Source organism: Amaranthus tricolor, chromosome 15, assembly GCF_026212465.1.
Source record: "Amaranthus tricolor cultivar Red isolate AtriRed21 chromosome 15, ASM2621246v1, whole genome shotgun sequence".
Classification (NCBI taxonomy): Eukaryota; Viridiplantae; Streptophyta; class Magnoliopsida; order Caryophyllales; family Amaranthaceae; genus Amaranthus; species Amaranthus tricolor.
The window spans coordinates 262,910-323,857 of NC_080061.1; the positions used below are offsets into that span (position 1 = coordinate 262,910).

Below are 60,948 nucleotides of genomic sequence, written 5' to 3' on the forward strand. Positions count from 1 at the left end.
GACGTTATCTTTAGTCGCTAATAACTATTTTATAATAGCGTCAATTCACAAGCTATTATTTAAATTAGTATAGTTATAAAATTAGTTGATAATACTAGCTATAATACTTCTTAAGATGAAAAAAACATGATTGAGGACAATAGGGTAGTCTCGCACATATATATACTGTTCGTTTGTCTCCTATAAATAAATGTATAATTTAAATTAAAAAATTTCTCAGATATTCAAATAAAATATCACAATTTTTTATCACCTCGATCCAAAAAGGCAAGGACATCGATACATTTGTACTTCCAATTGTAGTGCAGCTATTGCTATCATGTAAAAAGTGAGGTTGTGGCCATTTTAGAAGCATACATACAAAGGGATTCGTTACAAATTAATGGGTAGAAATAATTATGAAACGACAATAAACTCGTGATGTTATTGAATATTATGTGTATGTATATATGGAATATGGTGAGTTCATATTGAGATTAAAAACATTAATTTATATAAAAAAGTTTTTGGTGATGCAATTTCTGTTGAATGATGTTGATAAACTACCACATTTGATGTAAAAATGGTGTGTTTGAGGTGACATTTGCTTTGATGAATAGCAAAATGATTTAGGATTGTTACTTGCAAATCATTTTAGCCAAAGACTAATTAATAAACTTCAAGGAAGAGAGATTAATTATTTCAGACACAAGCATGCCGGATTAGAATATGAAAAAAAAAAAAAAAAAGCCCTTTAATTATTACTTTTAGCTTTCAGGTGGAGAAAATGAGAAATTCTTCATGCCCTACCACTATATACTTCTATGTAATAAGAAAACATAGAAAATTCGAAAAATGAATATAACTCTTTAATTAATATTCCAACTCTCGCAATTTTATTTAATATTCCAAATATATAACCTATGATCAAGGGGAATTTAAGTTCGAGCTTGTCTAGATTGTAGTCTGTGTTATTTGATTATTAGTCTATTAATAATAAATTGTGTGATTAGATATATAATACTGAAAAATGACAATCAAGTTGATTAAGCACATATACAGAAATTCGTATTATGAATTTGCCACTGCCTATGATTTTCCTTACTTCCACCTACAAATATCTAAAATTTATGTATTTAAATACTTTATATGAGGTATATTGTCTATACTTTGTATATTAATGAATCATTATATTATGTATTATACATAGATTATTAGATTAGATATATGATGGGAAAAACTTGTGTTCACCGCAATAAATAAGGCTCATATCAAAAAAGATTGAACTACCTTTGCACAATTGTATTGATCAACGATTAATAGAGTAGTAGATGATAAGCCAACCTCAAATTGAATCATAAATAGGATTATCAAAAGATCAATATATGGCAACAAAACCCTACCACAAGATCTCGAAATCACTACTAATAGATTTGTGTCTATTCCTTTTTGTAAAACTATAATTAGTAAAATGAAACTTCTTTTAATCTCAAGGCTCCTTATAGTTTGTGAATGTTGGGTGTCCAATTATATTAGGAGGTAATTCCCAATTGCTTGAAATTTTGATTTCATAATTTCATGACGAATCCATATCAAAGGTCTATTATATTGTTTTTATTATTGAGCTATTTAACTCAAGTATGAGGCACATCTCACAATGAGATTGTCTCATATAAGAATTTGTGTTGTTAAAATATATTTTCCCTAACTTTATTCTTTCTAGACTCTTTTGATGAGGCTCTTGGGAAAGCAATACCAAAAATTAAGATTAAAATGCTAATAACGATCTACCACTAATCTTTATTATTCGTGTTGGTGTAATCCTCAATAAAACTAGGCATATATTAATTTGGAAAAATTACGTAGAATAATTTAATCTTTTCATTATTTTTTAAATATAATTCCGATTAAACATGAATAATTCTCACTTTACGGAATATTTTTCTGGAGTAAACTCGAGCAACCGGATGACTTGCTATAGTAAGTTTTCTTTTTAAAAAAAAGATAAATTAAAATAAATGTCGAATGAAATATTTAAAAAATGTTAAAAAAATTTCAAAATTTTTTGTAAATTTTTAAAATTTTTCTCTAACTTTATATTAATTTTCAATTTACTTTTTTGGCAAATTACCTACTATAGCAGGTCATCCGGTACTTAAATTTACACTAAGCAAATACTCCATAAAGTTGAGATTATTCATGATTAATCAATAATTGAAATTATTGTAGAAAAATCATAAAAATATAGAATTATTCTAGATAATTTTCCCTATTAATTTCTCTTTAGGATACTTTTCTTTCAAATTGCTTAACGTTGATTAGATTAGGATTTAGGTGTGACTTTTGATTTCGATTTCGACTATTGTAGTCTCCAACGGGACGGTTTAAGCTGTGTGATTGGCTTAGGCCCAATAAATTTTTAAAAATTTTTTAGAAGTCATGATATATTAATTTTAAGACTTAAAAGTTAATTTCAAAACTTAAAAAATTAATTTCAAAGTTTTTAATATCAATAATAAGATTTTTTTTATTCATAAAATGAGAATATTAAGCCTTGAAATTAGTCTTTTAAGTCTTAAAATTGCCTTTTAAATTTAAAAATTGTTAAATTCAATGACTTGAAAAATCAATTCCAAACCTTTGTAATTGGTCTTTTAAACCATTATATTGGTTTTTTAAGTTTTAATATTAATCTTATAAATCTTAAAATTAAAAAAATAAATAATAATTAGACAAACACATAAAACTCGTCTCAGGTTTGTCTCACCAAGATTCTGGGGTGTTGTTGAAACCAAGTATCCAGTATATTGAGCCCATGTAAACAATTAAGGCTCATTAAATAGCAAAACTCTAGGAATCGAAAATTTGAATAAAATAAGATATTTTAATAATTTAATTTTAAAAATAAGCTTCGTGAAAACTTTATTCCCAAAATAAGCGTCCGTATATTCCAACCTAGTCTTGGTGTAATGTCGCTGTTATCCTGTTACTAACAGCGACTTAAAGTTAAACAGCGACTTAATGCGTATTAAATTTCCAGTTCTCAGTTACTTCCTCATTCCAACCTATGAGATTAAAGAGTTGACCAGTTAATCTTAAAGTCGTTGTTAGTAACAGCGACTTGAGGCTTTACTAATTTTTTTTTTTTTATTTGGATGTTAGTAACAGCGACATTACACCAAGCCTAGTTTGGGATGTACGGACGTTTATTTTGGTAATAAAGTTTTCACGAAGCTTATGTTTGAAATTAAATTGTTAAAAAATCTTATTTCTTTCAAATTCTCCAAAGAATCTGGGACCTGGGGCTGAGCACAAATTTTGACAAATCATGAGATTGAAATGGGCCTATTCGGGTCCACGCGATCACAGTGGTAAAGGCCAAGTTAAATCGTCCTCCACAGCACGACCCTTCTAGACTATTCTTCAAAACAACGTGTCAAAAGGCTAATACCAATAATCTTACTGGACGTCCGTTGTGCGATAACGGAAGCAAAGTCGATAAACGATAATGAAACAATAAGAAATTCAAATGTAAACAATAAGAAAATGATACAAGAAATTTAACGTAGTTCATTATCGATGTGATAGCTACGTCCACCGGCACCAAGATCAAATAATTTCACTATAATCGCAAAGAATTTACAAGATGAATTTCAATCACACTCACAAATTATAATGGCTCTCTTGTGATCTCTCTCAATTTGTGAATCATCATGTATTAACCCTAAAATGAGAGTTTATATACTAATGCCCAATAAAAAGAAGTTATTACATAATAAATACAAAGTAACCGTCCCAAAAGACACCTCTCGTGAAAAGAAACTGCCATTTCGCGGGCCGGGTACAACTACGCGAGCCGCGAAATGAAGACAGAAGCCCCTCGCACAACCTTTTTGACCCATATTCATTTTCTTCAATGGTACTTGCAAGTTTGAATCACCATTAACAACAAATATAATTGCATTGCAAGCAATTTCATCTTCTCTCTCACTTTCAATTTGCTTCTTTCTTTTGCTAGAAAATAAACACCATTGGCTTTTAATTTTGGTAAAAATTAGTTAAAAAAAAAAAAAATTGGTTATATTATAAGACAAAAAACAAGTTAATGATATAAATAAGTGATAAAATGATAAAAAAAAAAAAAAAAAAGTTCATGAATAAAATTAAAAAAAAATTAGTATATTAGAATGAAAATTGTGTAAAATCAATAATACATACTAAAAAATATGGTACTAAAAGTTACCTGATGAGAGCTTGTTTATTATAAACTCTAGCTTAAGGTTTAATAGAATCATTTTGTTGAATATGTTCGAAATATTTCATATATGAAGAGAGAAATTTATACATGATTTTTTTTGGATATATACTAATTAAATTATATTTATGTGAAATCTTGTTAGATACGTTTTAATATATAAAATGTAAACACTAATTCTGTGAGGTCGTCTCACTGTGAGACGACTTTAATTAGGTTAGCCAAAACTATCTTAAAAAATATACATGTACATATATATATATTTTTTTTTAAAGTCACTTTTTGTACGTGGGAGTCCGTTTTTCAATTTTTTTAATATTTGTACTTATTGGTTGCTTGTGTGGACCTGTCTCACGGTCAGACGGTCTTATACAAGATGAGCTGTTGATTTGTGGGCATTCAGAAGGCAGCTGGTCTCTTGAGAAACCGTCTCTATGAGAGACGGTCCTCAAGCCCAGGCCCTTTTCATTAATTATAAAAAAATAATTATAATAATGACAACAACCAACAACTAGCATTCAAGGCTCCTTTCTCAAAAAAAAAGCTTCAATATTCCAATGATCATCATTAATACTCCGCTTGAAAACTGATGCAAGTTAATTATTGAACAACCACTCTATTCTATTATCAATGAAAATTAAAAATTTAGATCCAAAAATCCATTCATTCTTCCATTTTGAATTTATTCACAATCACTTCCATAAAGAAACACCATGGATGCTTTGAGAAGGAAGAAGAAAGGCTAATATTTGGTTCTTGATTTTTTTTGAAATTAAGCCCCCAATTATTTTTTTTGTCTTTTAAAATGTTTTCTATAAAAATTAATTGAAATAAAACACCCAGTTAATGTTTTGAGGAGGAAGAAGAAAGGCTAATATTTGATTCTTAAATTTTTTTTTTAAATTAAACCCTCAATTATTGTTTTGTCTTTTAAAATTGTTTTCAATAAAAATTAATTGAAATAAAACACCCAGTTGATGTTTTGAGGAGGAAGAAGAACACAATGACGTTGAACATGATGATGAAAACACAATATGTATTAAGTGTACTGTAAGTTGGTATTAAGTCTGATGTAAGTGAGTATTAATGTGTTGAAAGTTGGCATTAAGTATGACGTAAGTTCGCATTACGTTTGATGTAAGTATACAATAAGTCTGATGTAAATTGACAATAAATATGAAGTATATTGACATTAAGTCTGATGCAAGTAGGTAATAAGTGTGTTGTAAGTTGGCATTAAATATGATGTAAGTTGGCATTAAATATTATGTAAATAGGCAATAAGTCTGATGTAAGTTGGCATGTTAAATGTATTTATTAAGTGTATTGTAATTGGCACCAAGTCTGATGTAAGTAGGTATTAAGTGTGATGAAAGCTGGCATTAAGTATGATGTAAATTGACATTAAGTACGATGTAAATTGGCATTAAGTCTTATGTAAATTAGCATTAAGTATGTAATAAGTATGTTGCAAGTTGGTATTAAATAAGATATAAGTAGGTATTAAGTATGAAACGTAAATATAATATAAATATAGATTAAGATGATATAAGTAGGTATTAAGTGTACTGTAAGTTGAAATTAAGTCCGATGTAAGTAAGTATTAAGTATACTATAAGTAGGAAATAAGTGTGTTGTAAGTTGGCATTAAGTCTAATGTAAGTTGGCACCAAGTCTGATTAATTAGGCATTAAGTATACTATAAGTAAGCATTAAAGATGATATAAGTGGACATTAAAACACAAAATCCTTAAAATGTAAAGGGATTTAAAATACACAAAATCTTTGTCATAACATATACAAATAATAACAATAAACGATTTCACATAATGTAATAATCATAAATTTCTTAATACACACAATTAAATTACCTTTTATTCAATCCCCTACACACTACTTCTTCTTTGAGATAAATTTTTTCGCTCTGATTTTCTTCAAACCATTAACAACCATTGAAGCCTATTTGATCCACAACAACAATCTATGCAGATGTAAGCTTGATCTCTTCTTTACCATTACACAAGAAGAGATGTGGTTTGCAATTTGTATAGTTGTCTTTGTGAACTCTGTGTATATAAAACAATCATAAAAATAGCATTAAGTGACATAAACAAATATTAACAAGAATAATCATAAATGTAATATTACAATAGATTTAAAACCAAACTTAAATATAATACTCCATAAATATAGATTAAGAAAAACCTAACTTACAATAGATTTAAATCCAACTTACATTAGACCTAATGCCAGCTTACATCAACTTAATGACAACTACATCAGACTCAATGCCAATTTATATTAGACTTAAAATCCACTTGTATTAGACTTAATACCTACTTATATCAGAAGTAATGTCAACTTACATCAAACCAATGACAACTTATAACAATTATAATGTCAACCTATAACATATATAATGTCAACTTACAACAATCAAAATCTCAACTTACATCTGATTAAATGCCAGTTTACATCAACTTAATACCAAATTACATCAGACTAAATGTTAATTTATATTAGACTTAAAATCCACTTATATCATACTTAATACCCACTTATATCAGATTAATGCCAACTTATATCAGTTATAATGACAACCTATAACATATATAATGTCAACATACAACAAACATAATGCCAACTTAAAATGCCAATTTACATCAGATCTAATGCCAACTTACATCATACTTAATGCCAACTTACATTATACTCAATGCCAACTTATATTAAACTTAATACCTACTTATATCAGACTTAATTCCGATTTAAATTAGATTTAACGCCAATTTACATCATAACTAATGCCAACTTACATCATATCAAAAACACTAATACACACCGAAAGATTGAAGTTGGGTTAAATTTAATTTTTGCATGACCTAGAGATTACACCATTAAATTCAACAAAAAATCAAAATTTGAAAAGGTTGGGTCAAATTTAAATCCACCATGTACATCATCAATACCTTCCCAAATGATAGTAATGTGATTTCTCAAGTTTTATATGCCAGAAGCTAAAGTTTGCTCATCATCCATACCTGAAATTAAAAAGGTTTACAAATTAAATGTAAGAAAACTACCTTAATTTTCGTTTAAATTAATAAGAACAATTCAAAAAGTTATGTCAAAAACACAAAAAATTACCCCAAATGAATTTCGTAGCCTAGAAAATAAATAAACTTCATAATTCTAATAAATACCTAAATACTTTGACGAAACTGAGCGAGATTATCGATGAAGATTGATAAAAGAGAGGAATTTGAAAATGGAATCTAAAAATTCATAAAGATTGGAGAGGTAGAAGAAACTGACAAAAATGAAAGAGGAAATATTATGAAAGAGTAAGAAAGTTCATTGAGAAATTGAATGAGTCATTTTGGTTTAATGATAAGACTGACATAAATAGCACGGGAAACAAAGAGGCAATTTAAAATCAATAAATTAAAATTTTTTTATTGTTTGGACCGACTCATTTAAAGCAGTCTCTTAAAAAGGCTGTCTTCCATAAGAATTTTTGTTCAAAAGGACAGTTTTCAAGATATTGGAGCCATATAACTAGTTGGGCCCCATTAATTAGCAAATCATAGGAGTATTATACTTTTCAGAAGGGCTGGATCACCAATTCGATGAACAGTAACAAGCATGAGATTAAAATGGCTTATTTGGGCCGGTATCATGCATTTAGACTATCAAATCTCTTTTAAACGACGTGGTCAAATCAAGTACAAGAATCCAGCTGTTTATTATTGTTATTCTAAAAAATAAAAAATGGATTTATATTACTGTTGAGTGTTGAGTGTTGATTGTTGAATTAAATTGAAGTAAAAGAGTGAACGACAACCGCGTAAAAGTCTAGCCCCGCGATATCAGAGGTGCATGGGCGTCACTTCCTAACTCACCTCTTTTTCATTGGTTTTCCCTAAATTGTCCTTTTCTTTTTTATATCTTTGTCACAACTCGCATCTTCAATTTTTTATTTTGGTTGGGTTTGTTCAATAGTTTTTTATATCCTTTAAAAATTTCTTAAATATAATTGTAATATTTTACTTTTTAGCTAATTTATTTCCTAATATTATTTCTATTTAGAATACTTTATTTTGGAGAAAGAAATTTAATTAAGATTTTTAAGACATATATAAATGATAAAATATATCTATGTGAGATCTCGTAAGATTCGTCTTAATGTATACTTTTGGCCTAGAAATAAGAGATAACAAATATCTTGAACTCTTTTATAAAACTTTAAACTATATCATTAAGTCTATCATAATTATGATTTTAAGTAGTGTTATAATATATAACCAACTTATCGTGCAAATTAAATATATTGAATATCTTAATTATTAATGATAATTATTATTAGCTCCTTATAAATAAATCAAATTGATTATATTTCAATATACATCTATGATTGAGAATATGTTTACATTTATTATGAAAAATATATTGCTTAATATAATGGAAACAAAAATTTTGTAAGCTAAGTTTATTGAATATTTGTTATAACCTTAAGTTTTTTAATGTGAAAAAAAAAACAATTATTATAATACGTACTATTGAGATTATTAACCGCTTTGTATCTATAGATAGATACATAAATGTTATTATATAGAGACTAAAAATTTAAAGAGGAGTTTACTCTATATGTCGAATTCCCTACCCAATAAAATCTATCGTTGTTCAAAATATTTTCTCTGCTTAAAAGAGTTATTTTATGATATTAAAGTAAAAGAAAATTGTTTTATGATATTGAAATAGTGAAGTATTATAATTGAGATAACTACAAGAAAATTTGAGCAATTAGATTATAGTGATGTGTTTGTTTATATTAGTATTGGCTGTCCTTGGGTTTGGTAAAATGTGTAAAGGTGCATTTGGACTAGTTTTTTATTCTTTAAATTTGTCTAATTTATAAGCCTACTATCTAATCATGTGCTGATATAATTGGCTTAAGGTTATCTTGTAAGTTTAGCATGTATATCTTAAAAAAAAAAAAAAAAAAAAAAAGAAAAGAAAGTTTAGCATGTGTAACTTCTCTAACTAGAAAAACAATAAAATATTATAAACATTTAACTACCCAGACTAAAGTTATTTGTGGCTCTTTGATGATGGTTTTGAGTGATACAGTGCTTACATGATGGTAGTGCAATCCTTAGTATTAGTATGCTTTACGGTAATGTAAGGTAACCTTCTATATATTTGACTTTTAAATTTTATTTTAGATAGAAGGCGTACTTAATGATCTACTAATATTGATTTAGTTGCTTATTAGTAGTACTAAGTATAATTACATTATTTTATACTTTATTTGATCAATCAATTCTAGCATACATGCATGAAAATGGTTTTCCTCAATTTTCAACAATATTTTATATGTCGTCCTTTTAAGCTTGCATATACATATTAGTTTTATATTTATATTAAATTTTATCACAAACTCAAACATATAGAGAATATTTGCCGATTAATTGGCCATCATATTTGTTTTGCCGACTACAATCGTGGTTACTCATAACTTATTCGACTTTATCTTTAGTCGCTAATAAAATATTATTATTATTGTAATATGCTTATAAAATTATAATAATACTTTTATGAATGAATTTTAATGAAAAGATTATTAAAAATAAATATAGCAAATACTAAATTTTTTGGTGTACACGCAGGGCGGCTGCCATACAAGATTAAGAATATTGAAAACAAATATCCGGCCAGAAATTATATGTTTTTGATTTATTAATTTAGTATTGGTTAAACATTAATTTATTCGCCTAGTCTTTTTGATTTTTAACTTTTTTTCATTAGATAAACAAAAGGTTGAGGTTTTTTTTGTTACATTACGTTATTATTACGCATGGTAAAGATTTTTTCATGAAAGCATTGACACGATTACCCTTATTGGGGATGTTTTTCAATAATATGTTCAAAATGAGTAATTAATTTAACAAATAATTTAACCTTTAGTCTATCACATCATAAAAATTGAATGTGAATTTAAAAAATATTTATCTACCGCATGAAAAGATTCAAAACTCAGGATTACCACCTGAAACTCCTTAAATAAATTTCTAAGTTTTAAACTTATGTTATATTATTCATTTTTCAATTTAATTTTTTTTTAAAATAATTTAAATTTTTTAATTGTGTTTAATTGATATCTAATATCTATGTTATGAGTTCATGACCTAGGAGAACGTGTATGAGAGGAATAAATAAAGAATAACTGGCATTATTTATACCTCTATGAGAACCTGACCAGGGATAGTAGAAGCATCTTGACCATATCTTAGACTACTAATAGTCTGATACTTTTTCTTTTACCAATTGGTGTTCTTGTTTTTTTCTTTGCCTTTTACATATTATTTTTTATTCGTTTTTACCCAGTTTATCTATTTATTTATATGTTTTTACGATTGAGGTTTTTTCTAGATATTCATCTGTGGATCTTTCTCGAGCCGAAGAACTTTTTGGATGCACTGTCCTTTATAAGTATGAGTTGCGACCTTCCTTTCCTCCTTAGACCCATGATATATTAAATTTTGATCGACCCATATCCGGACTCGAATCCTCAGGGTTTGAATTTTTTCCAAAGGGTCTTACGGGATCTTTAATTGGTCTTCAATTAAAGGTTTCATTGGTATTAAAATGAGTGTATGAGTTGTATATAAATCTAAATTGAGTCTAAATAAATACAAAAATATATTTTAAACGAAACGAAAATTAATTTTAAATTGTATAAGTCAGTTTTGGGACAAGTCTGTTGGTTTGGGTCTTAAATTGATTCAAAGGGATGATTTGGATTGGGTTAGGGTCTATTGGATCAATTTATTTATGTTTTGGATTCAAACCCGAGTATGCTGGGCTAAAAAAATTGGACCGAATTCTAAATACAGGGACGAGTCTAATAGAGTGTTAGACCCATGACGTTTTAATTTTTGTGAATATTTGTTGGGAGAAAATTCATAAATAAAATGGAGTGAGTAATTAGATAAAACAAAAAGGGTGTTTTAGGAACAAATGACACATAAAAAAAAAAACAGCTACCAAGTCAGCTTTCAAGAAGAGGAGAGAAAACAAAAATTAGACAAGAAAGAAAGAGTCATGGGCCTCAAAAGCAATAGCAACCTTGACCATCAAATTCCCAAATCGATGGGTCCCACCACACATCAACCTATCAGATAACACAACAACTTATTTAACTGTCATTCTCATTTTCCTATTATCCTTTCTTCATACTTCTATTTCTCCCTCCTTTTTATATCTCCTTCCTCCTCTGTTTTTTCTATCTATTCCTCTGTTTTTCCCTGATTTTTTTGTTTTTTTACATCCTGAACAATTCTCCATTAGAAGAAATGTGGGCAGCAGGGGCTGATAATCAAGGCAACTTCCTTGGCCGGATTAGCATCCGTCGAAACCAAGTCGCTTCCATGGAAGGAGAAGCTGAAGATTTAGAGCTTTTTCAAAGAAAAATTTGTGATTGTTTTTCTGATCTTTTACCTCCTTCTAATACTAAAAAAGATAACAATCATACACCTCTCTTACCGCCGTCTCTTTCTCTCACCACCACGACCGTTGATCCTCCTATTGACGGCGATAACGACGGAGATACCACCCCTTTTGCTGGTGGTGAGACCCTCCTTTCGATTCCTTGGCTTAGGAAGCTTTTAGATGCATTTTTATGTTGCGAGGCGGAGTTTAAGGCTGTTCTTTTAATGGGAAGAGAACCTTCTCAGATTGCGAAATCACCGCTTGATCGTATGATTCCTGATTTTTTGGATAGAACTGTTAAAGCTATGGATGTTTGTAATGCAATTAGTCATGGTGTTGATGCTATTAAATTTATGCAATCTCAAGCTCAAATCATTGTTTCTGCTTTGGAACAAAGGCCCTTCACTGATGGTCAGGTAAATTCAAACCTTCCATTTTGATGGATTTTTGATTTTGATGATTTGGGTTTGAAAATTGAAATAATTGATGATGATTCATTTAATTTTTGATTAAAATGAGAATTTGAAAAGTCAATTTGAGATAGGACATGATTAAATTTTGGTCAAATGGGTAATTTTTATCACTTATTTGGTTGAATTGAATTGGGTTCTTGTTTGATCAAATAATTTTTATTTTGGAATCTTCCAAATTTTATCAAACAAAATTGATTAAAAATTCAACCTTTGAAAATAAATTGCGTGTACCATCAACATATATGGAAAATGGACAAAGAAGTTTCAATTTCATGAATAATTTGACATAAAAAAATTTAGAAAAAAATGTTAATATTTGCTGATTTCTTTGAACAGATAAAGAGGGCTAGAAGAGCATTAGCAGCATTACAGGGTTCAATTGTGGTGGATGAGAAGGAAAACAACGGTAAATCAACGGAACGATCATGGTCCTTTGGAAGACGTACAGGCGGCGCCGGCGCGTCAGTCAAGGAACGCCATCACGCGCCGAATTTCTCATGGAGCGTGGCGAAGCATTGGTCAGCCGCAAAGCAAATTCAATCCATCTCCTCCAATCTATACCCGCCACGTGGTGGAGAGTCAACCGGTTTAGCCCTTACAGTGTATATCATGAGCGTGGTCCTTGTTTTTGTAATGTGGACACTAGTAGCTGCAATTCCATGTCAGGACAGGGCCGGGCTTGGGACCCATATCCCTGTACCAAAGCAATTAAATTGGGCCCATGGGATGTGTGGGATTCAGGAAAAGATAGCTGAGGAATGGAAAAGAAAGGAAAAGAAAGGGTCAGCTGGACTAGTGAAAGAAGTGGTGAAGGTTGAGAAATTGGGCCAATCATTGGTGGAGTTTGCAGACAATTTTCAATACCCGATGGAGGAAGAGAAGGAGGCGGAATTTGCATCTCAGGTGTCAGAATTGGCGGAGATATGCCGGAGAATGGATGATGGGCTGAGCCCGTTACAAGTACAGATTAGGGAGTTGTTCCATAGACTTGTAAAAAGTCGTGCTACAATGCTTGATGTCCTCGAACAAGCCGCCAAGTCAGCAACTCCTGATGTATAAGATACAAATAATTAATCATAAAGTTAAAAAAAAAAAAAAATTATTTTATTTTATTTTATTTGTGTAATGTAGAATTTTGTCACATGGGAAATTTTATTTTATAAGCATATCAAATGCTGGAAAAAAGGTTTAGAAACTTTAAAACAGAAAAAAAAACACATTAATGGGGAATAGAGTTAGTAATTGAGTACAGTGTGATATTACTAATTAGGAAGTTTTTGGGTATTGCCCATATACTTGTTACAGAAATTGACCATTATGATTTGTTTGGAGTTGTAAATGGTAAAAAATATATCCATATATATATATATTTATATGTCTTTTTTTATACCAAAAGACTAATAAATATTTTCATTTTATTCTTGTAAGAGTTTCCTTTTGGTTTATTTTATTAGTTTTATAAAGTGAAAATACAATAGATATATTACTATTATGTTTTATAATTTAACAATTTACATATTTATATTTAAGAAAAATATACAAGAATGAATATGTTGATAATAAAAGTCAAAGTAGTGCTCCAACAACAAGCAAAGTCAAAGAGGCAAAAAAAAAAAAAAGTCGAGCCTTGTTCTTTATGTTGCTTTAGTTTTTTCCGCAGTGGCAAAAATATTATGTAATTTTACAACAATAATTCGTATGATAGTAAAGTAAAACAGAAAATAAAAATGTCATTGTCTTTTGTACTCAATTTGCGATTTATTATTTTATTTTGTCTCAATTAATTTATTACTATTCTCTAGATGTGAGTCAATTATCTTTTTTCACTTCAACCATATATATATCTTTCATCTACTTAAATTTTTTATTTTTTTTTCATTTTACTCACAACTAAACTAAGTAAACTCATTATGACAAAAAGAATACATGCAGATAAGTTAATCTTAGTTAAATAAATAACTTTAGATGGATTTATAACCATTTAGTGGATTAGATTAATAGTTGATTATTGAGAATAAGCATAAAATGTGTTCCAAAATACTACTTAATTTAATTAATTAATATAAAATAAACATTAAATATTTGAGGGAGGGCCATGGCCTACCCTATCCACCCCTCCCTCCACCTACTTAAGGGATGTGGATGTGCATAAGTACATTGACTGCCTACGCCCTACTTTAGTACTTCTACGTTCAAAATACCAAAGTCGTATATTCAAGATCCAATGTTTATTGGGAAAAGTGGTAGAATTTCTATACACAGCAAGATTGACTGGAGTTTTTGTTTAGTCATGCAATGCTAGATTACAAGTAATAACAAATGAGATTCATCTTAGTGTTTTGAACATTAGAGTACTGTTCACATGTGGAATCATGTATCCTTTGTTCAAATGATTAATCAAATCAATTGTTCCAACAAAATTGGGACTGAGGGACTACATAATCTATCGATAAATCAGCAGATCAACCTTTTCTAACCAAATATGAACCCAATTAAGATTCCATACAAGAACTAATTCACAATGAATGAAATGCGAAAAAGTTTGGTAGTCATCATCCTTCTTCTTCTTGAACAAAGGATAACTCCAAGTTTGTCTCGTGAGTCGAGCCTTAACATAAGAACAAACAGTAAATTCAAAAACTTTGTTAAAAAGCTTTAGATACCCGAATTTCAAACAGGGCAACTCATGTGGGTTGTTTGTTTTTTTGGTACATTCATCCACAAAACAATTGATTGATGCATAGGATGGAATACAAAATAAACTTTTTTCAAACCACAGACTGACTGAGCCGCTGAATCTGCAACCTAGCTTGTTAACTTTCTTCCAATATGAACAAACCTCAAGCTAGTAACAACACAAGAAAGTTCCTTGCATTGGAAAACCAGTCTTGTTAGTTTGGTTCTATTATTGCTCAGCTAGAAAATTTTCCCAAACCCCATTAAAATAAGTTGTCATGGTAACTCTTCTCCTGTTATGATTGCGAATCAATTTGAGGCTTTCCGATGGCTAGTAGCTCAGCTTCAATTGCCTCATGACAACAAACTTTTTTGATAGTGTTGTTCTAGCTCATAGGCCTGAGTTTCCTGTGATACACATCTACAATTACCTGCTTTTTTAGAGAAGATTCTGTTCTAAGTGATTTTGGTTGCAAGAATCTTGGTTATAAATGTAAGGATGGTTGACATTTCCGAAAAAATGACTCTCAGTCGCACAAGGTCCGAACGGTACACACGAATTTGATGTTTAATGGCATACTGTACAATTCCGTAAGAACCAGGTTTTGAAGTTTCAGTCTGAAAAGCATTTTAGAATCAGGTTTATACATTCCAGCATTCAGGAAAATCAAGGCATACGCACATATAATTCTAATGGGTTATGAATTATGATTCCACAGTACCTTTTAAAAAGGTTTAGAATTTTGATTTCTTGGATTTTCCATATCCCACCCAATTAACCAAAGAGGTCATATTTTAGAACGATTCTGTTACCTAGGGTTATAATGCTTATTGCTGAAACTGAATAGAAATACCAGGAGATGTGAAATCTCCTTGAATAAGATATCTAGTTTTTGAAGACCAGGGGATTTTCTGTACGTTGTTACATATTCATCAGTGCTGTGGCTGCTACAACTCCAAACTACTACTAAGAAAAAGTATAATCACTAAATACTGAACACAAAGACCATGAGCATATAATTTCCACAAAGAAAACAATCATGAATCATGTGTGCATGAGTCATGACAATTATAATACTAGCAACATTTGCGTAATAGCTACTATTCAGTATTCATCCACTGGTGTTGTCTCATATGCACTTCCCATTGTATTAAAAAATATAGACAAGTGAAATCTAATTTGGTTCGTCTTAATATATTCTTTGCTAATATCCACTATTTTTTTATTTATGGCTAACCATATTGTTGGGATTAAAGTTTAGGCATTATTGTTACTTAACTAAAAGATATCAGGAATCAAAGTGGTGCACTGGATAGTGCACATGGATGAAATAATACAGGTACAAAAAACCAGAGAAAGTAATTTATTACAAGTATAACCGTGCAAATCCATAGTAAAGAAAACATCAGAGAAATTTATAAGTTATCAATTTAAAGCGGTACTGTCACTAGTTGAGCAACAGACCAGAGGAATTGTGCAAAAACTGCTGATAAAGTCCAACAATTTAACATGGATCTCATAGACAATTAGACACTCACTCCCATCCAGCAACATATCACAGAAAAATTCAACATTTCAGTCCATTAAAGACAGTGATTTAAAACTTTAAGCAAAATCATGCACTGAAGATAACAAAAAGATGTCAAGCATCAGTGTAGGAATAACAGTGAGATAAAGTTACTTCTGAATAGGATACCTTCGCGAAGCATGGAAGCTACCAGAAAATCCCAAAAACAACACACAATACCATAATAAGAATGACACAACCTTAATCTCAAAAGACAGGATCAGCCGAATGAAAAAAAAAACATCTCTCGTAAATAAAATCTTCTTTTTTGTTCACTTATGTCAAGTGCTATTTGCTGATTATCCCAAACCCGATGCACAATAAAATATAATTACTTTACTACTTATGCTGTAAGGATCATATTGTTTCAGAAAGAAAAAAAAATAAAGTTGAGAAGTATGTTGCATACCACACAAACTTGGCTAGTTCAACCAGGAACTCATGTCACTGTACAAGAAAAGTTAATAGTGAAACAAAATACAGCAGGCCAAAATGTTGAAGGTGATTCAATACAGTGCTATAAAGCATCAATGAAGACAATACACATGGACTACTTAACAATATAATCATAAAAATCTAAACTGTTATGTATCAAATAAGTTACTGAAACATAAAAGCTTCAAGTTGAAATGTTTAGTCTCGCACAGATGACAACATTGCACTAAAGATGCTGGTAAGAAAATACGACGTTTCCTCATGATATTGAGGAGCACTGTCCCAACCAAAAGCTACGCGTCTCAAGCTTGAAGTTCAATAACAGTTGCTACCCATCAAAAGAGGCCTTTTTTTAAAAAGAAAAGGGAGTCAAAACTCAAAAGATTTTCAAATTACCAAAATCAGTCGCCGAATAAATCCTCATCATCATCAGCAGCATCAAGAACCGTATTTCTTCCTGAATCAACATGGGATAAAACATCTTTTAACCCATTGCTGTTTGAAGGAGCAGATTCTTTGCCAACAGCACTTTCAGAAGAGATTGCCCATGATGAGCCCACCTTTCCAGAGGACTCTCCATATAAGTCATCATAGATACCACTTTTTAAAGTGTTAGGTTTTTTAACCTTGTTCAAAATTTCTTGTAGTTTGTCAGTAACACCTTTTGGGGAAGGATCATCTTCCTTGACAGAGACCTGTTCTTTCCCTTTCGGAATCACAGTGATTTGAACTAGTGACTCATATTTGCCAACAAGACTTCCTTCCTTTAAGCCATGAGGACCTGGTTCTGTTTCCACATCAGCACCATCAGAAAAGCCAACGACTTCAACTAATTCACCTCCAATTTGATCGCGGAAGGCAACTCTTGTTTTCTTCATTCTCTTAGCTGGCCTCAGTGGTAGTTGGTAATCATCTTTGGCGTTTGAAGTAGCAAACACACTTGTAGATCTGTTTAGGTCTGATTCGCTTATGCCATAACGGTTTAGTAGTGTATTGTAAGCAACAACAGCTTCCTCATCTGAAGGGTCAGGGGGTGGTGGCAACTTGATCTCAGTGGGCATAGGAATAGTATCATGCTTTCTCAATATATATGTTCTTGTAGAAGCAGCAAATCGCAGAGATTGTCCTACTTCAAGTTCAACGGGATTATCTTTTGTCAGTCTCTCATTTGCCACAAATGTACCATGAGCAGATCCCAAATCTATGACAAATATGCTGCAAGAAAGCCAGAGTGGTCATAACTTTTACAAAACAATTTCCAGATTTGTCAGGTTCATATTAGGATCCTCTTTGTTGAAGGAGTTGTTATGCACAAAAATAAAACTCGCATATTCAGAAGTAAGATCAGAAATCATCATGTAGTTTAACCTAAATGAAACCTCACAATCACAAAAAGTGGGAGAGCAAAATCACAATGAGTTAGGTACTCGGGGAGCTTATTTTGAGATGGAAACGTACACAGAAGAAGCTGTTGGGTGTTGTTGTTCGAAGAAGATAATTTACCCAAGCTACTAATTTGGACCATCCGAGGATGGACTGTGGTCTATCTGATAGTCAAGGGGCACAATATTTTGTGGTAAGCAGTTTCAAATATTTTAAGCAATTTGGTAGGGAAGAATTCATAAGAATTGTCCAAGATCCCATGTTTATTAAGCCCATTGAAAAGGGTAAACCACCTTCTGTCCTCAGTCCTTACATTTGACTAATCATTTCACGGCATTCCCCTTTCTGGTGTAACGGGGGATTGGAATTTCATTTTTATGTTTAAATTTGGACTGGTCCTTGATGAGTTGCTGCAACACTTAATTTTCATACATAGAGTTCAGATATACACAATAGTGTTCCTATTATTTCCTTGGATTCAGACAATGGAATCAGCAGAACCATATTAGATATATCTAGTGAGAATTTATCGGTTGGCTACAGCTGTAGTAGGTGGTAAGTTATGCTACATTCTGCCAATTATTTCTCATGGTGTCTAAAAGATGCCCCGATTGATTTTGTACTATTATGCAAGAACTCTTTCAATTAATAAATGACATTTATAATACAGAGGCCTAGTGCATGCTAATATAGAGCAAAAGTACAAAAGGTACAGCCAAGATCAAAGATGTACAAACACGGAGAAAAAGATCAAACCTTCCATTTTTATGTGGAACAACAACAGCATGCTGACGTGAAACAGATTGATGATCGAGTACAAAATCACAAGCCGGGACCTGCCTGCCAAAAATATGCCTCCTTCTGTCGAGATTAATCTGGCCAAGGACTTCACCGTCTTTCAAAACTTCAAGATAATATACACCAGAGCGAGGCTCAATAGCCCAATCTGGCGGCTGCCAGGTAGATTGGCCGCCACCAACCTGGGTAACATGAGAAGTGGTAGTGGAGGGCACAGAAGCATCTGCATCTGAAGCTGGTTTCTGGAAAGGAGGGGGTCGAGACTCCGTGTGTCCATGTAGGGTTAGTTTCTGCTGATAAGGACTGATTACGGCTTTAGAAGACGGCAAAGAAGATGTTTTGGAAGCGACAGAAAATGGCTCAAGAGTCTGAGCCTTCTTAAATCTGTCAAGACCAGCTCTCCCGTACATTTACGTTTATCCTCAGATCCAGGCAGGGTCACTAAACTTCTACAATGAATTCAGAAGCACTAAACTCAGAATCAAGGCAACAGCATCAGTATGAAAGAGCAACAAAACATTCGAAAGCTGCATTTCAAAGAAAATTAATTTGAGAGACTAGCGAATAAGTATATAGACTCAAGAAAAACTGTAAATATCTGCACAAAGGGCTAACTTTATGAATCACGGCACATGTCACCATATAATGACAAATTTTAAAATTACTAGATATTGCCTCCTGTTCTGCCTACTAGTCTCATTTACTTTTTCGTCGCTATTCACTTATTACTTTTAATTTGTATCTTATTCTTGATCTATAAGTTAAAACATAGTCAAGTGAGATCTTATTTGATTAGTTCCAATGCAAGGATTATTAACATTAAATTTTCGTAATTTTTAATTATGCACACTTAGAGATATTAAGGGATAAAATGTTACATCGACAAGTGTGAAAAGCTATATGAGACTAGTAGACTGAATAGGAGGAAATATCAATTTTAAAATAAAATCTTCTATCTAAGAAATAGAAAATTTAGAAGGAATCATGTTCATACGGTGATCGAATGGAAGCTGGTACAACAGGAAAATAAGAAAGAAAAGGAAAAGTGTGCTTACACATTACATACGAATATTCTAGACAATTGAAGGATCTTTTAATTGAAAACGAAGGAGTATAGATATACATCCCACCAATTTCCTGACTTTCATTCCCCATTGCACATGCAAACAAAGAAAAGAAATTATCGCTCTTCCACCCTCACCTTTCCTCCAAATTTCCATGTCTGAGCATACTAATAGAAACGAAAATTTCACAACTTTTATCTACCTTGTTAGAGTAGGAAATTTGTTTGTATGGATTATGGCTTTGAAAACGTATTTTCTTAAATGTTGTTTTTGAGAATTGATTTCATCAAGAAATCTAAAATTAACTCAACTTTAGTGATTGAAAAATCAAAAAAATTTAAATTTAGATTCGAATCAATTCCCTCTATCAAAAAAAAAAGTAGAGAATTAGAGAATACTAACCAAACCTTGTCATTCTCAATTTTTCATTTACGATTTTATAATTATCATCTATAATTTGAAATAAATTATTTATTCCCAAATACAACCTCTTATGTCTTCCTTTGAAAAAGTGCTAAATACCTAAATTATTAGCTTCCTCATATTATTGAGATTCCTTAGGATGTATATTATTCTTCAAGCCGCTCTTTAGACTATAGAAAAAACTATAGAGGCATAAGACCTGCTTGTAACAACTACATTAACATCTCTCAATGTGTGTTATGAAATACTCCAATACTATTATGACAAATATAAATTAAAAATTGTATGCACACTCCATCACTATAATAAGAAAAACATGAATAATGGTCTCATTACCCTTTCAACTTTTCCCATTCACTGACCATCTCCTCAAAAAGAACTAAGGGGTGTGCTAGAACTTATCTAAACACGAGCCAGCAAAAGTAAAGTTGAGCTTCAACTCCTTCAAAGGGAGCTATAAACACCATCTATGAGTGCTCTGTCACCCACAAGTGGAGGGGGAACCTTTTGCAACAATGCAACCTAAATGAGCATGAACCCAAAAGCACTCGTGGTTCAAGTAGCCCAACCCCTCCTTTAGTATTGAGCCATTGGCATTCTTGTTGTGGTAATCTCCGAACTTGTAAGTCCATTAGCGTAAATTAGGAAACAATATTCATTTTCACATGCTCATTCACTGATCGCTAAAGTCTAAACCCTACGCTGCCCAAAGATATACATATGGTGTCATAGCACTAGTTACCAACACAAGTTACCAATTCCCAAAGACCGAAGTCACTTAGCAAATAACACAAGCTAGACATTCTCAGCTAAACCTCATCACAAAAGAACCAACCAAAGCTTCATCCATGGACGAAAACGGCACCGCAACTCAAATCAAACAAAACGTAGCAAAATTTAACCTTATAATGATAGCCACTGTGCAAATATTCCTCAAAATCGCAAATCTCCAATAAAAATCACAGATTCCACCAAAAAGCAATAAAACCCCAGCACATAACTAATCAGAGTTTTCAAATTTTAATGTATAGCCATTCAACATTAATGAACTTCATGATTACTCGAAAACGAAAATGAAAGAAAGGAATTTACCAACAATTTCGAGTGAAAATATCGCCGAAAATCGTGAAAGTTGGAGATTCAACATTTCTCAAATGTTAGATCTTCAAAATCAGTATGCTGATTCAATTCCCACGACTTGTTCTTTGATAGTTCTGTAAAAATATGAACTTGTTCTCCTTCGTTTCGAACTCAATCTGCAATTGGATCAATGATTCATTGGTTGAAGAATTGTAGGGTTAGAAAATTTAGGGTCAGGGGAAAGAGAGAGGAATTTGGAGTGACTATTGAATGTTTTTTAGTATTTTTTTTTCTTCACTTTTAATTTTGTTTTTCTTATGTCACTCAATGATACTTCTATAGTTCTATGAAAAATATGGATTATTTTTTTTTCTTTTGGAATTTGGCTTTGATGCTACTTGTTCTCACCCATTTTTTCAGTCTAAAAAAAAAGTCTTGTATATCAAAATAATACAAATTATCCACAGTACTTAATTTATTCAGTGATAACAGAAAACAAATGCAAACACTCCATTTAATACGATAGCCAAGTCAGGTTTACGAAATCTACTTAGTCCCATGAATTTCATTATTGCTTGATAATGGACGAAGAGGAGATTTGTAATAAATAAATGTATGAACAAAATACAAAGAGAAATTCAATTTTTTTTAGTAAAATGCAATGGAGCAGAAAATAAAAAGGTTTATCAACAAAAACTCAAATCTTACTTCACTATTCATATTATCTATATATTAATATAATAAAGTTTGTAAAATAGAATAAAATAAATTATTTTGTTGAAAAACATATTTAAATTTGTTCCTAACTTTGTTAATTGTTATATTGAACTTTTTTATATATGTGATTGATGGTTATACTTTTAAAGACACACATATCGTATATATTTGAGATGATAATTTGATCGAAACAAATTTTATTATGTTTTTCCGATGTCAAATTGTCCTCATAATATTGCCATAGCACATTGTTGCACATATATATAAGATGATGGTATAGACGTTTATATTGTATGAATATAATTAAGAAGCAAGAAAGTAAACGAAAATATAATTTTTAAAGTTCGTAAAGACATTATTGCAAATAAAAATATTAAAGTAAAAGAGACATATTAAAATAAAGGTATTGAGATACAGAAGAAGACACATCGAATAATTTTACACAAGGAATAAACAAGATTAATCTATTAAGTAATCTAATTAGAAGGAACACATTAGCTCTGATATGATTCAACAACTTCTGGAATCGAACACCCTATTGTTCATTGAGTATTCACTCTTTCTATGCCTCAGGGCCTAGGGGTGCATAACATAAAGCATAATTTGTAAAAGTCGGTCAGATGAAGGATACTTGAATAGAAGTGGCTGTGAAACTCATTTGACTGGCCACTCCTAACCATTAGAGTTGAAGGTTCAATTTTTATTGCTTTAAAAAATTACTCATCCCTATAGGTAACTAGTGCAAAATTAAACAAAGCGAATAAAATATTATTCATTTTAAGAGAAAGTGAAAAAAAATTATAAATAAACAAAAATATAAATTAAATTTGTAATTGAGAATTTTTTTTTTCACTTAAAAATTAAAATGAAATAAACTTACTAAAAAGAAAACGGATATTATCAATGGTACCCCTGTACTTTAGCAAAATAACAATGGTACCTCAGTTAATTTCAATGGTACCCCCCAAGTATATGCTAATTACAATCGTGACACTATGAATGATTTTTCCGTTAAATGTCCGTTAAATTTTGAATTTAACCTAACCATGGTTAGTTTCTAATTGTTTAAATATCCAGCATCACTTCAAACACGCGATCTTCTTCTTCCCTTTTCCCTCAAATGTTTTATCAACAATTGTGTACCTAAGTCTGTCTGCTTTATCAACAATCACTGAAAAATCAGATTGTATGCAATAATCCCTAATCACATCCCTCAAATGTTGCTTATCTGTAAATAATTGCCACTCTTTAATCACAATGTTCCCAGAACCTTTGTCTTTATACAATTCCACATTCTTATACAACTTAGTCAAATAATTATCAAAGTCATCACATTCATCATCCCAAACTGGTCCTTCAAATGGATCAAAATAACCTGCATCAACATCTTCCATCCTTATTCCATCCTCTACCTCAGCCTCTTTTTAAGTATCAACCAAAGACACACTATCACTGTCACAACTATGGAATGACAGGGTTAGATTGAAAGATTCATCATCACTCTCACTGACCAATGATTGTGTTCCAGATGTAGCAGCAGTCTCCTTGTTCTGTTGCATTAATCTTACAGACTTTCTAATAACTGTCTTCTTAATTCCCTTTCTTTTCGTAGTGGTCTTTGAGATTTTTTTGTTTGGAGATTTGTTTAAAGTTTTCTTTTGTGTTCTCTTTGGTGTTGTCTTCTTTTGCGTTCTCTTTGGTGTTGTCTTCTCCACATAACTTCATCATTTGCTTCATCATTAACTTCATCAGCTTGGTTTATGTCATTCAATAACTCAGCATTTTCAATGATAACATCATTGATGTTGCCAGGGGATGGTGGGTTTATCTCAACATGTCTTCTACTCCTTCTCAAAACAGGTAATTTGGGCCTAAACTCAGTATTTGGTGGTTTCCAGCCCTTGGGCTTCAAAATCTGCAATGGAGTTGGAATGGGGTACACTTCTATATCAAAATCACTATCAACATCCATATCATCCTCAACAGCATGCTCCTCAAGTATTACAGGTTTCTCCTCACAGGGTACATCAACATCCACATCATCAATAGGTTGTTTCTCAGGTGTAACAGGAGTTGGAATGGGGTCCGTATCATCAACAGGTTTTTTCTCAGGTATAACAGGAGTTGGAATGGGGTCCACATCATCCTCATCACTCAACACAGGCAGTTCCTCATATGGTTGACTAGGGGTAGGAATTATCAAAACAACATCATCATCATCTTCATCATCAAGTTCTGCATGGGGGATTGGATCTCAAATCTTTCATTTGTGCATTCTGCTTTAAGGTTTCCCTAAGCCTCCTAGCATTATCTAACAGGGCATTAGGTTTAGAGTCCCCTACATGGATGCAAATACTGTCCTTGCCCTTATTTCTACTAAACATCTCCAACAACGCTTTATCATCAACCAGTTGAACATGCTTCTTTTTGTATACATAACTAAAACTGGGATGTTTAGGCGTCAAATGTTCTTCCCTCTCAGCCTTATCCCAACAATCAATAATCATGTCTAGCAAGTTAACTAGGTCGACATCTTCAACAAAAACTTCTGTCTCTTTACCTTTGTATACAAATTTCAACACTACACTATCATCCATTTACAATCTGTTAACACAAAAAAAAATATAAAATCAATCATCCAATGCCAAACACATTCAGAATTCAACAAAGCCCTAATTTTTAGGGTTTATTCATTACAAAAACAACTCAGAACACCTTTAAACCACAAAATTCAAGAACAAACCCTAATGATCGGAACATTTAGGAAGAAAAAATATTAAAAAAATGCGACATTGTGCTTGACATTTAGAGTAATAACTCAAATAACCCAACATCTTGCATGTACAGAAAAAAATGAGGAAAGATTAGGAAACTTACCAACGTCAAGAAAAGCAGCAATGAGAAAGATGAAGCTTCAACAATGGCGTAATCAATGCAGGAAGATGATGATGAAGACAGAGTAAGCAAGTACGGGTTAGGAGAGAAAAGGAAGAGGAAAGCATATGAATCACAAACTAACCATGATTGCCACTAGTGGAAAAAACATCATTTGCTGCGGTTTTTTTGCCATTATTTGCTGCGGTTTTGGCCCCCAGCAATTGTGATAGCAGCAAATGTCCTTTTTTAAATGCTGCGGTTCAAAACCGCAGCAAATAAAGGCATTATTTGCTGCGGTTATGGGCAAAAACCGCAGCAAATAAGGGGGGTTATTTGCTGCGGTCATGGGTAAAACCGCAGCAAATAACCCCCCTTATTTGCTGCGGTCATGGCCTAACCGCAGCAAATACTCTTTTTTTTTTTTCATTTTTCGTTTTATACTCATAATAATCAAATAATATTGTTATTTTACCATATCAAAAGTAGTAATTACAAACTGTGCTAAAGATTATACTGGCTATATCATTTATTCAATCAAACTGTGAGTAAAAATGTAATAATCCAATAATTACAAACTGTGAGTAAAAATGTATTCTCAATAATCTGAAGGTACAAAAGATTATACTGGCTATATCATTAAGCTGCTGTCCTTGAGCTTCCACAAGTGCAGCCATATCCAAAAAAACTTGATGTAACTCCAGCTTGGTTTTAATGTTGCTGATGGGCTGTGAGGTAAACAGGTGCCTCTTCAAGGTCTTAATCTTTGATTCAATGTGAGGATCAGCTTTCAATCCACAACCAGGTAGTTTCAGTTCCATTTGTTTCTCTACATGATAGCAGTATCCGTTCTTGTAGCCATGGTCAGTTTTCCAGCTTGTACCATTTAACTCGGAAAGAATATCAATTAGAGTAGCTTCCTCCCTAACATTCCAGAACTTTTTGTTTTTACCTCTTCCCCTGACAATCACGGGTTGCATAGTATTTGGCCCTGGTTCAAAATTTAACATCTGCAAAGTGAACAGACCAAGTCTCACAATGAGTACACATTACACAGTTCAGAAAAACGGGAAGGAAAACAGAAGTACTAATTACATGGTATATGTAAACCAAGATTGAAATTCATTTATTTGAATAAAGTTCAGGCATTTAAAGCAACCAAACAATCGCTCGACACTCAAAAAAGGAAAATAGTTTAATTTAATCTAGATTAATGTATGAAAATGGGAAATTGGAGTAGAATAAATTTAGAACGGAAATCCAGACTTTGCACAAATAAGTTCAGAATGATAGATATATGAGAAAATCATTGTTTTGTCAGCACTGTGTCAATGTAAACAAAATTCCAAAGACACAAAGGTAAAAGCTCCTCAATCCCTTATAACTTGTGGTTTTCCATGGAATACGATGTCAAGCAGTAGAAGCCCCAATAATATCTGCATAGACATCATCGACATCAAACAATATAGTATCACTCTACTCTTTGTCAAAAGTTAAAATCCACTTCTCATCCAACAAAATGAAATGGACATTTTAAGTAAACCAAATTTTCGCACCTGTATTGCACTTGTTAAAAATGGCTAACTAAAACAAGACAACCACCTAAGCCCCCAGATGTCAAATTTCTTCATAGAATATTATAATGTACTAGGATTAACACAAATTATGATGTCAACATGGCATATAAATATTAAGCATACACATCACTTAGTCAGTTAATCACTTAAAAATGAGGTAAACAAAAGATTATCCTAGTTAAACCTGATCTTGTATTAATATTTTGTTGAGTCTCAATTTTTTCTTGCATTCATCAAATAAATTGATCTTTGAATCTAATAGACGTTTGGATGTCGAAGTCCATATTGATGTTTACTTTGGGTACTTGATTTGAATGAATGTTTGATATCCTTCATGATGCAGGAAATGGATGTAACTGCCATTGAATCAAAAAAGGGAAGTCCTTCACAGTCTGAAAAAAATGGTAATACTGTGTATTTATGAGTTTGTTTCGTTTCCCATCAGGAATTATTTAAAAGTCTGTATCTTTGCTAGAAATCAAAGCTCGGGCAGATGCTGTGTGGCAGCAAATGGATAAAGGAGTATCGTCCAGGACATTGAAATCCATTGTAAACAAACGTAATTCAATTGGAAATAGAAAACCACAGACAGTTTCTAATGAATTTTTTTTTTTTTGCACATTCCCAAACCACATTCTTGATTTTGTTGCACAATGAATTTTGGAAGAAAAACCCAATTTCAAAGCAACAAATACAAATGAAATTGCATGATTTAGGGTGTGGAACAAGCCTGGAGTTCAAATACAAATACAAATACATGGAAAAGCCTGGAGTTCAATTTTATCTCTAGAATTGAAAAATACACTACAAAATTCAACCAAAATACCAAAAACAAATTTCTGAATAACAAGCCCTAAACACGAACTCAAATATCAAACAATGAAATGCAAATAAAGTAAACAATAATTCATCGATAAAACAACAAGCAATCAATTAAACATAAGGAGTTAAATAGGCAAAAATACTTGATTTCTTCAGAGTTAAGTGGATTTCTTCAGCAAATAAAATCACAAACCCTAAATACAAACATTAATCCATCAATAAACAAACAACACACCAAAAAGCCAAATTCAACGACAAAAATATCATCAAAAAGCAAAAGTAAAACAAACCAGAGCAATTGCTGCGAGAATGTGAATGAACGAAGGACAATGGAACGAAGGAGAATGAAGGAATTACTGTTGTTCGTTTGTGCGTTTGAAGTTAATGAACGAAGGAGCGAGAATGGAACGAAGGTTTGTGCGTCTGGAATGGGAATGAAGGAATGAAGAAGAGAACAAAAGCTTAAGGGAAGGCGAGAGAGTACTGTACAGAAGCTTAAGGGTTTTATTATGAACCCTATTTGCTGCGGTCAACAAAACAAACCGGAGCAATTGATGAAGAACCGCTTTTATACTATTTGTTATTTGCTGCGGGTGGAGAAGAACCGGAGCAATTGCAAGGTGCACAAGGTATTTGCTGCGGTCGAGGCACAAAACCGCAGCAATTAAGGGTTCTTTTTTTTTTTCTAATTCTTTTTTCTAGTTATTGCTGCGTATATACAAAAACCGCAGCAAATGATAAGCAGCAAATACGTTTTTTTCCACTAGTGGTTTTTAATGACATTTAACAGACAAATCATTAATAATGTCACGATTATAATTAGCATATACATAGAGTACCATTGAAATTAACTGAAGTACCATTGTTATTTTGTTAAAGTACAGGAGTACTATTGATAATATAAAAAAAAAACGAAATTTGGTACTTCCTCCGTTCCATAATACTTGCTCCATTTTCTATTTTTGGCAATTTCATATTACTTGCTACATTTCCTTTTTAGTAATAAAACAATCATTTAAAATTCTACTTACTCCTATTTTTATCCTACTCTATACTCTATACTCTATAAAGTAACTTAACAACCTATTTTTTCTTTTTCTTTTTCAATTAATAATAATAAAATACTATACTCTATAAAATAAAAAGTATCGTTTATGGTATTGGAATTCGGAAAGGAGACACAAAAGTCTCTTCCTCTGTCCAAAACTCCAAATCATCACCATTTCCTCTGACACTATCCTTCAATCTTCATCATCAACATTACATTGTGACTTTTGGCTCTCACTTAAAGCCATACTTCAGCCAATCAAATACAAGACTAATAGTCAATTATTTGTTACAGTAAATCACTGATTTTTCCTTTTCTTTATTCAACAAACCCCATTTATTTTTAATTATATACTCCATTTCTTTCGATGCTTTCAGGTTCTGTATCCAATTCCATCTTTCCTTCTTTTTTTCTATCTCTATCTCTTCGCTGATTTCATTCCCTCATCTTTATTCTGATTTTGATTTTTCTTCAGTTCGTAGATTAATGGCGGCGACAATTTCTAATTCACTCGCACTCAAGCATGGCTCTTCTCTATGCTCCTCTTCTAATTCTCTTTCTATCTCTAAACTCAACTGTACTCCTTCGCTTTTGGCTTCTAGAACTTTCAGGGACACAAGAAGGTTCTCCATTGCTGCTTCTTCTTTTGCTAACGAAAATCGAGAGTACGTTGATTAATCATTATGTTTAATTAACGATGATTTCTAATTATTGCGTTATTGTGATGAGTGATTCGGTTGATTTTTGTTTTCTTGATCGAAATGTAAATTAGGTATGTGATCGTTGGAGGTGGAAATGCAGCGGGATACGCAGCGAAGACGTTCGTCGAAAATGGATTTGCTGATGGCAAACTTTGTATTGTTACTAAAGAGGTTTCATTTTCTTCCATTTCCTTTTTTAGATTTTTAACTTTTGAGTGAATCAATGTAGGAAGAAGCAAAGCTGAATACTTTGAAACTTGATAACTAGACACACTGTTGTGCGACAGTGGAAGCAAAGATTGAAAAACAATAATGAAACAATAAAGATTCAAACAAACAATAAAGAAAATCACACCGAGAAATTAACGTGGTTCACTATCAACGTGATAGCTACATCCACCGGCACCGAGAATAAACTTTTCACTATAAACCGGGAGATTACAAGATGAACACGAGAAACCACAACGATGGCTCTCCAAGCTTTTTCTCTCTTAGTTTTCCTCACTTTGTGTTTTGCATTACATGCTATAGTGCTAACAAGAGAGGTATTTATAATTAAACCAACTTGAAAGACGGTTTGGGCTCTAAGTAACCACAAATAACCGACTACAAATAAAGGTAACCGTCCCAAAAGACGTTTCCCGTGAAAAGAAACTTCAATTACGCGACCCGTGTAAAACTACGCGAGCCGCAGAGTGAGATCAGAAGCAACTCCGCGCCCCGCGGTCTTGATCAGAACATTCTCCGCGCCCCGCGGAGGTCACTCTGACCCATATTCATCTTCTTCCAATAGTGCTAGCAAGTTTGAGTCACCATTTAACAACACAAACAATTGGCAATTAGTAGTAGAATGAAAAGGAGATGAAATTTCATCAATGAGTTACAATTTACTACTTCAATATTTTTAGTAAAGTAGTAAAAAAATTGAAGTATCAGATTATATTACATTCAAATACCAAGGGTAATGGAACGTTATTGTGAATTATCTTTATTTGTCTTGTCAATACTCGGTTTAATCTTTGTAATTTATGTTAATTCATTTATATTAGTTGATTGATACTCATATACTTCTATCAGTGGTAATTTTATCTTATCCTTCCTTAAATGAGGTTGCTTTCGATGTTTTTTTTAGATAGTCATCTACTGATGATTTGTTCTCTACTACATCTGTTACGGTGAGTTGGATTTCTCATTTGTCAACATAAGCCTGGTTTTTCTTTCATCACCAAAAGAATAATTAAGATAGAAGTTTTAGTGTACTTCTATTTTTTTGAAAGTGGATTACATTCTCGTTTAAACAAAAATTTTGCTTTTTGGATGTTAGCCATGGGGATTTGTTACAGCATCTTGTAACATGGAGTAGAATTAAGGTTGGCAAAGCTAGCTAAAGCTTTGATAAACACCACCAGTATCTTGTTCACTTAGGTTTAAAAAGCGTGGGACGCACCAAGGCGCAAAAAGTCCTTAGCGCCTAGACGCAAAACGCAAGGTGAAGATGCAAGGTTGTTTTTAGTCAAGGCACACTTTTTCACGAAAACGCTTAAGAATCAATTTGAAAACATATGTGATACCTAAAGCAATATGATATTATATTATAATTGCAAAGAATTTTGAACACTCATTATCATTGCGGTGAACACTACTTTAGCACATAACTATTATAATGAGAATACGATAAATAACTAAAGTATTTTCTTCTTCTTCACCTGCTTATCTATTGCAATGATTTCCAAAAATTCATATACAAGTGAATGTGGGTTTACGAGTTTAATTTCTTTTACAAACAAACAAGCTTAAGTAAATTATGCAGCCCAACGAGGAGACACACCAAGGCCCACGCCTCTTGTTGAATTAGGGTGCAAAGCACATTGAGGCGCACCAAGGCACACACCTTTTGTAGCAAGTTTTGCCTCACCTAGCTGAGACATTTTCAGTTGAGCTTGAGCTTGATGCGTAATTTTTAAAACTAAGCTTGTCCATGAGGATGTTTGGAACATTCAAAAATATAGAGAATATTTGCTACAATGCTAGCGGTTTTCATTGCAACTTAATGTAAACTTTGTCTTTTGGGTCAAAAAGTCTTAACAACTTTTATGTGAACTGGTGGATGGCCTCAAGGTGTGAACTTATTGAAGTGGATCTTGATATTAGTGTTCATATTCTGTTGCATGGACTTGTGTTTAGGAATTGTGTTTGTGCGTGTGCTTTGTATTTTCCAAGGCATAGCAGAAGCGAACGGGGAAATGAAGTGGCGCGAACGTGATTGATTTTGCTGAGAGATATTTGTTTACGTAGATAATAGAAACAAGGCTTATGGTGAATATTACACATGCACGCAGTGTGGGAATATGCGTGTTGTCGGACTTGACTATGTGATGATGACCTTGTTGCATAGTTTATGCTTTTGAGAAATTTGAGTGTAAATAAAGGATATCCATGATTGAGGTATTGTTTTTTAAACTAATAGCTACCACTTGTGAATTTATGGTCTTAATTCATAGTCCTTTCGTTCCTCTCATTTAGCATCATTTTTCATTTTGTATTGTCCCTTTTATTTTACATCATTTCTACTTTTGGACAATGCCCCACCACTTTCTTTATTCCATGTATACATTTAATTCTCTTTTAATTTCATCAACACAATTCATTCTATTTCTTCATATATTTCCAAATATCTACCTTTTTCTTAAAAACAACTCACTTTCTTTTTGCTACTATTCTATAGTGACAAATGAGTACATGTTACCCAATGAACTGAGTCTTAATCTATTACAAGGAGAAAGGAAGCAAGAAGGATGTAAACTTAAAGTGGTGAAATCTTTAGTATTATGTCATTAGCATTTTGTACTTGATGAGCACATAGTGGATCTCTTCTAAATAATGAGAACTTAGAGGTTTCTGCGACACTCATTGGTGAAGGTATTGTTGTTATATTGGGGACATAAAGGGTTAGGAGTTTAGGACTTGATATATATTAGTAGGTAGATGAACTACTCTAGCATGGATGATTCATGAAGCACATCCATACAACACAAGTATGCTGTTTATTCATACTTTAAGAGCCCCATTTAGAGGTATATTTATGTATATGAGGAGTAATAGTGTTGTAAAAATCCTTATTAAACAGGATAGATATCATACACGAGACCTTGGATGGAGCATTAATTTGTTGAACTATTGTGTACTTGTTTGACTTTTCGTGCTCTATCCCCTCTTCTTTTCTATATGATTTTAGTGGTCTATGTTTATCTATTATTTTGAATTCTAGCTAAGCGTAGATTAGTTTGTACATTTGTTGGGTCAGTTTAAGTCACCCCCTCTTCCTTTCCCCTTTTTCTAAGAAATTAAGCTGGAAAAGTTATCTGTAGTTATTGAGCTTTTCACTTGCTAAGCTATACAAAACTGCATTCGGAATGTGGTTATTTTTCGTCTTTTCTATGTCGTATTAATATCTTAGTGATTTGGTTGTTGTGTTTCTAATGCAATATTAGGCATACGCACCATATGAGCGTCCAGCTTTGACAAAGGGTTACTTGTTTCCGTTGGATAAAAAGCCAGCACGACTACCTGTAAGTAATCAGTTTCACCTTTAAATTTGGATGAACATTTGTCTGTTTTTTGGCTGTTAGGATTACCTTTACCATTCCGTCATTTGTCCGTATATGTTTGCTACATACCCCAGGAAAAAATTCGCATAAACTAAAGTTATGTGGGGGTGAAGCAAACATATAGGGATAGAGGGATTTTAGGTAATGCTCATCTCCTTCTTTCTTTAACTTGCGTATGAATATTAATATCCATTGATATAGACTCCAACTATGATATTTTTTTGTAATTTGAGAATTGGTGAAATCAACTAGTTTGAGTTGTGATTTCGAGAGAACTTTGAATTCGTTGTACATATTATTTAGTATTTCTACAATTTTATTTTTTGATTTTGAAGGGTTTTCATACCTGTGTTGGATCTGGTGGTGAAAGGCAAACTCCAGAATGGTATCACGAGAAGGGGATTGAGGTATACTTGATTCTCTTTTGATGTCTTACTTCTTTGGTCATGCTCTTGATCTTTCTTGTTATCCTGTAGTTATCTGGTGGTTTGGGGAAATCTGTTTCCTAGTATCTCGATTTTGTCCCTATATATGTATAATAGGCACTCAGTTTGGCGATGTTACCATATGACTTCTTATATATATTGTTTAAATCTTTCTTTATTTTTTAACAGATGATTTATGAGGACCCAGTGACCAATATTGATGTTGATAAGCATACTCTACAAACACAGTCAGGAAAATCATTGAAGTATGGGTCACTTATAATAGCAACTGGCTGCACGGCAACAAGGTAATTTATTTATGAGCTCAATTATTCAATATATACTAGTGGTTGTATGCAATCTATTTTCACTTCCACAATTTTGATAAAAATGTGTACATGGCTGCTAGCATAACTCATATATGATGGAGAATCTACATGTCTGATTTTCTGCTTGTTAGTTTAGGCTTGATTCTACTGTTTGATTTTTGGCAAACCTCATATCTTATGGATATATGTCACATATTGCTCCTCACCATTTTATGAAATAAGATTGTGCTCAAACTTATGTCCATCTGATGAAGGAACCTTTCAGTTAATCACTTCTCTATTCCCATAATTGTTGGTGATGTATACGTGGAGCACATGAAGTAGGTTCTGCGACAGTGAATAACTTGCATCACCTATGTTTTAGTCAAAGATCTTGAATGCTTAAAGAGCTATCATATTAGTGATCTTTCCCCTAGTTCTTTTAAATTACATTTTTATAACATTATATTTCTAAATTCTAATTGGATCATTCTACATATTCCTGGGTGTTGCAAACTCTGAGACTCCTTTTTCTTATTTTGGTTTCAGATTTCCAGAAAAAATTGGAGGAAACTTACCTGGGGTGCACTATATCCGGGATGTGGCCGATGCTGACTCTTTAATAGAATCATTGGTACTTTGCTTCCTGTCTGTACCGAATTTTTAGCCCACCTTATTGCTTTTGTTATTATGGATACTTTATGTTTAGGTGTTTTCTTGAAGAATTTTCTTTTCTCTTGGAACATGAGGCCGTTTGAGATGCCAATCTGTAATCGGTTGTAGGAACTAGGATCCATGGGTGATCACTTGGAATCCCTCTTTGTTTGACCTAGAACTGATTTCACATTGTAACTATGAGTTTCAGCAAATTTCTATACATGAGCTTTCTGAACAAACAGTTCCATTTTCAAAATAATGCTTATGCTTTCCAACAATATTGAATTTAGTACTATGCTTACCCAATATAAATCTCAATTTGAGTCCTTTCTTGATACATGTAACATTTTCTTCTTTCCCGATTGTTATGTCTTCTGCATTAAATGAGTTGCCTCTAGCGACTAGTCTATGTATTTTGGTGTATATATGCATGAAAATTGACAAAGTGGCTTTCAATTTGCAGAAAAATGCAAAGAAAGTGGTGGTAGTGGGTGGTGGCTATATTGGCATGGAAGTTGCTGCTGCAGCCGTGGGCTGGAATCTTGATACCACGGTATGAAGAAAAAACTATTAGGTGGAAGGTGAAATTTTTACGTAATCGAATAAGATAGATAATAGAAAAAATGGGGATATAATTTTCTAGATTTTGTGTTTGCATTTGGATTTTTTGATGTCATTATTAGTAATGACTTGTTTTGATTAAGGGTTCTTTTACTGGATGAGTTTTAGTTACATTTCCTTTGTAAAAGGTCTAAACATGGTCTACAACTAATATGTCAAGTTCTGGCATAGTATTCTTACAGTCGTACTACTTGAAATGTGTGGAAATTTCACTTTCTTTTGTTTTGTTTTTTTTTTTTAAATTTTTTATCTAGCATTGATAGACATCTTTCATCTTTTTGGAAAGTAGGTTATATTTCCTGAACACCATCTTTTGCAAAGATTGTTTACTCCCTCACTAGCAAGGAAGTATGAAGAGCTGTATGAACAAAACGGTGTCAAATTTGTGAAGGTTGGCGTTCATTCTTCTGTTATATGACTAAATATTTTATGTTGTAACTGTTTAATTATAATCTGGGCCCGTTATACAAGAATTTCAACCATTTTGAACATTTATCGGTTATAATTGAAATAGGGTGGTATGATTAAAAACCTGGAGGCTGGTTCTGATGGAAGAGTGGCTGCTGTTAAACTTGAAAATGGCTCTACCATTGAAGCAGATGCAGTGAGTTCATAGTGATTATATTTTCTTCCCATGGATTTTACTCCCTTTACATTCATAGCCATTAAGCAAGGTGGATGCTGAAATTGGCTGAACTTTTATTCTCCTTATGCAGATAGTTATTGGTATAGGAGCTAAACCTGCTATTGGTCCTTTTGAAAAAGTTGGCTTAGATACGACTGTTGGGGGAATTCAAGTAAGTGTGCTAATTCATCTATGTAATTCTGTCACAATGATATAATTCATAATTTTACCAAGTGCAGCATATATTTGAAATGTAGGAAGTTTTGGGGAGCTAAAGTTTGCGTTTAGTTTCTTTAAAGATCATTTAATATTGACACATATGCTGTAATAGCTGTATTCGAGTTATAAAATTCTCTTGTGGAACATCATATGCCTAGATCTTTAGACCTAAGCTTCAGACACCATGCATAGTGAACTCCTCAAGTAGCCAGTTGATTTTTTTTAAATCAGTAGAATCTTGAGTGATGAGCAACATTTATGTAATAGGTTTGTCATATTCTTTCTATTGAAATCAAGCATATTATTCTGATAACTTGTGAATTTTTTGTCAGGTTGATGGTCTATTTCGCACAAAAGTTCCGGGAATTTTTGCCATTGGAGATGTTGCAGCATTTCCGTTGAAGGTATGTTTAGAATTTCTAATCAATTAGTATTTTCCCTCAATGTATTGCGTTACTCACAGCTTACGCTACATTAAGTGATGGGTACATCTTTGACAGATGTATGACCGTGTTGCTCGTGTTGAACATGTGGATCATGCCCGCAAATCTGCTCAGCATTGTGTCAGTGCGCTTTTGACTGCTCGAACTTCCCCAACGTAAGCCCTTTTCTGAGTTCCTTTGTTTTAATTTTGTGTCTTCAGATCAGTTCTTGTGATGCTTCTTGGTAAGCTACTGAGCTTTCATTGTGATAACTTGGTTTTTATTGCTGCTTGAATGTAGATATGATTATCTTCCTTATTTCTACTCGAGAGTATTTGAGTATGAAGGAAGCCCAAGAAAAGTATGGTGGCAATTTTTTGGGGACAATGGTTAGTAATTAAGAATGTTTGTTAAAGGATATTCTCTAAAGTTAACTGCATCATCGTGCCTTATTCATCTTGCTGATCTTATTAAATCGCTTTTTAAACAGTTGGAGAGACAGTTGAGGTTGGGAACTTTGACCCCAAAATTGCTACATTCTGGATAGACTCTGGTATATACTGTTTTTTCCGATTTATCATCTTGATTTTTGCTCCTCATAATAGTTGACTGCTTCTAATAAACCGTGTTTACATGACAGGGAGACTAAAAGGTGTTCTTGTTGAAAGTGGTAGCCCTGAGGTACTTTTTACTCTTTGTTATTGTTTCATATTTAGTGTTTTTATTTTTTGTGTGTGATCTATGAGAAATAATATGCCAAGGCCTCATGGGTTGCCTTCTAGATGGAATAATTCTGTTAATTTACTATATTTTATAGTTTGAAAAGTTATGGTAGTCATTCGTTTCACAAATTTAACTTTTAAAGAGGAATGATGTGCTGATTGATAGGACGACAACGCTGTTTGATACTTGGTTTTGCAAATCTATTTTCCTGTAGTAAGCTCATGATGTAAAGTCTGTTATAAATCTTGTTTATAGACTGAAGCCCGACTTGTAAAACCTGTTTGATTTTTCTTTTAATTTCTATGAGAAAAGGACCTCATTTCTGTGTTCACGCTAATGTGGCTTACTGTCAAATATGAAATTCCTTCTACAAGTTCCATTATTACTCATACTTGTCGGCTATTGCATTCTAGCTAATTGAAAATACATGGAGACAAAGTTGTTTTTACCTTGTCTTGCTTGAGAGGTTATGTTGTTCCCGCAAAGTTGCACACTTTTTATCATTAGTCAATAGTCAATAGTCAATGTTTAGTATTACTTTGTACCAAAGTAGCAATTGATGGGGACTTCTGTTGTACATGTGATACTTCATGAGCATCGCTACCTATAATTGTGCTGTTAAATGTTAGTCGGAAGCAATCAGCTGATAATAGCTTTATTATTGTTTCAGGAATTCCAACTTCTTCCGAAGCTTGCAAAGGCTCAACCATTTGTAGATAAAGCCAAGCTGCAAAGTGCATCTTCAGTAGAGGAGGCCTTAGAAGTTGCTCACAAATCACTGCAGGCTGGGGCAACAGTTTAGTTATTTTTTTTACTCGTTTGTGGCGTAAAGGCCAGACTATCAAATTTACGGATATTAGCAGATAATGAAGAGAGGGGTGGAGTGAGAGTGCAGGTGGTTTAGGGTGAAACTGCCAGAGTGTTGAACTGTTGATCCTGTGTGCAACCACGGCTTTCGAGAAGAAAATTTCTAAAAATAAAAACGTGTCACGGTATTCCTTTCTGTTCATTTATTGATATAGTCTGGGAAGAGCTTCAAGTTAATAACAAATGTTGATTTGTAAAACTACTATAGCAAGCCACCAAAGCAAAACCACATTTGATGCATTTTCTTTACTAATTTGCATATCTATACATGTGAGTGAAAACTTTATGGTTTGCACATACCTATATGCTCTTCTCATCCCTAGTTAGACACAGGTTGCATACCTTTCTATTTCATTTGTTTTGCTATATTTTTACCCAAAAGTTTTCACCTTAAAATGAAAATATAGCAAAATAAGTGAAATAGAGAGTACTTTATAACCAATGACACAAGTTGAAGCTACTCTAGATGCTCTCTCTAAGTCCCTATTCTGTAGTGAGTAGTGACAAGCAAAACTAAATAAACTAATCATAGTTGAACAAGAAAAGAAAGAAAGATAGCAAAAGGAGTACTTTTACAGATATTCAATATTTTTTTAACATGCATGTAGAAGCACATTTGACAGTTAGCCCATATATGCCTACAGCAGAATCTAATTTCAGCTTCAGGAATCACTGAGTTCAAAGCTTCAACCAAACCCTACATTGTCCACAAATTAGTATTAGGGTTATAACATTAGTTACAATTGAAACAAGATATGTGTTAACAAGTAATTACGTTCATACCTTTTGCCTATCGCTCATGAAGGTGAAATCTTCACATCCTGCTTGTATCCTACTACTCGATGGACTAACCGACCTTAGGTCTTCTACGAGGAGATTTAGAAACCAAGTCCAAGTTTCTACGTTTTCTGTTTCGACCACAGCCCATGCAACGGGGAAGATGTTATTGCTCCCATCCTTACCAACATCAACATCTACATTTGTTCTTTCCAACTCATCCACAACCTCATGTGCGACATCAAATCTTTCGAGCTCCACCTCATCTACTCTAACATTACCCAACTCAGTTGCCAACTCAGAATACTTCTTTTTCGAACTACTTGCTTTTTTCCAGATTTTCAATTTCTTCATCTTACTGATTTATCTAATTTTAAGAACCTTAACACATTATTCAGACACAACAACAATCAATTTACAAACTACAAGATAAAAAACAGGAAATTCAATAGAAAAAACGCAACAAAACGAAGCAGATTTGTAAAACGAATTAAATTTTAAATTATACCTAAAATACAACAATGAAGTACAAAACCATAATTGAGTAGTAGTACATACCTCTAAAGGTTAGAAGTTTTAGCAAGATGATGTCGCAAGGAGGACGGGAGCAAATTCAAGAAGATACAGGAATGATTTTTTCGAATGAAGAAGGGGGAGCAAATGTCTGGAAGAGGCTGAAATGAAGAAGAAGCAAAGGTTTATAAGGTCACGTGACTGTCACGTGACAGTTAACGATTATTTTAAACGGTCAAACGGTAAAAACCGTTATAAGGTAGTGTTTTGCAAAAAAATGTATTATATAAGGTAGTTTTTTGCAAAAAATTTTAAATAAGGTAGTTTTTTGTAAAAAGGATATAGAATAGGTAGTTTATTATAATTTAGACAAAATTATGGTCCATAAATAATTTAGAGTTCCATTTGTTTGACTATTCCATCATTATGGGCTTATTTGATTCTGAAGTTGGTAGCCTAGTCATACCAACGCAAGAATAACTTTTTTGTTGTTTAATAATATGCTAATTATTAATCAACCAGTTAAACCAACTTTGCCACTCAAATGATCATTATGCCCTTTGATTAGTAATTCATCTTTGAAGAGGGAAACCAAATCTAAATCTACACTTTTTGTTAGGGCTGTAAAAACGGGTTAAAAGGTCGGAAACAGGTCGGTCAAAAACAGGTTCGGTAAAAAACGGTCGGTCAAAAGCAGGTCGTATAAGTCTTTCGGTACCGGTCGGTATCGGTCGGTTTATTCGGTATCCGGTCGAATCCGGTTTTTTTCTGGTTGCGGGTGTCGGTTGGTATGGGTCCGGTATTTATCGGTCCGGTCATTACCGGAAACAGGTCACATTCGGTCGGTCAAAAACGGTTTTTTGCAGGTCGTAATCGGTATACAGATCATAACCGGGCGGTCAAAATCGGTAATCGGTCGGTCACAATCGGTATGCGGGTCACAATCGGTCGGTTTTGGTCGGTATCGGTTCAGTTCAATTTAGTTGAACCGGGATTCATTTCTGTTCAGTTCAGTTTTGGTTGGTATCGGTTCGGTTCAATTCAGTTAAACCGATATTTCGGTTAATTTGGTTGATATCGGTTCAGTTCAATTCATTTAAACCATGATTTAATTCAGTTCAATTATGTTCCAATTATTCTGTTCCAATTTGGTAAAAAATCGCATCGTGTTGCCTCATAATGTCATTGATCATGCGTTTATCCATGATGGGAATGATATATAGAAGGTGGAACCTCACATCAAGTTTTATAGATGTCGTTAGGTTATGAGTTTTATGACATCAAATTCAACTAATCAACTCCGTCTAAGTTAATTAATAGATCATAACATGTTAATTGATTGACTTCATCTAATATCAATTAGACAATTACAATTTACAACAATAATATGTTATTAATGTCACAATGTAAGTTTGTTAGATTGTCTTAATAATATATCTTCATCACTGATTGAATTGACCTTCGTTTGTCCATGGGGTGTGTTATTTTCAACTAATGTGATCGGTCATAATTAGAGGTGTTCATTCGGTTGATCGGGTCGGTTTCGGACGGGTGTTATTCGGTTCGGTTGTATTTCAGATCGGTTATTTTTCGGCTATCATTGACTTATGGAGTTATAGTTATAGACTTATAGACTATCATTGACATTTGACTGTTAACTCAATGTTATTACTTATTACTATTAGTTATTAGTTATTATTGATCTTGAATACTCTAAACTCTAAAGTAATTTATAGGCTATTATTAATAATCGATCGTAATTCAAAGTTCACTTATCATAATTCGATCTATTATAGATTATAGTAAATGAAACTAGTGTAGTACTCCACCTTTTTTTTTACTTTGAATTAAATAGCCTAAATTATGTAATTTGACCAAATTCAATAATAAAAATATTTAATATTTGATATAAAATATTTATATTACTCAAATAAATTATTTTAGATATAATCATATAATTGTCCAATTTGATGATAAAATGTTATTGGTTATATTGATAGCACACGGATAACGGGTTTAAGCCGTTGGATTTATAATGGTAATATCATATCAGTGGTCAAGATTGTGCCACGTCGCCGGATGAAAAAGGGATTTGATGTATTTTCGTCATCCTGAAAGTGAATCTGATACAATACCTTATTTCCCAATTCCCGCTCGACTAAACCCTAACCCAACTCTCTCTTCTTCATCCTCTCACTGAAACCGGCGGCCCTCTTTCAATCCCATCCCTTCTCCTCCAATCCGGCTGGTAGAGTTTTAGGTATTTCTACTCCTCAAGTTTAGTTCATTGATTTTTGTTTAATATCTATCAAATCTGTTCATCTTTGTTTTTTGTGTTTAAAATCTTTGTTCGATTTGATTTTGTGTTCTTCCATTTTCGATTTGATTTGATTTAGTCTTCTTCCATTTTTTTTTTGTTCGATTTGATTTTGTATTTAATTTTCTGGGTTTAATGTGTTCGTTTAGGGTTAGATTTAGGGTTTTTTGTATTTAATCTTTGTTTTTTGTGTTTAATCTTTGTTTTTCGTGTTTAATCTTTGTTCGATTTAGTCTTCTTCCAAAAAATTCGGTCTGGCGGTTCATGTTCTTGCTTAAATTAAATTATGTGGAAAACAACAATCTAACTATAAGAGGAATTACATTATGTGGAAAAGAAATTGAATCAGAGAATGAAAAAGATTATGGAAACTAGGGTTAAATATCTTCTGTTTCCTTTTCCTTTCTTCTCTATTTTCCATTTTTCATGTTCTTGCTCTCGAAAATGGAGTATATCGTAGCTGCTCTCGACCAGTTGCTCCCATGAGTTCTATGTCCACGTTTTCCGGCGAGAAATGCCTTCTGAATTTCATGTACTTTAGGTTTTGTATCTCCATGAATAGATTTTACTCTGTTTAATCTTTTTCTCAATTTTCTTCGAGTTGTTGATAAAATTGAAGATGCGTTGGAAACACTTGCAATATTTTGTAAAGTTTAACTGAATTACTACTATTAGTTACTTTCTTATTCCTATTGTCATATGTGTTTTTGGAAAACAGAAGGATTTAGATATTATAAATCTTTGCTTCATTTTTGTGTTCTTTGCTGCCTTGACTATTTGTGCTTGAATATAGGGTTTATTTTTGTTTGAAAATAACCCATGGTGTTATTATTTTTTTTTTAAGGTATGGCTGACCCTGCTGTGGCTGTCCCCGAACAAAGAAGAGTTGTTAAACATAAAAAAATTACGTCACCGGTTTGGGATCAGTACCATGTATCGTACCCCAATGACGTACGGACGGTAAAGTGTAAATACTGCGATTATGAGGCGGCAGCACCAGGTAGTGCAGGTACAACTAATTATAAACGTCATACTGAGGGCTGTAAAGGTTATAAAGAGTTCATAAAAAATAACCCAAACGCTAATGTTGTGTATGATCATGATACTTACGTGCTTAAGTTTGCTGATTCGATATTATATCATGGATATTGTTTGAGTATGGTAGAGCATATTAAAACTAGAGAATTGCATCGTTGGTTAAATCCTAATGTCAAAGATGTGTCTAGATATACGATAACTAAATGCGTAATGGGTGAACATGAAAAGTACAAAAAACTAGTATTTGACAATATGCAATCTTGTAAGAGTCGTATATGCTTAACTTGTGATGGATGGACAGCATGTACTTCGCGTTCATATTTTGCCCTTACTGCCCATTTCATCGATGATGATTATAAATTGCATTCCCTTTTGTTAAATTTTCGCCGTTTTCCCCCACCCCACGATGGTGAATCTATATTCATGTTTGTGAAAGGTTTGTTGAATGACTGGAATATAGGTAGAAAAGTTTTTTCAATCACACTTGATAATGCTTCCTCTAATAATAGGATGGTTGAAAAACTAAAACGTGATTTGCACTCCTCTTCTCCTCTCCCTTTAGATGGCAAGTATTTTCATATAAGGTGTTGTGCTCATATTTTGAACCTTATTGTTAAAAAGGGTTTGAAACTTGTTGATAATTCCGTGACTAAGTTACGTGCGGTTGTTATATATGTTGATTCTTCTGATTTTCGACTTACAAATTTTGAGAAAGCTAAAATTGATAAAGGTTTGCAATCAAAGGGTAAATTAGTTTTGGATGTTTCCACTAGATGGAACTCTACTTATGACATGATTCATAGGGCTCTTGAGGTAAAGGATGCTATTGATTTATATCTTGTTCGTGAAAGGGATATTGATGTTGATATTATTTCTGAGAATGAGTGGGATACACTTCAAGATATTTGTGATTTTCTTGAGCCATTCTATGAGATTACCAAGCTTTTTTCTGGTTCAAAATATCCCACTGCAAATTTGTACCTTTCTTGCATAATATGTATTGAAAAGATTTTGACTGATTCCCACCAAGATCCTAGTGATGCTGTGAGAAAGATGGCTGCTCCTATGTGGGAAATGTTTGATAAATATTGGTCCGATCATTCTATGGTTCTGTCTTTTGCCTTTTTACTTGATCCACGTTTTAAGATGACTTTCCTTAGTGATTATTATTCTATGCTGTATGTACCTACTGCGGTTGAACAAAAGGTAAATGATGTGCTTGCTGCGTTTGTTGCTTTATATGAATGTTATATGAATACCACTCAATCTGCTCCTGTTGCACCCTCTCCGTCAAACCTTGGTCCTCCTCGTCCGTTCCAAATGCGCAAGTTACGTCATGATTTTCCTCGTATTTCTGCATCTAGGACGGCGAGAGGTGATGTGGACTCTTATTTGGCCATGTCTCTTGTTGTTGATTATGATGGTTTTGATGTTCTTGAATATTGGAAGGGACAGTCTACCTCTTATCCAACACTCGCACTAATGGCTAGAGATATTCTAGCCATTCCAATTACTTCTGTTGCATCTGAATCTGCTTTTAGTGTTGGTGGTCGGATCCTTAACAAATTGAGATCTTCTTTGTTACCAAAAAATGTTGAAATTTTGGTGACAACGCGAAATTGGCTATTTGGGTTTGAACCCGAGGAAAATGCGAAGGAGATATTAAGTGTTATTGAGGAAAATAACACTGATCATGATGATAATGCTTCAGGTAAGTGTAGTGCTCTATGAAGATTTTTTTCTTGTAATTGGGTTTTTTACCAAATTATCATATCTGAGCGCCCAATTTATATTTTATAATTAATTTATATTTTTTTTATTTTATTTATTATAACTTTCTGTCGTTTTTCCATCTCATGCTCTTAATCATAATACTCAGTATCTGAAAGTTGTTACTTTTATATGATCTTAAGGTACACTAAGTTTGGTGGAGCAGTTCCTTACAGATTATTGAAAGGCGGTGTCGCATTGAGGACTAGGAGCAGGAGATCTAAGGTGGTGATGGAAGAGGAGGAAGAAGATGAAAGTGATGAAATGAGTTATACTTCTGAGAAAATTAAAGAAAAGTGATGAAATGAGTTATACTTTTGCAATTTCTTATGCATAACTAAAATTTGGAAAAGACTTTTTGTGTAGTTAGGATTATTGATGTTTATATTATTGGTAGGGAAAAAAATGTAATGGATCTATTTTAAATTTCGTCTAAACTATTAAATGAAATGAAAGTGGTTTATCAATTTCATAGGTTAATATTTTGTATTGGTTTATATTGTTATATGTTGATTTTAATACAGTATTAATTAGTCAGCAAATTAACCTGAACTTGGTAATTATATTGGTTGCAAAGTATGAACTATGTTTATGCAATTTTGCAATTTCTGAGTTTTGTAAAATTTATACTTAATTTTTTAGAAAAGAAAAAGGCTTTACTAAATTACTGAGTTAATATATATTAACTTATAATTTATATATTTATTTTATAAAAATTTATATTTAATTTAATTTTTATCATATAGAAATAATATAATTAAGTTTAATTTAATTATTTTATATAAAATTTTATTATATTTTGACAACTTAGAAGAATTATGTAGATAAGTTCGGTCCAAAACAGGTTCGGTACAAAACAGGTTCCAGGTTCGGTATAATACAGGTTCGGTACAATATAGATTCGGTCAAAAACGGTCGGTTAAAAACGGGTATTAAGCGGGTCGAAAACAGGTTTCGGTCTGAAAACAGGTTCGGTATCGGTCGGTCACGGTATGATAAAAACAGGTCGAAAACGGTTTTCGGTTTAAAACAGGTTCGGTACCGGTCGGTTTCGGTATGTGTAAAACAGGTCGGAAACGGTTTCGGTCACCATTCGGGTTCGGTAGCGGTCGGTATCTGGTCACTTGTATTCGGTCAAAAACGGGTTCGGTATCGGTCGGTAACAAGTCGGTAAAATAGGTTTCTGACCACATTTACAGCCCTACTTTTTGTATTGTACTTTTGTTTCTTAAGCAACTCAAACAAGTCCTTTTACTGGAGTTCCGTTTACATTGGTGATTTTGTGGTACAGTTGTCATCATGCATAACCGTTTGTTATATATATTTCTTCTTAAAAAAAACTATTCCTTTTTTGCTGTTGAAATGTTTATGAAAATTAAAAGTTAAATTTTTTAGGTGATGGAGGTATTATTTTATTCAATAATAAAATTAATAGAGAAAAAGTGGAGATTATAAACATTAAAAAATATATAAATTAAATTAAAATTAGTAGAGAAAAATATAAAAACACATAAAAAAAAATATATTAAAATAAAAGTAGTATAAAAAATATGAGGGCCTTAAATATTATAAAAATATTACTCCTAAAATCTTGAGCACCTTATGACTTTATTACCTTATTAATTAAAGTTGAATTGGGTATTTTCTTATTTTTTGTTTCACTCTTCAACTAAAATTATAGGTAAATCTAAGGATTATAATCAATAAGAACTTCTTTTTCTTTTCGTAACTAGCCAATGAAAGTTACAACTAAAATCACGTACAATTATAATTGTCATTGGCAAATCCTAATTAGTTTATATTAGATATTTGTGAATTTAAGATCATATATATTTTGTAAATTTATTTACCAATTTAAAATATGATCAGTAAAGTTTTATATCGTTTATCACTAAATACTATCATTATCAATACATATTGTATAGCTTTGTTATAATGGAGCAAAAATAATGTAAAGACTTCTAAAACAATTCACGAGCAAATAGATTAAGCGTTATAAAGTCCTTAAAATAATTCATGATAAGTATCAAATTTTTGGATGTAATTATTATTTGGTATTAAATATTGAATGTAATAGTTTGTAGTCTCTAGAAGACTCTTTTAGTCTGAACTCCTAAATTAAAAATTGTCAATTCTAAAAGGAAAAAATCAAGGAACAAGTGGTGTGGACTTCAATAATAACTAAGTAAACGATTATAGATTAAAATACTACGCAAGCTATTCCATGGGTCGTCCTTGGATCTAACAAAACCATGCCCCACTTTTCCACTAATTATACTAATTATTAATTTAAAATACTTCTATATAATTTTTTTTATTATTTATTATAATTTAGATAAAGAAACATTAAGTGACAAATTAAACCCAATACTTTACATAATAAAGTAATATTTATTTTTCAATTAAGATAAATTTTCAATTTTTCCTTCTTCTTAGTCCCCTTTTAGTTTATCATATTCATTTAAAATGAAATTTCTACGTAATTGTCAAAGAATAATGCCAACAGACAATGTTTGACATCAAAGTTTAATGATTCAAAAAATGAAATCAATTTAAGTGGCTAGCCATGTATATGTTCTATTTTTTATTAATAAGAAAATTAATTATTTAGATTTTTTCTTATATTCCTATCTAGGTGGAAAATTCAAGGTCATCTCACCTATAAGTCTAAGGTTCTCTCTCATATCAAATTTTATTTTAAGTAAAACTATTTCTTATTTGGTAGTCCTCTTCTTTGTGATATCAATTAACTTGTTTAGTTTAGTTAAAGTCTACAAGTCAATAATAGTGATTTGCAGAGCAAATCCATGGAAGTTAAGGTAATTAATACTCTTATATTATTGATAATGATCATCTCCTTAATTCATTGGATCATTTATGATTTTTTTTATTTATGTTGTTGTTTTCGGTCTCTCATTTTATTGAAAATTTCAATCAACTTTCCTTTGCTTCTTATCATATCATATCATATCCATCTACTTCTCGATATATATATATATATATATATGTTTAATATTTATACTTTTGTATTAATGACTTTACCAACTAAATTTAGCGTGGAAGTAAAAAGTACTTAAAATAAATACTTTATATATTAGGGTTAATATTGATTCATTCATAGATGATTAATGAGTGATTACATGCATGATGGAGTACATGCATGAATATAAACTTGATCATGACCAAATACTTTTGGTTAATATTGTTGGGTTATTTGTGTAGAAATTGGTGGTGAAGTTGAACATCCATGATGATAAAGACAAGCAAAAGGCCATGAAAGCAGTCTGTTCTCTTGAAGGTTGGTTCTCTTTTCATTACTTCATATTCATCCTTGTTCTTACCTCTATTCATTTTGACCTTGTCAGTTGTCTCTTCTTTCAACAATTACTTTTTGTTAAAGAAAAATACATAGAGAAACTTCATCAATATATAGAATCAGTAGAATATCGAAATGCAAATATTTTAAAACGAAGAAATTACTTTGATAATATTTTAAATTATGTATAATTTGAAATTTAAGCTCTTAAAAAACTTATTTTGAACACCTCTTAAAAACCTCATTAATTAAAAATATCACTAAAAAGCGATTGTGTACATGATGTTTCTACAAGGACAAGGTTAATTCTAATTTAAGACCATTAATTATAGAATGAAATATGAGTAGTAGAAATTGTCCTATTAATTATTGTTAATATTTATAAAGAGGATGCACATTTTCTCCCTCGATCCAATTTTACGAAAATATATTCATTTATCATTTAATATTCGATTTTCTTGAGTTTTTTTTTAAAATATAAAAAGGTTGCATATATGGTCATTTTTAAGGCTACATGCATCCTCGTCAACATTCATACATCCTTAGGTACTCCCTCCGTTCTTTTTTGATCTTCCACATTACTATAACGGGTAGTTTCAAAAGTTCTTTCACTTTAGAATACTTTTTATTTTTGAAAGTTTTTATCTCACTTTTACCCCTTAAAACCCCCCTTTTCTTTTAATGTACCCATTTTCTTTTATTTATAATTATTTTCTCTCTTATACTTTCAATACAATCATTACTTCACACTACTATTTAATTAAAATAATACCCACTACAACCTCATACTTCCAATACATTCATAACTTCACACTACTATTTAATTAAGATAATACCCACTACAACCCAAAGATTCTATTTTCCTTAATACGTGTGAAAAACCCAAAGTGGAAGATAAAAAAAAAAAACGAAAGGAGTACAATTTATAAATTTTGATTGGAAATTAAAATTAGAAAAAATAATCACTTAATCAGAAAAGAGAACAAAGTATTCCCTCCAACTCAATTTTAGTTATTTAATTTATTTTTTACTATTTATTAATCACTTTTAATTTATATTTTATTCATAATTTAAAAGTTAAAATATGATCAAGTACAATTTTATTTGATTTATCTCAATGTAAATTTTATCAATATCAACTTTTTATTATTTTGAATCATGTACAATTAGTGAAATATTTAGACGTGAACTAGTACATTAACAAACACACAAAATGGAATTAGACTACTGAATTAAGTTAGAGAAAGTACTTAGGTTATCATGATCAAGAGTTGATATGAATTATGATATATTACATTAACAACAAATAAATTTGTACAATCAACAGAATGTTCGATTAAATCAAATGTCAAACTTGTTATCTTATGTTGAATATTCAAATATTAAATGTTTTATGCTAACCATATAGCAAAATGCCGATATTTAAAGTGAAAATGTTTGATTTAAGAGGATTGAAATATAAGTAATTTTTTTTATAATAAGAATGAAAGTATTATATTCTTCCCCGATCGCTCACACCTTCGCTTGTGCCTCGTTCAAGGCACAAGTCATACCTCATATTGTGCACTTCCTTACCTTACCTTTATCAAAGCCTTTCTTATGCACCATACCCATATATATATATCCTTTGTTGAATTATCATTATGACAAACTGAAGGCGCTCTCTTGTATACATTTGGTAGATTGGACACTTGTTCTAACAAGTAAAATAAAATATCAATTAATGCAGGGATTAATTCATTGGAGGTAGACATGAAGGAAAGTAAAATGACAGTGATAGGAGAAGTTGATCCAATTGCCGTGGTACGCAAGCTAAAGAAAAAATGGAATGCACAAATTGTTACAGTGGGCCCTCCCAAAGAGGAGAAAAAAGAAGATAAGAAAGATGACAAAAAGGATGATAAAAAGGACCCCAAAAAAGACGATAAAAAAGATGATGAAAAGGCTCAAATGGCTAAACTTCTTGAGGCTTACAAGGCATATCATCCTCCTATGTATTTTTGCTACCCGAACTATTGGTGAAAACCCTAATTCTTGTGTCATTTCTTGATCAACATATTCAAAATTCATGGGAAATATATAGAGTATCTTTTTAAGGGTATAAAGAGGGTTTTAAAAAAAAAAGATAAATGCAAGGATGTTGTTTTGCTCATTTGATGCAAATATATAAGAATTTAAATGCCAATTTTTAGATTTCAAATTATGAAAGGAGATACTCTTGTGAGAGATCGTCTCACGATGCGACAAGTTTAAAACAAAAAACTCATGCTGAAAATTTGTATTAATTGGGTTGTATATTTAACTCATGTATAAATGCGCGTCTCATGGTGAGACTATCTCATATGAAAATTTACGATTATGAAAGTACAACATCAAACGTTCACAATGTACTATTCTTTCTTTTTCAGTATGTTGGTTATACTTAATAGAAAAGCTCTCACAATTTTGACCAAAGTTTAACCAACAAATTGATGAACAAAGGAAATACTACCTATTAAGGATTGTTTATAGCTATGTCAAATTAATTAAACCTATACTGTGATTCGTTTTAATAATTGTTTAGGGTCTAATCATTATCTTTTTTGTTTTTAATTTTCAGTTATTGATAACTGAAAATTAAAAATAAAAAATCAGAAAAAATAGATTTTACTTTTTAGTTATTATTTTTTTAATATCATCATGTTCTCAGTAACTTTGACTAAAATTTTTTATTCATTATAGAATACATATGAAGTATATGATATGACTTTGAAAATAAAAAAAATCAAAAACAAAAAATCATAATAATATCAAACGAACCCTTAATTAGATTATAATTGTTAAGATCGAATTTAAATTACTAAAAGTCCAACAGCTTAATTTTCTGTAGTTCGGAATTGATTTAAATATTTTACATATATAGTTAGCTATATTCAATTAATTTACTTTAATACTAGTTATTTAGTTAATAAGGAAATTAATATCCCTTTTACCTTGTAGTGTTTAAAGCTTTGTACTTGTTTGTCTTCAAATGCTAACTGATGAGGATTACAATAGAATAATGAAAATAGCCCTAAAAGATGCCAAAAATATAATCTTTTACAAGTTTAAAAAAATAATACTAACAAATGGAACATAATAGGAGTAGTGTTGTCAATGATATTCCTACTGGCATATTTGTTCTTTTCCTCAACTTATTCTTCTTATTCTAGACTTTTTTTTGGTTTGGTGCGTGATCTCTGAAATCTGATGCGATAATATATAATTAATCATTAATTTAAGAAAGACAGTATAAAGATCGGAGTCAGAAATCAAACTTGTAATATTTCAATTTAATTTATTCTTCCTCATCATCCTACCCAGTGTATTTTGCACATAGAAAACTATGGACAGGTTCTGGGGAGAGAAGGACGGCGACAACTCATACTCATAAAGAAAAGCACGGCCAAAGGAGTCCTGCGACTCGAAAATGATAAAGAAAAGTTTCTACACGGACAGATAAATAAAATATATATAGATAAAATAATATATTATATTATGAAACTCTATCATTTTGTTCAACTTTTTATTTGAGTTGGCTTTTTAACATAATTGTTAGATAACGTAGTTGCTAAAACACGTTAGCTATGTTATATACTTCTAAAGCTTCATTTTCCTCAGAATGCTATTTTGGTTTACTCTCACAATATTAATGCTATATATCTCTTTGGTAATTCCTTGTAAGTTGTAACATTAGTGTCAAGAACCAATTCAATCAAAAACTTAAATTAATAATTGAGGTTCTCATAATATGCTATATACTCTAACACGCTTACTCACACGAGAGTTCTTTAGTTTAGAAATGTGGATGCAATACAAACAAGAGGTGTTTAAAAAAAATCCGGCCGGTTTGCAAAACCCGACCCCAATTATCCGATATCCGGTTTAAAAAACCGGATAATTAACCCGATTTGTCAATACCGGGTATTTTAGACTAGATACCCGGTTTATAAACCGGGTATTCGGGATAAATCCGAATATCAATTTTAGTAAAACAGGGTACCCGGTATCCTTTTTCTTTTTTTTAACAAAAAAAAATTTTTAATGTCTATTCTTAATATATCTGATATAATTAATATATTATAATCATTTTACCCTAAAAAAATTTAATGTGTTAAAATTTAAAGTAATGTGTTAAATTATATTCTATTATTATCCTTAAAGAATATTTCAAACGGTGTATTTCAAAATAAGTGTTTTCAGTAATTATTAGATTAATAGCATGTTTCATAAAATATCTCATCTGATGATCAACTCAAGAATTTGACTTATTCTTAATGTGGTATTGGCAATTAAATTGTAAATTTACTAAAATTATCCTTGATAATTAGAATGTAATTAGTATCACCAAAGTAATAACTAGTTAGCAAAGATATTGCGTTACTTAGTTTTATCTTAAAACTAGTATAAAAACCCGTACAATGCACGGATTTATTATTATATAATATATAAAAATATTACTTCATAGATTATGTAAGTATATATTATCGTGATTAAATTTATCGAATTCGAATTCGAATACATGATTTTTTTTAAGAAAAAATTAAATATTGAATTTTTAAAATTATTTATCAAATACATCACTTTTCATTCAATTACACGTAACAAATTCTAAGTTAGTATGAAATTGCTAAAGTAAATTACATAAATATTTTGTTTAATTTAGCTCCAATTTAAAAAAAAAATAAAATTCTAAAATAGGTAAATTTATCATGTAAACAACTTATATCCACTAAAATTCTAAATTAGGTAAATCTATCATGTAAACAACTTAGAATTTGAATTGTATATAAAAAATGTTAAAAGAAATAAGGAAAAAAAACACAATTTTTAGGAAATAGACAAAACCGGATATTCGGTTTCCGACTCGGTTTAAACCTGGTCGGAACCGGGTCGCATTTTTAGGTAACCGAAAAAGCAGGTACCCTGATTTCTGGATCCCGGTTAACCTGGTACCTGGTTTTGAACACCCCTAGTACAAACCCTCCTCATACATGGCGCTTAATATTCCACCTTAAATGGGGGATGATTGAGATTCGAACCAGTAACCTCTTGTCACGCTGACTATGGTATAATGTCAAGAAACCAATTCAACCAAAAACTTAAGCTGATGGTTGAAAACCCCAGAATATGTTATAAACTCTAACAATTACCGCGCTAAGTGTATTGAATTGAATATTCATTTTGTTCATGAACAAGTGACTAGTGGTCATACGCATTTGTGTTTTTCATGTTTCCTTCCGATATAGCATTGCAAATATATTTAGTAAGGGTTTACGAAGAGTTATATTTGATGAGTTTCGTTACAATCTCGGTTTTCGTGATCCTCATTTAGATTGAGGTGGTGTATTAAATATGTATATTATAATATTAATTAAGGGTACCTAGTTATGTAAATGTAGCACTAGGTTAAATGATTAGGTCAAGTTAAATGTTAGATGGATCTAAGTTAAATGACTAGGTCAAAGGAAGGGGATGGGTAAAGAGGGATATTGTCTCAAAGAAAATTAAAAAGAAAGGAAAATTAGTGTTTTTTCTTTATATCTTTTTATATTTTGAATAAAGTTTGTCCATATTTTTTTATTATTTCAAATAGAGATTTTCCATCCTTTTGAATTTGTTCCTTCTTTCTTTTCATTTTTATTTATCCGAACATAGTGTCTTGACACAATATCATAGATTCATAGGAATAGAGTGATTTGGTAACCATGGTGAAACAAAGGAATACGTGTAAAATTGGTAAAATCTTAAATTTGAGATATGTAAGTATCTAACATAGTGTGAAAGATTGAAAAAAATAAGATAAATAAACAATTTAATTCCGAATATAAAATTCGGGAAAACTTATGTCCCAAAATAAGCTTCCGTACATCCAAGCCTAGCCTCGGGTAAGTCGCTGTTAGTAACAGCGAATGAGGAGAAAAAAAAATAAATAAATAAAAGGCCCTAAGTCGCTGTTAGTAACAGCGACTTAAGGAGTTGACCATTTTTTTTTTAATTTTATTAGTACTGAATTTGAAGTCACTGTATTTTTTTGTTTTTGGAGCAGCTCGTTTTTTAATCTTCAAACAATTATTTAATAGCAGATGAACTAACTATATACACTTGTTATTGTTTGATTAATCTTCCGATGTGGGACTGTGTTGTGAAACACATCAAAATAAATGAAACCAAAAATTAGCTCACGAATAGAGCACCGATGTGGGACTGAGGTACTGAAGAGCATGTGTGAAAATTCTAAATTTGACATAATTTTAATACTGGCTAGTCATTTTAGCAAGGAATGCCACTGGCCTTTGTGTGTCCTTCAACTCCAAAGCATCAGCACAACACAGAATTATAGAAGGTATCCCAACCTGCAAACTCAAAAGACAGGAGTAAGAGATTATGAAAACTTTAAGAGTTATAGCATAGAGCTGAAGAAGGAGAAATAATTGGGAAATTACATCAATATAAGATATTTAATGCAAATTTCTTGTATGTTACCCCCATCCACTGTGAAAGCACATGCATATGAATGTGCTAAGCACACTTCCTACATATTATATACTGTGAAGAATGCAAGACAAAGAGTAGTCAATAATATAATCCATCATAATGAACGTGAAAGCAATAAGCATGATTCGTACAAAAAAACAGGCCATCCCCACTCTATTCTCAGCGCAAGCTACTCAGGATGATGAACTATATGTTTAAAAAAAATCCTAATACAAGTTCATAAATTATCTTCTTCAGTAGTCTATTGAGGATCATCATAATAAAACTTCCATTAAAATTGCAAATTTTGTACAAAGAATTGGTGAAAGATTATCTAACCTCTACAAGAATCTTTGTGTATTTTTCCATGTTTTCCCTGATAGCTTTCATAATGTCTGAGTCTTTGCTGCATATTTTGGCACCAGGTGAACCTACATTTAGGAGATGCCCACTGCTAATGGAAGCAGTGGTAGAAGGCAAACTAGTAGCGTTCTGAACAGCAACAAAAGGGAAGGCCAAAAAATCAATCACAGCATTTATGATATCCTTCACTCCACTTTTTCCTCCACCAGGACCCTCCCAATATTTAAGGGGCTTCAGATGAGCATCAGAAACCAAGTCACGAATACATGCAACATTGTCATTCTGTAACAATATCTGTCGAAAGGTCACAGAACCGCCTGGAAGGCAATGGGTTAGACATGAAACAGTCCAGAATACTCCAACAGGAGATAATCCAACCACATCTTGAGAATCAACAACAGAATTGTCACCCAGTAAATTTATAATAAGTTGAGGGAGTCCACTTGCACAAAATTGCTGGACAGCCAAAGGTCCTCCCCACTTTAGCCTATACACAAGCAAGCCAATATATCCATCCCTGATTCCATGCCAATGAGAAAGCATGCTTGTACCATTGTCGTTGCTTTGGTGCTCAACTTTGTAATTCATTTTGAGAAGGTCACACAATGTAGCAGTGCGAGGAACAAGAGGCATTGCTATATCAGATAATGAAGATTCAACAGAAGCTCCAGTCTCAAGGAATAAAATGGATGCATAGGCCAGCATTGCTTTGCGGGATGAGATGCTAACTGCTGGTGCTCTTCAGTACCTCAGTCCCACATCGGTGCTCTATTCGTGAGCTAATTTTTGGTTTAATTTATTTTGATGTGTTCCAGAACACAGTCCCACATCGGAAGATTAATCAAACAATAACAAGTTTATATAGTTAGTTCATCTGCTATTAAATAATTGTTTGAAGGTTAAAAGCAAGCTGCTCCAAAAACAAAAAAATACAGTGACTTCAAATTCAGTACTAATAAAATTAAAAAAAAAATTTTTTTTTTTTTTTTTTTTTTAAGTCGCTGTTACTAACAGCGACTTAGGGCCTTTTATTTATTTATTTTTTTTTTTCTCCTCATTCGCTGTTACTAACAGCGACTTACCCGAGGCTAGGCTTGGATGTACGGAAGCTTATTTTGGGACATAAGTTTTCCCGAATCTTATATTCGGAATTAAATTGTTTATTTATCTTATTTTTTTCAATCTTTCACATAGTGTCTAGTCTTTTCTCCAACTACGAAGATTGAGCCCATTGGGCTTTTTGGGCCCAATCAGTACCTTGTTATGAATTGGATACTCTTAGTAGAATGGCACAAAACTAGACTACAACCAAATTACAATCATTCATAAGTGATAAGGGCTTATCCCTCAATAATTTGGCCTTGGTGTTAGGTTCTTTAACTAATAACATTGATATAAAAATCAATTAATATCGTACTTAATTACTTTGGACTATCTGGTAAATAGCTGATAGTTCATTAAAGTGATTGATTTAGCTAATTAATTTAACTAACTGATTGACGCATATAAATTATATGATTCACCATTTATGATTATACTTTATACTCTTATGGTACACTAAACAGTACATCTGGCAAAACAGTCAATCAGTCGGGTTTCAGGTGGGATCGATTTTGGATTGGGTTATTTTTGGATCAGATTGGATGACTTCGAATATCAGGCTGGTTTAGATTGACCCAACAAGTTATTTTCCTAGTTAAAATTTTTGTGGAATTTTTGTATTTTATCATCGAATTTGATAATAGATCAAAAAAATTATTTACTATATCGCCGAGGCAAATTGCGATAAAATAAAAACATAATTTTTAGATGATCAAATAATAATAATTCAATATCAAGAAATATTAAAAAGTCTAAAATGCATCATACTACAAGAAAGATATCCAAATGACTCAAATATAATAAAACAAATCAAATATTAACATTGTATAAGTAAAGAACATATAGGAGTATTAAATAAAGAAACATTTTTTTTTGTTTCCGGGCTCATTTTTTGGTTTCAGGTCAAATTTTCGAATTTTAACTCAATTTTTTCGATCAGGCTTCAAATTAATTTTCGGGTCCGTCACTTTTTTCCGGGTCTAACTATACTGGATAGTGGCCAATCGCACTCACTTTTTCCTTTTCAGTGCGTTAAGTCTGTGGCAGTGGCACCAAATTTGGAGGGACCACGAAGATGATGTTTCACATCATCAATTGATTTCTTCATTGTAATGATCAATTTGAGTAATAATGAACTGTAAATGGTTCAACCATCATGAATTGAGGAACAACTTTCATAGTTTCATTATAAAGGGAATGAGACTTGCTACTCCACGGACAAGCAGGGCGGCTCTAGGCAAGGGTAAGAACTAAGAACTGCTTGTGTCCAGGGCCCATGAAAAAAGTAAATAAATTTTACCTTCACATGCATCAAACTTAAGAGCTTGTGTGATTAAATTGTTATTAGGGATAATTTTTACCTCATTTACTATTTATTGATTATTGAATTATAAATGCACGATTATCAAACAAAAGCGGATAACATCGAGCTCTATTATTAGGGTGTAACATTTTTTTTGATATTATGACTTTTGTAATTAAAAAAAAAACATTTTATAATTAGGGCCCATAATATTTTTCCCTGGGCCCTTGAAATCTCAGGATCGGCCCTGCGAACAAGTCTCGCTTAAATAAGATAAGAGGTCGGACAAATGTAAACAGTTTTATCCTTTCAAAGAATTACACTTGGTATTAGATTGGTATTAGGTACAATTTTTTTCTAGTATATATTGTTCATCATGATTCATGAGTTTGATAGAATATATAATAATATCATAGGGTTACAACCACAAACTTAAAATTTTGATAGAGTGTAACATATTTTTGAGTAGATGAGATTCAATCGAACATGTGAACTAGGTTCTAATACCATATTAGAAAACCAATCAAACTAAACATTTAAACTGATGATTGGTGCCTCATGATTATATGATATATAATCTCAGTATAATGAGCGAGTTTATGATTCATTCAATATATAAAATTTGAGCTAACCACTTCATTCATTCAATCTAAATGTTGACGTTTCTAATATATAAAATTTGAGCTAATGTTCTTTCTTACCAAGTAATAGATATTATTTACAAAAAAAAAACATATTATTATGCTTTTAAAAACAAGTTAGAATAGTTATTTCTAAATATCCACTATAATATTTTGCAATGCATTTAAGAGCTCTAGCTAGATGACATATACTAACTAAAATCCTAAAATTTTCATCAAAACAAACTAGTTTAGATTTTCCATAAAATTTTTAATCTTAAAGATTATGCTTTTTAAATAAAAATCTTTACTTTCATAAGTACCGGTATACAAATGCAAATCACATAAATTTAACGTACATGATACAATTCATTATTGATCAACAACCAATATTGGACTACATACAAACTCAATGATCACAATACAATATATATTCTCAATTAAGATATTGATCATGGGTGGGCTATGATTCAAGGTTTTCCTCCCACTCTTATAATAAGAATTTGATTATCGATCACCACCTATAAGAAGGATTAATTTTCCATTCTCTTTTACCTGTAGAGAAATATTCAACCCTACCCCGATCAAAAAAAAAAAAAAAGATATTGATATCACTCTTATTTCACATAATACACTTATGCACATGCATTTTCCATGCTAAAAAAGCTTAATTTTGAGCACGAACAAGGGGTGATTGAGGCAATGGGGAATGAGGAGATCCAATTTGAGAAACCCCCATTAAATCATCCAACCTTCTAGCTGATAACCTGAGTTGAAGATTGGTTTGAAAACACTTCCTCTTTGCATGAGCAACAACAGGTTTTGCCACCTTTTGTGCAGCAAATATTCTAATCCTTTTTAAAGCAACTTGCATTGTTTCATCATCCATGTTAGCAATACATACTCTGAACCATCCTGCTTCTTTACAATGAAATGAACACCCTGGTGATACATTTATCTTCACTTCATTAATAATCACTCGCCACAACGTGAGCTCTCCTTCTTCGGTTGGATTTTCTTCAATAAGTTGCCTCAAATCCATCCATACAAACAGTCCTGCATTGCTTTTCAAGCATTGAATACCAACTTGGTTAAGTCCCCAAGTGAACAAATTGTGTCGAATTTCGAGTCTTTTACTACTCTCAGTCAAGAATTTGTCCACAAACTCATCATCTGACAGCATGGATGCTATAAGATTTTGTGTTTGGGTAGAAACAAGGCCAAAACTCGACATTTTTCTTGCACAACTTACAACATCATCGTTATAAGAGTACACGATCCCCACTCGAAAGCCAGGGAAACCTAAGTCTTTCGAGAGGCTATACACGATGTGTATGAGATCCGGGTTGTGTTTTTGGTCTAATAGTATCTCGGCTATGCTAACAAAGTTAGGATAACCAAACACAGTTGCCCCATAAATTTCATCACATACTAAATGGATGTTTTTATAAGTTGTGAAAGTTAATATGCTTTTTAAAGTCTCTCTGTCAAGGACTGTCCCTAATGGGTTTGATGGGTTTGTTATCAGTAATCCCTTCACTTTGATACCCTCTTTTTGAGCTTTCTCATAGGCTTTTTCTAAGGCTTGTTTTGTTACTTTGAAGTTGTTTGAACTGTGACATTCCACTGGGTACAGTTGTACTCCTGTTCTCCACCTTAAATCTCGATCAAATCTGCAATTCAATAGCAAAATTTTTAGAATGAATATAATATGAGATTTTTAGAAACCCGAAAACCTAAAGGCGAGATTTTTAAAATTAAAAACTCCATTTTCGGTTTACCTTTAAAAATAAAGAGAAAAAAGGTAATACGTACCCAGGATAATAGGGTGTAGGAACAAGGAAAGCATCACCAGGGTTGGCCAGGCAAAATGCCATTAACTCATGGGCTCCAGTAGCTCCACCACTCATTACTATGCGCTGTGGATCAAATGTCACTCTATAATCTCTCACTCTCTCCATAAATCCAGCCACAGCCTGTTAACATATTATCAACTTCTGTTAATTCATTATCTACTTTTAAAGTTACCATTATTATCATGAATTGACATAAGACAACATATGTTTCATCTCATAGCTTAGGGAAGTTGACAGGTCATGATCACTTGAATATAATTTAACTGGAGTTAGACTCTACAACTTAACCAAAGTAAGCTTGACTAATTAATTAGTCTAAGCATTACGCTTATACGTGACACCCTTAACTTATACTTCCTCCGTTTCATAATACTTGCTATTAAATGTGACATGTTGTGTGGGAAAGTGTCACTATCAGTAGCAAGTATTAGGAACGGAGAAAGTAGTATTGTAATCTTAATTTACATGATGGTCCGTATGTTTTACAAGTGTTGGCTAGTTCAATTGCTGGTTCGACCAACTAGTGTCAGGTTATTTGTTACTTGTTAAATCGATCTTAAAAGAAATGTTTGATAAATTAAGACAAGTTGTTAACTCTTATCATAGAGTTGGTTTTAATGAGGTTCATGTTTAGAGGAAAATAGAAAATTTAATTACATTTCTAAACTGTGGTAAACCATGGTAATCTTGATAGATGGCAATATCTTTGAAGCTATCAACTCCTTCAACAGTACAAATAGAAGCAGCAGGGTTTTTCAGCACCCAATCTTTAACCAAATCAAAGCATAGCTGCAAAAATTTAACACAAAATGACATCTGCCAGTCAATATATAACCTTCAAACACAAACTTCACTCCCTAGAATTACTATAATTAATCACATAATCATATTCAAATAATAAACCTGATTTTCAGCAAGACCCATCTGAATTACACCAGAAGGATTGTTAACAGCATGAAACGGATCATTTTCATAAGCTTTCCACCCATCAAAATATGCTGATTCTTCACCATGCCCATTTCCTTCAGCTATTTTTGACAGCACTCCCTTCACCATTTTTCCTGAATAATGATTTTTTTTTTTCCACTCAAATTACAAATATTAATTACTCCACAATATCAGTTTTTTTTTTTTCTTTTTTAATTAAGTTGTTTTTTTTATGAAGTAGAAGCAGAAGGTGATGAGTATATATAGGGAGAAGCAGAAGAAGAGAAAATAATTGGTGACGTTAGAAAGATCGGAGTGAATAGCTGGCACTTGATATGTTATACTTAAGAGTTGGTAATGCAATGCTTTCTCGGCCTTGTGTATTTATAGTATTAATAATGATTTGCGTAAAAAACAGTTGATGATAATTTGTTTAATTATTAATTAAGTAGGTCGAGTGTAGTGTAATATTAGGAAATTTCGACGAGTGGGGTCTTCGGTCTTCCTTACCTCTTTTAAACCGTGGATGCTGAGCCAGAGTTGAAATGCAAAAAATTAAGTTCACTTTTATCTAACATTTAAAAGTCAACTTTGGAAAAGTGAAATAACATATTAATTATTAACAACCGCTAGTAAAAGTCTTATATTGACTTCATTTATGTTATTTTAGTCCCATCAATCTAATAATAGTAAGTATTTTTAAATGATTATAT

At 32.0% G+C, this 60,948-nt stretch overlaps 6 protein-coding genes across 11 annotated transcripts; 3 read left to right on the forward strand and 3 right to left on the reverse strand.

The window, feature by feature from the left end:
* Window positions 1-11,452: 11,452 nt before the first annotated feature.
* Window positions 11,453-13,564, forward strand: LOC130801701 (protein ROH1). Its single transcript, XM_057665582.1, has 2 exons — window positions 11,453-12,141; window positions 12,535-13,564. The coding sequence occupies exons 1-2, from the start codon at window positions 11,590-11,592 to the stop codon at window positions 13,255-13,257; spliced, it is 1,275 nt and encodes a 424-aa protein (XP_057521565.1). The 5' UTR covers window positions 11,453-11,589; the 3' UTR covers window positions 13,258-13,564.
* A 3,257-nt stretch (window positions 13,565-16,821) lies between these two features.
* Window positions 16,822-22,045, reverse strand: LOC130801437 (protein phosphatase 1 regulatory inhibitor subunit PPP1R8 homolog). Of its 6 annotated transcripts, none has more exons than XM_057665295.1 (3): window positions 21,638-22,045; window positions 19,017-19,585; window positions 16,822-18,092 (listed from the first exon to the last, which is right to left on the reverse strand). In XM_057665295.1, the coding sequence occupies exons 2-3, from the start codon at window positions 19,466-19,468 to the stop codon at window positions 17,279-17,281; spliced, it is 1,266 nt and encodes a 421-aa protein (XP_057521278.1). In that variant the 5' UTR covers window positions 19,469-19,585; window positions 21,638-22,045; the 3' UTR covers window positions 16,822-17,278. The 6 variants fall into 6 exon arrangements, with proteins under 6 accessions (XP_057521278.1, XP_057521281.1, XP_057521280.1 ...); XM_057665298.1 differs by having other exon boundaries at window positions 19,017-19,504; window positions 21,638-22,032; XM_057665297.1 differs by having other exon boundaries at window positions 19,017-19,527; window positions 21,638-22,032.
* A 6,731-nt stretch (window positions 22,046-28,776) lies between these two features.
* Window positions 28,777-38,089, forward strand: LOC130801265 (monodehydroascorbate reductase, chloroplastic/mitochondrial). Its single transcript, XM_057665069.1, has 17 exons — window positions 28,777-29,040; window positions 29,139-29,328; window positions 29,436-29,535; window positions 32,856-32,933; window positions 33,308-33,379; window positions 33,587-33,705; window positions 34,255-34,339; window positions 34,826-34,915; window positions 35,273-35,374; window positions 35,498-35,587; window positions 35,700-35,780; window positions 36,160-36,231; window positions 36,328-36,425; window positions 36,550-36,638; window positions 36,740-36,802; window positions 36,890-36,930; window positions 37,643-38,089. The coding sequence occupies exons 1-17, from the start codon at window positions 29,031-29,033 to the stop codon at window positions 37,772-37,774; spliced, it is 1,512 nt and encodes a 503-aa protein (XP_057521052.1). The 5' UTR covers window positions 28,777-29,030; the 3' UTR covers window positions 37,775-38,089.
* An 8,822-nt stretch (window positions 38,090-46,911) lies between these two features.
* On the forward strand, window positions 46,912-49,884 carry LOC130801668 (heavy metal-associated isoprenylated plant protein 39-like). The gene is made up of 3 exons (XM_057665551.1): window positions 46,912-47,073; window positions 47,477-47,552; window positions 49,300-49,884. Exons 1-3 carry the CDS (start codon window positions 47,062-47,064, stop codon window positions 49,590-49,592), a joined length of 381 nt encoding a protein of 126 aa, XP_057521534.1. The 5' UTR covers window positions 46,912-47,061; the 3' UTR covers window positions 49,593-49,884.
* Window positions 49,885-53,842: 3,958 nt separating this feature from the next.
* LOC130801718 (serine/threonine-protein kinase TIO-like) lies at window positions 53,843-55,133 on the reverse strand. The gene is made up of 2 exons (XM_057665604.1): window positions 54,405-55,133; window positions 53,843-53,944 (listed from the first exon to the last, which is right to left on the reverse strand). The coding sequence occupies exons 1-2, from the start codon at window positions 55,131-55,133 to the stop codon at window positions 53,843-53,845; spliced, it is 831 nt and encodes a 276-aa protein (XP_057521587.1).
* A 2,543-nt stretch (window positions 55,134-57,676) lies between these two features.
* On the reverse strand, window positions 57,677-60,591 carry LOC130801488 (1-aminocyclopropane-1-carboxylate synthase-like). Its single transcript, XM_057665351.1, has 4 exons — window positions 60,212-60,591; window positions 59,966-60,097; window positions 59,268-59,428; window positions 57,677-59,125 (listed from the first exon to the last, which is right to left on the reverse strand). The coding sequence occupies exons 1-4, from the start codon at window positions 60,362-60,364 to the stop codon at window positions 58,120-58,122; spliced, it is 1,452 nt and encodes a 483-aa protein (XP_057521334.1). The 5' UTR covers window positions 60,365-60,591; the 3' UTR covers window positions 57,677-58,119.
* Between the last annotated feature and the right edge of the window lie 357 nt (window positions 60,592-60,948).

Excerpts from the sequence above, each read along its gene's own strand:
- LOC130801265 (XM_057665069.1), top strand. Across the intron at positions 34,340-34,825 it reads ACTCTTTAATAGAATCATTG|AAAAATGCAAAGAAAGTGGT; the intron begins GTACTTTGCTTC and ends TTCAATTTGCAG. Across the intron at positions 35,588-35,699 it reads CTACCATTGAAGCAGATGCA|ATAGTTATTGGTATAGGAGC; the intron begins GTGAGTTCATAG and ends CTCCTTATGCAG.
- LOC130801668 (XM_057665551.1), top strand. Across the intron at positions 47,553-49,299 it reads AGCAGTCTGTTCTCTTGAAG|GGATTAATTCATTGGAGGTA; the intron begins GTTGGTTCTCTT and ends CAATTAATGCAG.
- LOC130801701 (XM_057665582.1), top strand. The coding sequence starts at position 11,590 with ATGTGGGCAGCAGGGGCTGATAATCAAGGCAACTTCCTTGGCCGGATT. Across the intron at positions 12,142-12,534 it reads GGCCCTTCACTGATGGTCAG|ATAAAGAGGGCTAGAAGAGC; the intron begins GTAAATTCAAAC and ends TTCTTTGAACAG.
- LOC130801437 (XM_057665295.1), bottom strand. The coding sequence starts at position 19,468 with ATGTACGGGAGAGCTGGTCTTGACAGATTTAAGAAGGCTCAGACTCTT. Across the intron at positions 18,093-19,016 it reads GTTCCACATAAAAATGGAAG|CATATTTGTCATAGATTTGG; the intron begins GTTTGATCTTTT and ends GCTTTCTTGCAG.
- LOC130801488 (XM_057665351.1), bottom strand. The coding sequence starts at position 60,364 with ATGGTGAAGGGAGTGCTGTCAAAAATAGCTGAAGGAAATGGGCATGGT. Across the intron at positions 60,098-60,211 it reads TGGGTCTTGCTGAAAATCAG|CTATGCTTTGATTTGGTTAA; the intron begins GTTTATTATTTG and ends AAATTTTTGCAG. Across the intron at positions 59,429-59,965 it reads GTTTACCACAGTTTAGAAAT|GCTGTGGCTGGATTTATGGA; the intron begins GTAATTAAATTT and ends ATATGTTAACAG.
- LOC130801718 (XM_057665604.1), bottom strand. The coding sequence starts at position 55,133 with ATGCTGGCCTATGCATCCATTTTATTCCTTGAGACTGGAGCTTCTGTT. Across the intron at positions 53,945-54,404 it reads ACACAAAGATTCTTGTAGAG|GTTGGGATACCTTCTATAAT; the intron begins GTTAGATAATCT and ends TTGAGTTTGCAG.